Raw genomic sequence first — 65104 nt, forward strand, 5'->3', positions numbered from 1 at the left:
TGATCGGATCCTATGGCTGGTCGGACCATGCTTGAAGTTCCGAACCGAGTCAGTGCCCTCTAGAGTAAAGTCCTCTTCATCACTCGGGCTACTATGATCAACTTTTTTGGTCGAGTCACCCAGCCGAACGAACCTATGGTCTGATCGGACAAATGGAACACTTAGTTTGATTGAACTCAATGGCTAAACAGATAGACTGAGTGAGGGATGAGTCCCTAACAATACTCTATAAATCCGATCGGTTTGCCCTTACAAATGATTGTCGATCGGGTCACAGGAGGAACTCGATCGACTTGACATGTAAGCATATGGTGGGCCTCTCAATCCAATGGTCTCATGTTCTTTTTTGGTGTCTTGTGCCATGAATAATAGAGAATATTCTACATGCAAGTTCTACATTAGAAGTTTCCTCTCTACAAAACGCAGAGATTACGGGTTCATTTTGGGAAAAGTGTCAGAGCATTTTTATGATCTGTCTTTTTTTTAAAACACTTTGAGATTCGTGCACAGACACAGTAACACTATAAAAGGAGTCTCTATCTACGGGCGGAGGTACGTGATGCTATGCAATTTTACACACTCATAGCTTAATGGCTATTGTTCAACTTACTGTTCATCTATTCAACTCAATCACTGACTTGAGTATCGGAGGATTTACGTCGGGGATCCCTTCTCTAGCCCGGTTACTAACACTTTTGTTTACTGAATCAGAGTCTTCTAACATTCAACATTAGAGTCACCTTCCTAATCAATCATTTTCTCCGTGTTCAGACAGGATCATCTATGGTTCAATTTTTCGTCAAATTTGTCATTAGACCAGTTGATTATTCTGCAAATCGACTAAGATTTACACCTGAGTTGTCATTCTAGGCTAGTATTTAACGATGAGCATCATTGAATTCAATAAGCCACTTCCACATCCTTCCAACGATGATATAGGGTTTGTTTTGTAGCTTAGACATGCCCAAGTGCCCTACTGTTATACTTTTAACATGCACTAATTTTCAAAAGGCTCAATATGGTTTGTACCTCAAAACACTACAAAAGACACTAGTTTGGTTAGGTTGGTGACTTCATGTTCACAGAAGTTGATAGTTTGAGAATGTTGAAGTAGATGATAATGTAGAGAAGTCTAGATGATTTTTAAATAATTTAAAATGATTGAGAGTTATTTATGATACTAATACGTTTAAAATGTTAACACAAAATGGCTTATCTAGATTATATTAACTACTCCTTGAGAACAAGGAAAACAAAAATGCCTCAGGTTTTACCTATGCATTTGAATTGTTGGTTTGATTAATCACTATAAAATTGTATAATTGTATTTTGAAAATGATATGAAGTAAAAAAAAAAAAAAGTATATAAACAAAATATAAATTAACCACCACAAAATCTATCTAACTTCATTCTCCCATACTTTTCCTAGCAAAGTTAGAATGATCTAGCTTTTAAAACCAAGAAAGTTTTATCACACCATAAGTTTTGTTTTGTGCATTTTAAAGATATCTTCAATAGTTAGAGTTTTAAATGAGTTTTTTTTATTATTCCAATATATCACATCAATAATACGAAAATTTATTGAAATATCTCCAATGATTAGAATTCTAAATAAGTTTTTTTTATCCAATTCATAACATGAATTATATGATTTCATACATATTGCATCAATTTCGAGATAAAAGAACAGGTTTAAATTTTCATTACAGTTCTTAAACTATAAATCTTAAACCTCACCTCTACAATAGTTCAAGATTTTTTATTTAATTTTTAAAATTTTACAAATCTCTTATAAAATCTTGTATTGGAGATGTCCTAATGTCTTCGAAGTCTCTCCATTATGTGATTTTCGATACGTAAAAGATTCTCATTATGCACATACGTAGGTTTCTAAGACTGAAATAGACCTTTGAGAACCCCAACTACAAGTTGCATTTGTCAAACGGAGGAGGGGAATTAATTAATTTAGCTAATCAATCATTGTCAGGAGAATTTAATGCTGTTAAAGAGAATTAAAGAACATTAAATATGTTCGACTGTTTTCATGATTGCCTCTTTAATCGCTATTGAAGATAGGTATCATACAATGCTAGATGACTAAAATTGTATCTGCTAGTATGCATTTTTAAGATTATTATTACAGGTATCAAATAAAATTCTCTCTCTATATTAATAATTAATTATAATTTAAGATAGGATACATTACAATTTATTTTTTAGTTGGTCAAATTTTAGCCAGTAAAATTTACCGATAAAAAATACAAGTAATTCCTAGAGGCTTACCTAGTCAAAGGATTTCACATATATATTAAATAATCCAATGTTAAACAAACAACGAATGTCATTGTTCAAAGATTTGGTGGAAATATCAAAAAAAAAACAAACAAACTTCACTGGTCATAAATTTTGAGTTATAGCAAGACCCTTAAGGAACCCTTCATGCATTTATTTTTTCATTATAAATCATTTTCAGTATATATATAAATATATACTTTTTAAACTTTACCATGCAATTTATTTCTGGAGAGACGTATAACTACAAGTACTAAGGGCGGTGGAGATAATAAATTTTGTGCACCAAAAACTTCAGCTGGTCAGTATGTACCATTACTCTCTACCCAATTGATATTATATCTCCAGTGCTTGCTTTTTCTGCTTCATTCAGCAGGATATACTACCTCAGTCACTCACCAATTCTTTTTAAAAAATGAACAAATTGGTTGAGAATATGATATGATTCACTTAATCTAGTTTGATGTTTCAACACTATACCATTACAGTCACTTCTCTACAGTGTATATAAATACTGTGAAATTGTGTCATAAATCTAGCAACTGTTCATTTATAAGTAATTATTTGCAGTATTGATGAGAAGTGAAACCAGCATTCATGGAGTTTGTGCTCCTTTGTTTCTCATCCCCTATTCAATTCTGGAAGCCATTTCCAAAGGCTATCAGACATGCATTAAATCTTTTAATTTTGGGAATAACTTCATCTCATTTATGCTTCTGTTGAACTACAAGTAGTCAACTTCCCTACCACGTTAGATTGAGTTTATCCTCTACTTGCTTGGGGTAGTGATGGTGGCGATGGCGATGCTCGGAAATTGTAGTGGCGGCTCAGCATTTCCGATGATGGGGCATTTAACGCAAGATGGCTTGAAGCTATAACGACAAACACCTTGAGCTCGTCGTCGTACACACAATTGTTCTTTAATTTCTCGAGTAAGATAGCTTGTAATGCTCGTAAGATACAACTTCATTCGCTCAAACAAAGTTAAGTTAGAAGGCGGCGCCTTACGACAATAAAAGTGCCCCTTTAACACCACTAACAACAACATTATCCTATATAATTATTGTGAATTCGGTAACTACTTCAATTGAATATTAAATCATTTATATGCATTGATGTAATCAACTCGTTCATGTTTATTATCCATCGAGAATAGATCTTCTCATGGTCATAGAGGTGAGAAAGTGCTTGAGTTGCTGCACTAGTCACATCCATCACATCGCAATACAAACCCAGAGGGCCGTATCATCGTCTTCCATGCAAAGTTATGAAAAAAATCGATAATGCTGTTGTCGATTAGCAATAGATCGACACAGACAGTATTACTCGAATCGACACATCAAATCTCCTTGACTGTTCTCAATCTATTTGCAAATACTTCTGCGTGATCTTCTTTGCTAGTTCTACTATAATATATAATCAATTTTCAAATCTGATTACGTTCGAAAAGAAAATGGATGTTTGGCAGAGGTTTCAAATCTGATGTGAAATAATAAGAGAGAATTTAAGTTCTAAGAGTTTGCACAACTAGAAGTGAAATAATAGTCACTGTCTATGCAAATTGAGAGAGTTAATAAAAACAATTAAATGAAAGAAAAGAGAAGCCATATCAATTTATCGTAAACTGAGAAAATAAGAGAGAATTTAAGTTATAAGAAGCTTTACTAAAGCAGAAAAACACAGCAAGTGCACGTTGTCGCCCTTGACATTTTTACATATTTAAATTTTAATATTTATTATGATATATCTATTGTAATCTTTAATTTCCTTCACTCTTGCTAATATTGCATTCAATGATGCTAAATGGGCTGCCAAAACATTAAATGATTGGAGGCCTGTCTGTGGATTTCTTATACTGGAAGTAAGGATGCCAAGTTAGATAAATCAGATTAGATTAGATCAGATTAATTTTTTTTTAATTTAATCTGAACTCGATCCGAACGTGAATTTAATCCAAAATTCTTAAACCTGAATTTGAACCGGACCAATCCAAATCCGACCAGATAACTCGAAAATATGATTCAAAACGATTTTTTGTAACTATTTTCCTTATAATTTTTCACTTTTATCTCAATACTCCATCATTATTATACTAACATTGCTATTAATATATATATAAAAATATCTTAATTTTTAAAATAAAATTTAATTTAACTCTAAAAAATCTACTAAATCCTATATTTGGGTCAACCCAAACCCGACCCGACCCGACCCAACCTAATCTGAAAATTTTCAACCCTCCAATCCGAACATAATCTGAATAAAAAAATATTCAATTCGAACCTGATTTTTTTTCAGATCGACTCAAGTTAAGTCGTTAGATTGGATTTATTTTTAACACTCCTAACTGTAAATGATTCTCTAATATTCTAGTAAATAATAATCAGTCTCAATGTAACATGATATATAAATTTTTGCTAGCACCATCTCTAATGTATTTGATTTATTGTCTACTTCATGGTATAAGTTTTCGATTCCATTTTCTGCTCCTATTTATGGTGGCAAAAGGCGAATACGCTCTCCTTCAGCACCTCCGTCAACCCGTCTCAAGGCTAATACGGAGGAGGTAAATCACGGACGACTACTAGCCTTTGGAATAATGATTAGTATATAAGGAAGACATTTACCTCGACTTTGTCAATTTTCTGCTCCTGTTTATGCTAATGAACAAATGTACAAATGGTAAGTAATAATATCTTTGGGCAAAAATATAAGGTCGTCCCCGATTTTATAAATCATAAAAAAAAGATACTCTTTGTTTAAAAAAAAAATGAAATAGATACCCCTCTTACAATTTTATTCTAAAATTATCCTTTAACCTAGTGCTCTTGTATAAGCTACCAGATAGCTTCTATAAGGTGTATAAGTTACCAAATAACTGCTACAACATAGTTAGGGTAAGTTTAGGATTTAGATTTAGCATTTATATCATATAGAAACTGTTCAACAACTGCTACAACATGTGAAAGTTATCTAGTATCTGTTACAACGTGTTTAATGTGAGTTTAGGATTTAAATTTAGGGTTTATCATATTTAAGATGAGTTTATGATTTAGATTTAGAATTTATACCATGTAGAAATTATTCAGCCAACTGCTTTAACATGTGAAAATTATCTAGTATATGTTATAATGTGTTTAGGGTTTAGAATATTTGAACACTATTGTATCAAAATAACTTTTATAACTATTTTAAAATTATTTTAATAAACTTTAAATAATTTTAACCAAATTGGTAAATAGTATTTTGATATAATAGTGTTTAGATATCATAAATCTTAAATCTTAAATTCACACTAAACACATTATAGCACCTATTGTGTAGTTTCTACACACTATAACAACTACCAAGTAACTTCTACACATTGTAGCAATTACTCGGTAACTTCTATACGATATAAATCTTAAATACTAAACTCATCCTAAACACATTGTAGCAGCTACTGAGTAGCTTTTACACGTAGTACTAATTACCTGGTAGCTTCTATACCTTGTAACTTCTATACAGTAGCTGCTACAACAAGTTTAGGATTTATATATGATTTAGGATTTACAGCGTGTAGAAGCTATCGGGTAGCTACTACAAAGTGGAAAAGCTATCCAGTTGCTACTACAACATATTTAGGGTGAATTTAAGATTTATGATTTATACTATGTAGAAACTATCCAATAGCTGCTACAATGTTTAGAAGATACTCAATAACTGCTATTACGTGTTTAGTGTGAGTTTAAAATTTAGATTTAGAGTTTAGGGTATCTGAATACTATTATATCAAAATAGCTTCTACAACTATTTTAAAATTATTTTGATGAAGTTTAATTAATTTTAATCAAATTAGTAAATAGTATTTCATATAATAATGTTCATATATCCTAAATCCTAAACCCTAGCCTCACACTAAACACATTGTAGTAACTATTGGGTAGATTCTACATGTTGTAATAGCTACTGAGTAACTTCTACACATTGTACCAACACTAGTAGCTTCTAGATAGTATAAATCTTAAATCTTAAACTTACCCTAAATATGTTGTAATAGCTGTAGCTTCTAGATAGTATAAATCTTAAATGTTAAACTTACCCTAAATATGTTGTAATAGCTACTGAGTAACTTCTACACATTGTAGTAGCTACCGAGTAGCTTTTATATGTAAATCCTAAATCCTAAACTCACCCTAAACATCTTACATGTTGTAACAGTTATCCATGTTGTGTCCAAAAGGAATGCACATATTTCTACAATGACATAATATTCCACTTTGGGTTTAAGCCTTCATGGTCTTATTTTTGAGCTCTATTCAAAAGAATTAATGCCAATGGAGATATCCTATATTCTTTTAAACCAATGATCTTTTCCATATCTTTCTAATGTGGGACTTTGATTATATCCCCAATAATTCTCCCCTTAAACGAAGGACCACCATTATGTAGGATCGGTGACATCGATAGAGAGGGGGGGGGGGGGGTTGAATATCGACTCATCGCTTTTCACTTCGATTTCGTTTGTTCTTTCTATCAAAGTGTTAGTCGCAGTAGAATATAATAAAAACATAAAGGAAAGAATATTCGCAGGATTTACTTGGTTCCCAACCCTGCAAGGTCATTACATCCAAGGCCTAATCATAGGAGGCGCCTGTCCACTAGTGGTCTCCTTTCCGGAACTTTCCGAAGGTGGAGAAACTCGTCTTACAATTTGCAATACAAGCATAAATAATAATAAATTAAATACAACTTGTAATAAACAAACCAAACAAAAGATGACGGCCGATTCGGAAGTCCTGAGTGCAGCGCACCCCACCCCCTAGAGCTTCCCCAGTCATAGAGATTCACAACGTAGCTTTCTGAGCGCAAAGATGAGAGTAGGATGAAGAATCAATGTCTTGAGCATAGAACGTTCGTCTCCTTTTATAATGTTGGATCAGATCCTTATCTGGATCAACTCTTATCTAAATGAAGCATTCTCTCTATCTACATCATCTAGCTTATTCTCATCCTGATCCAAATCATAAAGATGATCTTTTGCCACATTATTTTCCATGTCAATATTTCCGACAACTCAACAATCTAGGCCAAACCCAGTCAGTCTAACGAACCACCGATTCGATCTTCTGAACCAGTTTAGATTCGGTTCAACCTGAGTCAAGTTTATTTCACCCATTTACATTTGTCTATTCTCTCTTTTGCTTCCAGCTCCAGGTTCCTACAAAACAACCATACAAACACAAACAAGCCACTTAGCCTATATTTGTAAGTCTACCTAACTTACTAAACTTACCTTTTACTTAGAGGTCCCTCCTCTAAGTCTACCACCTAAGGGTCAATCCCTTAAGATCAAGCCGTACTCCTATAAGTCTACCCGACCTACTAGGCTTCATGCCTATATCTAAGACTTTATCATTACCTAGAGTTACCCCCCTAGGATTTCCACTGCCTATCTTCACTCACTAGGACTTCTACCACCGAAGGTTACATCTCTCTAAGATTTTCACCACCTACATTTACTAGGGCCTAGCTTTACTCATTAGGACTTCTACCACCTAAGGTTACATCCACCTAGGATTTCCTCTTGCTAGTATCTAGTTTTGACTAGACTTGTATCTTCCAAACATCAAGTCTTATTTGAATCAACCCTTAATCAAACTGACCAGAATTAAGTATTTTGTCAAATATTAAAACCCTAAAGGTTGATTATTTTTATCTGGTGCTCCTTGCACCAACACATTACTCTCATGGTCCGGGCCTCCAGCAAACATCCAACCACTCTTAACTTGCTCCGGACCTTCGTGTGATCATCCGATTATCCTGTCATGCTTTGGGTCTTCCCCGCAAGCATCCAGTCACTCTGACATGCTCTAAATCTTCACCGCAAGTATCCGATCACTCTAACTTGCTCTGGGCCTTCACCGCAAGTATCTGGTCACTCTGACTTGCTCTGAACCTTTTCCACAAGTATCCGGTCACTTTAACTTGCTCCAGACCCCCTGCAAGCATCCAATTATTCTGACCAGCTTCGGATCTTCCCCATAAGCATCTAGTCATCCTAACCTACTTCATGCCTTTCCTGCAATTATCTGGTCACCTTGACATGCTTCAAACCTCTCCACAAGCATCTGATCACTTTGATCTGATGTGGACCTTTCCGTAAGCATTCGGCCACCTTGAGCTCTGAGCCTTCCAGTAAGCATCTGATCACCCTGACCTGCTCTAGGCCTTCTCCACAAGCATCTGACCACACTAACCTATTCCGAATCTTCTTATAAGCATCCGATCATCCTAACTTGCTCCAGGTTTTTTCCGCAAGCATCTAGTCACTTTGACATGCTCCGGGCCTTCCCCACAAACATCCAGTCATTTTGACCTACTCCGGGGCTCTCTGCAACTTCATTTAAGGTAATTCCACATGATATCTTGTCTCGACCATGACTTTTATACCATTTGTTGTGTCCAAAAGGAATGCGCATATCTTCAAAATGACATGATATTATTCATTTTGGGTCTAAACCCTTATATTTTATTTTTGGCCATACTCAAAAGACATTATATCAATGGAGATATCTTACATTATTTTAAATCTATGATCTTTTTTATATCTTTCTAATATGATATTTTGATTGTATCTTTAATAATCCGATAGCTATTATATGTTATAGAAGTTATCTAGTAGCTTTAATGTATAACAATACTACTAGATCAAAGGATAATTAAAAAAAAAATCATGTGAGGGATGCCCATTTATTTTTTCTGAAAAAAGGAATGCTCAATTGATGTTTCTTTGAATTTGGAAAGTCATTTTTATTTTTTCCTAGTATTTAAAAAGATATAGCAAATCTAAATGGATTGCTATTTTACTCAATTATTTTACAGTCTCCAATGAATCAAAAGAAGAAATGATCCAATAAGGCCTTTATGTCAAGATTTCTGCACCCCTAAACTGGATGTTCAAATGTGGGGAGAGAACTAGAACTGGATTCTTCAAGAACAAATTACAAGGGAAAAAAAAACTTTGCTTGTGTAATCATTTATATATATATATATATATATATATGTTGTACCTCCAAGAGACCATCAAGCCTTGGCCTTTCAAAATTTCCGGTCAGTTATTGATGGCTTTAAATACAGAGACGGGGAGAGACAGAGAAATTGAAAGATTTAACGAGGAGGAGGGCGAGGCGAAGCCGCCCGAGTCGCAAGCAATCTGTTGAAGGCTCGCATCGCCGCTTTCCTCGTTTGGTTTCTCGCGCCAATTCCTAGCGCAAGGGAGAAAGTCGCCACCTTTGAACATCGACGAGACGTGGGACGACCGACCGCTTCGCCATATGCGTCTTGTCTGCACGTAACTGGAAGTGCGAAAGGATGGACTCCGGCGACGACCACGATGTTCTTGACTCACGCGGGAGGAAAAAACGGTACCACCGGCACACCCCGCGGCAGATTCAGGACCTCGAATCGTACGATCCCTCTCCCTCTCTCTCTCGGGGTCATGGTTAGTGTTGCTTTCTGACGGGTTTGTGCTTGCTTTTGATCTAGGATGTTCAAGGTGTGTCCGCACCCGGACGAGAAGCAGAGGATGCAGCTGAGCCGTGACCTTGGGCTGGAGCCGCGGCAGATCAAGTTCTGGTTCCAGAACCGGAGGACGCAGATGAAGGTAGCGGCCGCCTCCCTAACATTCTCTTCCTTTCTCGTTATGTTTTCCATATATTCTTATTGTTTTCTTGCTAGAAAAAAATTCCATCTTTGTGCCCTTGTTTGATTCCTTCCTCCTGGTGCATCGCATCGCATCGCAGGCACAACAAGATAGGTCGGATAACTGCTTGCTGCGCTCCGAGAACGACAAGATCAGGTGTGAGAACATCACGATGAGAGCGGCTCTTAAAAATGTCATCTGCCCTTCCTGCGGCAGCTCCTCCTGCACCGAGGACCCCTACTTCGACGAGCAGAAACTGCGGATGGAGAACTCGAGGTTGAAGGACGAGGTAACGTCAATCTTAGCTTTCTTTTGGGCTAACGTTAACATTGTTGCTATGTGTAACTAATCAAGGTTAACATTGTTGCTTCTCATTGCTCAGCTATAGATGTTCTTCCTTGCAGCTTGATCGTGTCTCTAGTCTAGCGTCGAGGTACCTTGGAAGGCCCGTTACCCAGCTTCCCCCGGGACAATCAGTATCCATCTCATCATTGGACCTATCTGTCGGCTGTTACAGTAATCCAGGGATAAGCTCTTCCCTTGACCTTGATCTTCTACTGCGAAACTCTTCCTCTTTTCCATATGCGTATCGCGCGGGCATTACTGAGCTCGAGAAGCCCCTTATGATGGACATCGCAAGTAACGCGATGGAGGAAGTTATCAGGCTTGTGCAGGTGGATGAACCCCTGTGGGTGAAGTCTGGAAGTGATGGGAGGGAAATACTTCAACTTGAGACATATGACAGGATGTTTAAAAGGTCAGGCCATCAGCTCAAGTTTCCAGATGTTCGAATTGAGGCATCAAGGGGTTCGGCAGTGGTCGTTATGGATGCTACGACATTGATCGATATGTTCATGGACGCGGTAAGCTTGAACCTCTTTTTCTGAAGAACACGACTTCTACTTGATCTGCATTGCTCCTGATTCATATTTTGTGGCAGAGTAAGTGGGCAGAGCTGTTTCCGACAATTGTTTCAAAAGCAAGGACCATTGAAGTCCTTTCGTATGGAATGGCTCAAAGCAGAAGTGGGTCGTTGGAATTGGTAATGGAAATTCTCAAGCTCTTCAGATTGATGCCAACTTCCTCGTGATACTAACACATTTAAGGACATGCAGATGTATGAGGAGCTACAGGTTGTTTCACCAGTTGTTCCTACTCGTGAATTCTTCTTCTTAAGATGCTGCCAACAAATTCAACCAGGCGTGTGGGTGGTTGCTGATGTTTCAGTGGATTATCCTCGGGCTAATCAGCTCACACCTTTTTCTCAATCAAAGAGACTTCCTTCTGGCTGTTTGATCGAGGAAATGGCAAATGGATATTCTAAGGTACTGATTCAAATGTGTATTTGTAGTCTTCTGATCGATAGATTGATGTGCATAATCACTGGATATGATTAATTCTTTCCCAATTTCCATTATATAATTAAACGATTGATGATGTTGTGGTAGGTGACTTGGGTCGAACATGTGGAGATTGAAGAAAATAATCTAATTCCGGTACTCTTCAAGGATCTGATAGATAGTGGATTTGCATTTGGAGCACAACGTTGGCTAGCCGCCCTCCAGAGAATGTGCGATAGACTTTCTTGCTTAGCCATTGTCGGACTTCCAACTCGAGAGCTCGGAGGTAAGACAAGTTTCTGTAAGTTAATTTGCAATGGGTAAACAAACGAAAAGAGTTTGTTTCCTATTTAACTATGATTTCCACTGTGAACAGCAGTGACACCCTCGGCTGATGGTAAGAAAAGCATGATGAAGCTTGCCCAGAGGATGGTGAACAATTTCTGTTCCAATATCGGTGCTTCGAATGATCACAAGTGGATCACGCTACCGGGGTTGAATGATGCTGGAGTCAGGGTTACACTTCACAAAAACACGGACGCCGGCCAGTCCAGTGGCGTCCTGCTCAGTGCAGCAACTACAATATGGCTCCCTATATCACCTGAGAGGGTCTTCAGTTTCTTCAAGGATGAACGAACTCGAGCTCAGGTTACTGCTGTTTTGCTGCATTGTTGTATACTTTAACCACGAGATCAAATCTCATGATCATTTTTTTTTTTTTTCAATTTTCAGTGGGATGTTCTATCAAATGGAAACACCGTCCAAGAGGTAACCCATATAATGACCGGCTCACATCTAGGGAACTGCATTTCTCTTCTTCGTGTAAGTTTTCTTTTCTCTTCATGTTTTAACCATCTGGTTCTAATAAATTTCGCTCACCTTTGAAAGCCAACCATTCACTTTACTGAGATTGCCCTCTGTCAGAAGTTTTTAATCGCACCCTTTTATGGTGGTGAATGAATATAGGGACTCAATTCTGGTCAGAACACCATGTTGATACTTCAAGAGTGCTGCACCGATGCGTCAGGTTCTGCGGTGGTCTATTCTCCGATCGACATACCGGCGATCAACGTAGTCATGAGCGGCAAAGACCCATCCTTCATTTCTCTTTTGCCTTCGGGCTTCACCATACTGCCAGATGGGCGATCAGTGGGGGGACAAGGGGCCTCGTCCAGCTCAAATCCACTGGGAGGCTCATCTGGCTCACTGGTCACCGTAGCATTTCAAATACTTATGAGCAGCTTGCCATCGGCGAAGCTTAACATGGAGTCAGTAATGACAGTTAATAACTTGATCGGCACCACAGTTCGGCAAATAAAGGCAGCCTTGAACTGTCCTGATATCTGATTCATGCTCTGAAGTGAATTAAAAGCCCACATTTTACTTCTGCCCCCTGCTTCCTCAACTGCTTCAGATCTGATGGACTCTTAAGGCTCTCCTCTCTTTGTATGTATGGCATTCAAGATAGGATTTAAATGGGTCCTCTCGTGTTGGTTGGTAGGCCTTTGAATGCATGCTTCCGTTGTGAGCTTGAATTGCAACTTTAAGATGCTGCTGTCGTAGCAGCTGTGGTTGCTGCTGCCACTGGTGCCAGCCAGCTTCGGGCCAACACAATATTTTATTTTTACAGGAATCTTTCAGGCTTTACATTTACAAGAACTCAATGAAGTCAAGAACGCACCACACCTGCTTCTCTTCTGCTGCCATTACTGCTGCTGCCCTTTTACGTTCGCTTGCCTCTCCTTCCGAGCAACCCCCTCAATTTCCTTCTTTCCTTCCTCGGCGCAGTCGAGCAGTAGTGGTTCGGGTATTGACTTCGGTCCGGTAGAAGTCGCGGATTAGGATTTTACTTAGGTAATTAAATAGGCTGTTTCAGTTGTTTTACTAGGCGTGGATGCATTTGTGTAATGGAGTAGCTGTGAATTGGATGAAGCAATTAAATTCTCAGCTTGATCTTGAACTTGAAACTTTAGAGCTAGTGGTCCCTGTGTGGCACTGATAGAGCTATATTAGTTTTTTATTTACTTTGGTTAACAAGTTTAGTTAGTGCTATAATTGTGCCTCTTCCTGTCTGGATTGGTACTCTCTGCCCCTGTCTCAGTTATGAGCCGGTTGTTGCTGCTTTGAAGATAGCTATTTAGTTATTTGTTGCATAATTTAACTATTCAACTTAGTTTTGATAGACTTATCTCATCTTATCCTAACTTTATTCAACATTCTAAAAATGATGTCCGATTATCCTCCGGGCTAACGAAAAAGAAGATTGGAGGAGAAGGCAAGAAGAGAACCTAAAGAAAATAAAAAGAAAATTCGTCGTGTGTCAAAAAAAGAGAGAAACTTTGTTATTACTAGAGCATAGTTCCTTATACAACTGATAGGTACTATATAGATCATGACTTAAAAAGGAGAGATATCCTAAATTTTAAACCTAAATCAAATCTTATAAAGAAAAAAAAGAAATCTTACTAGAAAATTTTCATAATAGACAAAAACAAATCTTACATAATACTGATATAGAGAATCTCTAATCTCTAAATACCAGAAATATTAAAAATACTTTAAATATCATAAAAATAGAAACGAATAAAAATAGTAAAAAGGCTCCGAAAAGGATCTAAACAGTGAAATTTGAGCAAAAATATTGGTAGTTATAGGTTCTCTAATAACAAACGTAGATTTTTGAATTCTGTAATGTGGTCCCTAACAAAGCTTGATTTCGAGTCTCAAGTCAAAAGTTATGTCCTCTAGAAGATTGGGTGCTCTTATGTTGATCATGCGTCAGTCACCCCGAGTTAAAAAGAACCCGTCCTCAAGTTCATAGTAGCTTCATCAGTGCCCACAAAGTAAGGAGTCAAGTGAGACATCAAAAGTCTTTAAATGACTAAGAAGGCGCAATTTGTAAGCATTATCATTGATCTTCTGTGGTATCTCACATAGTCTAATTTTTTGATCCTTCAGCTTATTATACTCACCAACAGAGAAACCATCACGAGTTAATACAATCTAGACAAAATCTCTGACCTCAAAAGTACCTAGCAATGATGACTATCAACCTGAGTCTTGTACTTAGTATTATTATTATGAATTGTCAAGTTCACTTGCTCATGAATGTTACGAAGATGCCCTTCCATTGGGTTTAGGACTAAATCGTTCTATACATGGGATAGGGGCTAAGTATAGAACACCGAATGAGTTGTTCCCATATACAATCTCAAAAGGACTTAATCTTATAGTCATGTTTCTTGATCTATTGTAGGCAAACTTTGCTTGACGTAACATTAAGTCCCACTACTTCAGCTTAGTCTTGGTGAGACATCTCAGAAGATTGCCCAGACTCTGATTTACCACATCGGTTTATCCATCAATCTGAAGGTGGTAGGCACTGCTAAAGTTTAACTGCATGCCCAATTTTTCCCATAATCTCTTTCAGAAATGACTGAGGAACTTGGTATATCAAACTAAAAGCCATGGATTGAGGAACGCCATGTAAACACACGATCTCCTTAAAGTAAAGATGGGCAATCCGGACATCATTCATAGTCTTTTTGCAAGCTACGAAATGTGTTATCTTTAAGAATCTGTTAACAACAATAAGAACTGAATTTGGGGTTCGTTGGATGTGGGGTAATCTTAACACAAAAATCTATGCTGACATCGAACCAAGTGTTATATTTGAGAGGTGTCATAAAACAATTGCCTTATGATTTGTACTTATTATTGGATAAATAAAGTTTCACTAATTGAGTGCATATTCTCTATGTGTATGATTGAATCTTAAACTTATTTACTAAAAGTCCATAATACAATTTATATCATGAGAAAACTTATGATTAGATTACAACTAGTGAGCATCTCTACATGTGTAATTATGAAAGTATTAAAATATTTTCTAGTCAATGAATTGATGAGTTTGGATATCATCGATTCTATGAAACTAGCACTGGTTATACTCCTTAAGTTGTCCAAGCAACTTCTCTTCACTAGCTGGAGATATTGGGATGTCAAAAGTTAAACGTGGATACTAGTTAATGGTAACTAGTCCATCAGGATGACCTGCCATGAGACTTCATATAGTTCTTTACATATATAGATATTTCAATAAAGATCTCATTGTAGCTTAAGTGCAAGTTTCTTTGACTTGAGGTATTCAAGTCGTTTTGGTCATAGAGACTTTTACTTTGACATCTTAAGTAAAAATCTTCAAGAAAGTGTGGACTCAGGATGATTGAGTATAAGTTAAAGTGTCCAAATGTGATTGGATAGCCAACAAAGGATTCACCCCTTTTTACAAGGAGACATATACCCTACGACCGCTTGTCAGGATTATTACTCAAAGTCTTTGGATAAAGTATCATATGCCAAGAGTATGAGACTCTTGGACAGATGTCTGAGTAATTTGAATCCACAAGACAAGAAAGTATAGCTTGGTTTAGGTGTGACATAGTTAGCATAGTATGGACTGACATATAGATTATGTCTTGAACCAAGTGAGTATAAAGTAGATGAAAAGAATGAGGCACGACTAACTGTAGCTACTGAAAGGTTTAGATGTAGTTTTGAAATCAACTATAATTTTCTGATAAATTGGAGATCATGATGTACTACTAGATATCACTTATGATTGATCCATAATTAATGGTTAATTATAGACAACCAACATAATCGAGGGCTTATATGGTCACACACTATGATTTTATCCAAAGGACTTAAAACAAGTTTGAAAATTAATTTTCAAATCTAGAGAGAGAAAAAGTTTGGTTAGACCAAACGAAGGGAAAATATGTAAAATATTTTGTCGGAACAAAAATACGGATGAGCCACATCTCTTGTAGACGAGTTAGACCATTCTTGGTTTAGTCATGAACCAAATTGGTTTGATTCATGAACCAAGAAACAAGCCAAGAGCTTAATGGGCTAAACTTTGGTTAAGGTTTAATGAGTTGGATTTGGTCTTTCTCATTAAACCCTCAGAGAGATCTATATATACATATAGATAGGAGAAAAATAAAAAATAGAATAAGAGAATGAGCTTGTTGTTTGGCTTGATAAGAACTTGTTTATGTTTGTTTAATATACATAAGATTAATTAAACAAACAAATTTGAACAGCTCGTTAAATTAAATAAACAAACTTGAACACATATGTGTTCAGCTCGTTAACATTCCTGAACAATGTTCACGAACCATATTCATTAATAAAATTATTTTCAATATGCTAAATAAATAATAAAATAAAATAAAATAAAATAAATAAGTTTGAATTATCAAGCTCAATAACCAATCAAACAACTAAAAATTTCAAACAATCAAACAAACTTGAATTGAGAGCTCAATAATATTTAAAAGAATTAAGCTCAAACCAAGCTCAAGCCAAGCTTGAATTGAGAGCTCGATAACATCTAAATGAACCAAGCTCGAGCCAAGCTTGAATTGAGAGCTCGATAACATCTAAATGAACCAAGCTCAAGCCAAGCTTCAAACAAGCTCAAGCTGATAAAAAATAAACCAAGCCAAGCTTGAACAATTATTTTAAAAGCTTGATTCATTTTAAGCTCGACTTGGCTTGGCTTGGTTACCTTATCATAAAAGTTTGAACACCACAAAGCTTGGCTTGGCTTGGCCCATTTACATCCCTAGTTTACGTTTTGGAAATAATTTCCAAAAACCCTCTCCTCTCCTCTCCTTTTCTTCCTCTCTAGCTGCCAACCACCAAAGGAGGTGCTCCTCCTTGTGTTGCTGCCCAAGACAGGTGGCCAACCATTCCGTAGGCCAATAGGACTCGTCGGCTAGCAAGAGGCCTCCAGAGCAGTAGCTCCATCTAACAAGTTCGTTGCCCAACTACTGGAGTAGACGGATAGATTCTGTCTACCGGCATCCAACCAACCCCTTCCTAGATTCTGTTTGCCTCATTTCCGATGAGTAAATGTTTTTATTGGAACCTCGATGCATCTACCTTATACCTTGTCAGGAGAGATCATACGACCGTCAAACAGTGAAGAAAAGGTGTCGGATAGTACCTTCTAAGCATCGGACAACAACCTCTTTGGTTGCTCTTCTCCCCATAATCCTTCTCTCCGATCGTATCATCTCTACACTTGGTTAGTACCAATAAGAGATAAATGACTCATGACTCATGACTCATGACTTTATGAAGCTATCTCAAGGATAACTTGGTGTGGATATGTGTAGAGGCAAACTTCGTTGAGTTTGCTAGTTAATCCCTTACCACTTCGCGTCATCCGTTAGGTATAACTAGTTTAAATAGTTTTTAGTTTCCGTAAAATTTTAATTCACGGTTGTGTTTGCACGTGTTGTATCTTACATATGTGTGTGTTGTAATAAATTAGTATTTATTGTGTTTTATTTCTGCTACGTATGTTTTCGAAACATGTCAAACTCATGTATTCGTGTCAGACTTTTCCATCACCAAGGAGCTTTAGGACAAGTAAGGGAGTGTGCAAGCATGCATTGGTGAGAACCCCCTTAGACTATTGGCATACAAAATATCGGTCTACAAAGTGGGTCACATCGCTTGTCAACTTGGTACAGAGACGAGGGGCAATGTCTTATCACACTTGAAGTGCCTCATTATGAAGCTTCCTCATGATCTATTATCTCAGAGAGCAATCTGGAATGCACAACTACAACCCATGAAACAGATAGTCATTATGTAAAATACAATCATAGTGGTGACTATCATTTACCTTCTAGAATATCTTTCCGAATAATGGGTCAACTGTGTATATATCTGAAAAACCTCAAAGTCTGCAACACTGGTACTCAGGGTGGTGAGTGATGAAGAACGATGACTCAAGGTATCTGCAACGCGATTCAGACTTTTATCTTAGTGCCTCAACATCCACTTGACATACCGTTTGCTCAACTTAACCATTGATGTACTTCAATGCTTCATGATCAGTAAACAGGATGAATTCCTTCTGTACTAGGTAGTGATGCCAATGCTTCAAGTATTGAAAAATGACATAGAACTCCAAATTGTTGGTAGAATAATTCCTCTTAGATCCAGATAGTTTCTCATTGAAGCAAGCAACTAGATGCCCATACTGACTTAGAGCACCTCCTATATTGATGCCAAATGCATCATAATTGACGTCGAACACTTAGTCAAAATCAAGAAGTGCCAGAACTGGTGCCTCGATCATCTTCTACTTGATTAGTTGAAAACTAATCTCTACTTCTTTAGACCACTTGAAATCTTGTCCCTTGAGACATTCAGTGATGAGAGCAATTATAGTGCTAAAATTTCTGATGATCTGACGGTAGCAAGAAGCCAAGCCATGGAAATTCTAGACATCGTGCAAAGTCTTCAGCTGGGCCACTCCAAGACTATGTCTTTCTTTTCTTCATCTATGTGTACAGCATTAGTAGACACAGTAAAACTAAGAAAAGTTACCGATCTAGTAAAGAAATAACACTTCTTCATGTTGATAAATAAGTACTCTGCCTTCAACTTTTCAAAAATAACATGGAGGTGATAGAAGTGTGATGCCCATATTAGACTGTAGACGAGAATGTCATCAAAGTAAACCCCATCAAACTTTCCCGTGAAAGGATGCATGATCTAATGCATAAACCTTAAGAAGGTGTTGAACGCATTGGATAATTCAAAAGGCATGACCATTCACTCATACAACCCTTGTTTAGTCTTGAATGCGGTCTTCCATTTATCTCCAGGTCTTATTCTAATATGGTGGTATCCACTTTGAAGGTCAATTTTTGAGAAGACCTTGTTGGTGCAATCGACCTAGGTTTTGATGTGTGTGTCAAAGAGTTTAAGTTAGACTTTCATATGTATTTGATATGTGTTTGAGTCTTGCAGGACTTGGTGGAACACATGAGAACTTGGTGCGGCCAAGTGTGGGAAGCTCATCCAAGGGCTCGGATCGTTGAGTCGGTGAAGGGTGGTGTGGAAGACATCCGAGGGACCGCAGGACGAGGAGCAATGGAGTGGAGCCGAGGGAAGTGGACTTCAAGGCAGCGTGAAGGATGGCACGGAGAGGAGCCGCGGGCTCAGGTGCATCTGAGGGACGAAGGCCGAGGAAGAGGACTTCAAAGGTGACTCCGGAAAGGATGAGAGGAGTGAATGTACTGGGACCAGTCGACTGGTAATGGAACCAGTCGACTGATCCCAATTCACAGAATACACAGAATGGTTCTGTGCTTGTCGGCTACGAGCATCAGTCGACTGGTCCTGAGACCAGTCGACTGGTACATAGCCGTTGGCAGAATTTGGGGTTCTGCAAAGAGCCGTTGGCTGGGTCCAACAGCACACCAGTCGACTGGTGCTTGGACCAGTCGACTGGTGTCGGGGTTTGAGTTGATTTGTGATCAACTCTCTCCTCTTATTTAAGGGGAGCTTTGGGGCATTGAGGAGGTTACTGATGCTTGTAGTTTAACTCCTATTCTGTGCCCAAAGCTCCCAAGTCAATTCTCTTCCTCCTAATTCTAACTCCATCTTGTAAAGAGGAAGAGTGCCCTTGTGAGAGGTTTGCTCCACCAAGAAGGAGAAGCTTTAGCCGGAGATTGCCGGGGACTGATCCACCAAAGGATCAAGGGCTTGTCCACCTCAAGGACACGTCGTGGAGTAGGAGCAAGCAATCTCCGAACCTCGTTACATCGAGCGTGTTAGCGTTTGCATTCTTGTTTTTGTTTCATTGCCTTAGTTTTAGTATATTCCGCTGTGAACTAACCCTTGTGTAGAGAAGAAATCGATTTAGGGGTGGCCTAGCTATCCAACCCCCCTTCAAGCCGGCCATCGATCCTCCAACAATTGGTATCAGAGCGAGGAAGCTCTTCAACGGACTAATCGCCGAGAAGAACAACATCATCAAATGGCCGGCTCAAACATTCATCCACCCAAATTCGAAGGAGACTTCTCTTGGTGGAAGAAAAGAATGGAGGTATTTTTCAATACCGATTTTGACATATTGCTAATAATGAGAAATGGTTTTGAAGAGCCCAAGGATGAACACAATGAGGCAATCGACATAACAAGATGGACCAAAAGACAAAAAGAAGAGCATCTAGCAAATGCCAAGGCAATCCATCATCTACACAATGTTCTTCCCCAACAAGAAATAACAAGGGTTGGAACCTACTCAAGCGCCAAGGAGTTATGGGAAAAGCTAGTGGAGCTTCATGAAGGGACATCAGAAGCAAAATTGGCAAGAAGATACCTCCTTCGAACTCAACTCAACAATATCAAGCTTGAGAAAGGAGAAAAGGTATCAACTTTACATTCTAGAATTAAAGAAATTATTAATGGACTAACAAGTGTAGGTGAGACACTCTCAAATCGAGACATGATGACAAAAGCCCTAAATGCTTTCCCAAGAACCACAACTTGGAGCTCCATTGTAGATTCATACTACATATCAAAGGACCTAGAGAAATCCTCTCTAGATGAACTCTTCTCAACAATGGAGCTTCATGAAACAAGAGTTGAGGGATTGGATGGAGAAGCTCATAGATCAAGAGGAGTAGCCCTTGTGGCAAACAAGGGAAAGGGGAAGAAGAAAGCTCCATCTCCATCATCTTCCGATTCCGAGGAGTCAAGTGCTTCAATGGATAGTGACCAAGAGGCGTATATGGTAAGGAAAATGAGAAGAGCTTTTAGAAATTTTTCATCTAACAAATCTCATGCTAGGAAAAGCTCAAGAAGCAAAAGTAGGACAAGGAAGATAATTTGCTACAATTGCCAAGGAGAAGGACACATAAGAGATGATTGTCCTCTCTTGAAAAAGAAGGAAGGGAAGAAGAAGAAGAAGGAGAAGACAAAAGAAAAGGGGAAGAAGGCTCAAAACCTAAAAGCAACATGGGATGATCCTTCATTATCATCGGAGGAAGAAGAGCATTACATAGTCAATTTTGCTCTCATGGGGATTGATGATGTAGCCTCCACCTCATCCGAACAAGAAGAAGGAAGGAGCTCAAGTGAAGATGAAGAGGGGAGCTCAAGTGAAGGGGGAGGTCAAACTTCGGATTCGGACTTCTCGGTAAGTGAGGTACATAATCTTCCTCCCCATATTTTAATTAAAATTATTTCAAGCACAAATGATGATTTGTTTAAGGCAAAAAGAAAGAACAAATCTTTGAAAAATGACATTTGCATGCTTAAAGAAAAATTAGAATCCATGCCTATTAGGGATAATGATTTGCATGCTTCCTCTACAAGTTCAAATGATTCATGTTTAGAAGAGGAAAATAGGAAATTAAGGGAAAAGGTAGAATACCTCACCATAGCCCTTAGAAAATTTGAAATTGGCTCAAATACCTTAAACATGATTATTGGGAGCCAAAGGGCAAGTTTTAAGAAAAATGGGCTAGGATACAATGAACCCAATAATGAAAAGACTTATCATTGTCTACTTGCTAGGGGGAAATCAAAGACAAAGACCATTGATAGAAAATGGATCCCCAAGGAATATTTGGTTAACCCAATTAGAAAGAATTTCTATTGGGTGCCAAAATCAATCCTTAAGGGTTAGGGGATTTTGGGTTTAGTCAACCAATGAAATCATAACTCAAATTTTTGAAAAATGGTTGACTTGAGACCTTAAGGGGGAGGACTTAGCCTTGATAGTGATTCATGATCAAGAGGACTAAGTAAAGGTTACCTTTATCTCACAATGATTTGCATGATTTTTCAACCATAAATGTGAGATATTAGAATGATACTAATAATTCACTTATGCTTATGGCATTTTGATGAGTTATGATTTGTATCAAATTTTTAGTGATCATAGACCAACTATGGGGAAAACAAATGTTTAATTAATGGACATCTTGCCCATAGATCATAGTTGGATATTTTAAATGTTTTGAAAACATTTCTATGTTTTATTTACTGTGATGTAACTATATTGAAACATATGAGTGCAAAACTGAGCTTGAAATTGATACACACTTGCATATTTTCGATATTTTTGAAACTTGGTCAAAATTTTTGAAAATAGGTTGACTTTTCATGAAAACATATTTTTCCTAGTTAAAGAACATTATAAGAAATATGTGTTTAAAATTTCATGATTTTTTGAATTTTCTAGAATTTTTTATGGATTTCTGAAATTGACTGCCGTAGGCTGAAATTGATGTTCAGTTTGTGCCAGTCGACTGGTGCAGATACCAGTCGACTGGTACCAGCCTTTCAGCATTCTGTTGGTCTTTAAAATAAAATTTTTTGGTTCAAATTTGGTTGGAACTGATACCATAGTATGTGCACGTATCTGGTATAATATTTTTGATGGTGTCAAAGGGGGAGAAATGGGTAGGTTTAAGTTAGAAATCTACTTGGGTGCAAATCTTTGAAAATTAAGATTAAGAGCATGTGTTAAGGGGGAGCTTGGGTTTTATACTTCATATTTACATATTGCTTGTACTTTTCAAAGTTGTTATTGGTGCCTAACTTAAACATATTGCCACACATCAAAAAGGGGGAGATTGTTGGTGCAATCGACCTAGGTTTTGATGTGTGTGTCAAAGAGTTTAAGTTAGACTTTCATATGTATTTGATATGTGTTTGAGTCTTGCAGGACTTGGTGGAACACATGAGAACTTGGTGCGGCCAAGTGTGGGAAGCTCATCCAAGGGCTCGGATCGTTGAGTCGGTGAAGGGTGGTGTGGAAGACATCCGAGGGACCGCAGGACGAGGAGCAATGGAGTGGAGCCGAGGGAAGTGGACTTCAAGGCAGCGTGAAGGATGGCACGGAGAGGAGCCGCGGGCTCAGGTGCATCTGAGGGACGAAGGCCGAGGAAGAGGACTTCAAAGGTGACTCCGGAAAGGATGAGAGGAGTGAATGTACTGGGACCAGTCGACTGGTAATGGGACCAGTCGACTGATCCCAATTCACAGAATACACAGAATGGTTCTGTGCTTGTCGGCTACGAGCATCAGTCGACTGGTCCTGAGACCAGTCGACTGGTACATAGCCGTTGGCAGAATTTGGGGTTCTGCAAAGAGCCGTTGGCTAGGTCCAATGGCACACCAGTCGACTGGTGTCGGGGTTTGAGTTGATTTGTGATCAACTCTCTCCTCTTATTTAAGGGGAGCTTTGGGGCATTGAGGAGGTTACTGATGCTTGTAGTTTAACTCCTATTCTGTGCCCAAAGCTCCCAAGTCAATTCTCTTCCTCCTAATTCTAACTCCATCTTGTAAAGAGGAAGAGTGCCCTTGTGAGAGGTTTGCTCTACCGAGAAGGAGAAGCTTTAGCCGGAGATTGCCGGGGACTGATCCACCAAAGGATCAAGGGCTCGTCCACCTCAAGGACACGTCGTGGAGTAGGAGCAAGCAATCTCCGAACCACGTTACATCGAGCGTGTTAGCGTTTGCATTCTTGTTTTTGTTTCATTGCCTTAGTTTTAGTATATTCCGCTGTGAACTAACCCTTGTGTAGAGAAGAAATCGATTTGGGGGTGGCCTAGCTATCCAACCCCCCTTCAAGCCGGCCATCGATCCTCCAACAGACCTTAGAATCAGATAACTGATCCAACTTGTCATCCAAGTGGGGAATCAGAAATTTGTACTTCATTGTAATTTTGTTGATGACTTAGTTATCAATGCACATATGCCATGAACTATCTTTCTTCGATACTAGAAGGGCTAGAACTACACATGGGCTCATCTCTCATGGATATAGCCCTTTTCTAGTAACTCTATCATTTGCCACTATAATTCTTCAGTCTCCTTGGGGTTGAGATGATATAATGGTCGATTAGGCAAAATCAACCCTGAAATAAGTTCAATTTGATGCTAGATATCATACATAGGTGGTAGCCTAGAAGGAAAATCTTCTGGCATCAGCTCATCAAAATTTGCTAGCAGCTTATGTACTTCTGTAGATAACTCAGTGTTCGTGACTAGGACATTGCTCTGGCATGACAGCAAAACAAAGACAACGCCTCTATGCTTTATCTCATCAAGGAACCTAGATATAGAAAGTAGATTAGTAGTTTTCGTTACCGGAATTGGGATGGTTTCTTGCCATTGTGGTGCCAACACAATCTTCTTTCCCTTGATGTGAAGAGTGTAATTATTATATAATCCATTGTGGATAATGCTACGATCATACTACCAAGGGCATCCCAATAGTACATCCATGGCCACCACATCACACCAAGCATTATCAAAATATTTCCTTATTCAGCCATGAAAATTAGTACAGTTTGGGATGATGTTCCATCTTCAATCACTATTTCTGGACAACCTCTTTGGATCTGCATTTTCACAACTACCACTGTTGATCATCTTGTAGACTTTATCTATGACAGTATAGGTAGTGTGAAAAATATTGATTCTTTATCAATCATCCTCTGAACCACCTTTGGGAGTCAGTATACTCTTGTGCATGACTAAAGTCTCATGATTGTCACTCAAAAGCATGTAGTTAGTGTTGGGAGATTGTTGGTATAATTATTCTAGGGTCAAGGTTGACCATTTTAACTAAGCTCGAGTGGAGGTGAGCTTGAGTTTTGATATTTGGATAATATGTTGCGAATAATATGTTTGAACTATATGTTGTTGGATAATATGTGAGAAAGGTCAAGGGAGAGTGCATGTTGGCAAGGACAAGACCAACAAGATGATTGGCAAAAGAAGAAAAACTAAGTGGGTCAATATTGATTGGACACTTGGTGTGAAAAGTCCCTGTGAGTGAAGCCGAGTAGTGAGGAAAGTCTTAGTGAGTGAAGCCAAACAGATGAAAAGTCCTGGTGAGTGAAGCCAGATAGTTGGAAAGTCTTGGCGAGTGAAGCTAGATAGTTAGAAAGTCTTAGTGAGTGAAGCTAGGTAGTGAGGAAACTCTGGTGAGTAAAGCCAAGTGAAAAAGTCCTGGTGAGTGAAGCCAGACATTAAAAAATCCAGGTGGATCAAAGGTTAGACTGGACATATGGTATGTGGAAGTCCAAGTGGGTCATATATGACTAAACACTTGGCACGAGGAGAGAAATCCAAGTGGGTCATGGAGGACCGAACACTTGACACGAGGAGAAAAGCCCAAGTGGGTCAAATGATTGACTAGACACTTGGTGGAGAAGTCCCAATATGTCACAATTAATCGGAGATTAAGCAAAGGAACCCTAGACTCAAATTGACTGAGTTAGGATTAGAGCAATCGATTGGGTAATCGATTGGCACAAGTATCAATGGATCAATTGGGAGTGCTATCGTAAGAGAGGCGGTGAATTGATTGAGTAATCAATTCAGCCAGAACCTAATCGATGGGGTGATCGATTAGGAGATTGTTGCGAGTAAACAAAAGTGTTCACAATTGATCAGGTGATAGATTGGGATGCGCCAACAGTGTAAGTTTTCTTCGACTTGAGATATAGAAGTCATCTTGGTCATGAAGACTTATACTTTGATATCTTAAGTAAACATCTTTTGGAGGTGTGGATCCAAGATGATTGAGTATAAGTCGAAGTATCCGAAGGTATTTGGATATTCCATAGAGGATTCACCGACCCTTGCAAGGAACCGTATACCTTATGACCACTCGTTAGAATTATTACTCAAAGTCTTTGGCCAAAAAATTACATATTAAGAGTACGAGATTCTTGTACACATGTACGAGTAATTTGAATCCGTAGAACGAGGAACTATTACTTGGACTAGATGTGATGTAGTCAGCCTAGTGGGGGCAGACATATAGATCATGTCCTGAACTAAGTGGGTATAAGACAAGTGAAAGGAATGAGGCACGACTCATTGTAGCTGCTAAAGGGTTCATAATTAGTTCTGAGATCAACTATGATTTTCTGGTTAATTGGGATCATGATATACTACTATGTGTCACTCATAATCGTTCCATAATTAAATAGTTAATTATGGGCGACCAAGATAAATTGAGAACCTATTGGGTCACACACACTATGAGTCTCTAAAAGATATAAAATAAGTTAGCAAATAGGATTCTCAGATCAAGAGATAAATATTTGGTTGGACCATACATAAGATAAATATGAAAATATTTAGCGGAACGGAAGCATGGATGAACCACATCTCTTATGAAAGAGTTGGACCTTATTTAGTTTAGTCATGAACCAATTTGGTTTAGCTATGAACCAACTTAATTTAGTTGTGAACCAAATCAAGAGGTTAATGGGCTAATTTTTTGTTAAGACATAATGAGTTAGATTTGAGCTTTCTAATTCAACTCATTAAAGAGGACTATATATTGATATGGTTAAGAGGGAATTAATACATAATTTATTATTATCTTGATTAAGTTTTGGAAACATAAATCCAATACCTCTCTCTCCCTCTCCCTCTCTCTTGCTGCTGATCACAACAAGAGGTTCTCCTCTTGTTGTTGTGAGTCACCCAAAGGAAGAAGATCTTCTTTTTGCTTCTTCTTCCTCTTCTTGATCCTTGTCCTTCGCTCGTGGCTAGTACCTTCCAAAGGCAAAGCTTGTTCTCTTGGAGTTATCTAGAAGAGCTCGGCGTGGATACAAATAGAGGAGAGGTTCGATAACATTGCAAAAGGTTGATGCCGTTCTCGTTATAGGTCATCCGTAAAGTATACCTAGAATAATTGTTATTCGATTTCATTTTGTTTTATGATATTGTCTGCGCGATTGTATCTTGCATGCGCGTGGTGTGTGTGATATAATAAATTAGTTTATTTATAGTTAAGTCTTCCACTGTGCATGTTTATGAAATATATTTTTAATACACACTGCATTGGGCATATCCCAACAATGGTATCAAAGTCCGATTATGTTTTGACATAATCGTAAAATTGTTTTATGGTTAGCAATTGGTGTTGTAATTATTTTTTTAGGATTTTTCTAAAATTATTAAGAATTTTCTATTTTTGGAAGTTTCCTAAATTATTAGGAAATACTATTTTTGAAAAGTTTCTAAAATAAGTTTTGAAAATCAAATTTAGAAATATTCTATTAATTTAGAAATTATCATTTCTAGAATTTTAAGAAATATTCTATTTTTAGAAATTTCCTAATTTGTTAGGTAATATCAAATTTAGAAAGATTCTGAAATTCTTTAAAAATTTAGATTTGAGATATTTTAAATTAAATTATAGAAATAATCTTTTCTGAAATTTTTGGATTTATTAACATATTCTATTTTTTGAAAATTTTCCTAAATTGTTAGAAAATTCCAAATTTGAAAAGATTTAGAAAATCACAAAAAAAATCTAGTTTTAAATTATTCTATAATAAATTAAGAAATATTAATAATTTATTTCCTAACTTATTAGGCAATTCATTTGGAAATATTTTATAAAATAATTAAAGATTCTTGATATAAAGATTCTAGAAGATATGTTAATTAAATTTAGAAACTAAGTTCCTAATTTGATTAGATAAATCTTGATTTATTAAGATCATATTTATAACATATTATTTTCCAAAATAGAATTATAACATATTTAAATTTATGTCATGTTTATGTCATATTGTATGTCATGTAGATGCATTAATTATGACATGATTAGATTTTTTTCATCTTTGTGATGTGATTAAATTTGTTGTTTGTGTGACGTGTCATGCTATATCATGTGTGTGATGTGTCATGTCATCATCTATGCCATGCGTGCGATGTGTCATGTCATCAGCATGCATATAATGTGTCATGTCATCAGCATGCTTACATCTTAAGTAAGCACCTTCAAGAATGTGTTGACCCAGGATGATTGGGTATAAATTAAAGTGTCCAAATGTGATTGGATAGCCAACAAAGGATTCATCACTTTTTACAAGGAGATGTATAACCTAGGGCCGCTTGTTAGGATTATTACTCGAAGTCTTTGGCCAAAGTATCATATGTCAAGAGCATGGGACTCTTGGACAGATGTCTAAGTAATTTGAATCCACAAGACAAGAAAGTATAGCTTGGTCTAGGTGTGACATAGTTAGCATAGTATGGATTGACATATAGATCATGTCCTGAACCAAATGAGTATAAAGTCGATGAAAAGAACGAGGCACGACTAACTATAGCTATTGAAAGGTTTAGAAGTAGTTTTGGAATCAACTATAATGTTCTGATAAATTGGAGATCATGATGTACTACAAGATATCACTTATGATTGATCCATAATTAATGGTTAATTATAGACAACCAACATAATCGAGGACTTATAAGGTCACACACTATGATTTTATCCAAAGGACTTAAAACGAGTTTGAAAATTAGATTTTCAAATCTAGAGAGAGAAAAAGTTTGGTTAGACCAAACGAAGGGAAAATATGGATAATTTTTTGTCAGAACAGAAGTACGGATGAACCATGTCTCTTGTAGACGAGTTAGACCATTCTTGGTTTAGTCATGAAGCAAATTGGTTTGATTCATGAACCAAGAAACAAACCAAGAGCTTAATGGGCTAAACTTTGGTTAAGGTTTAATGGGTTGGATTTGATCTTTCTCATTAAACCCTGAGAGGGATCTATATATACATAGGGGTGAGCAAAAGTTCGGTCAAACTGAATAAATCGATTGAACTGGCCATTTTTTTAAATTCATTTCGGTTATTTCAGAATTTTGGTTAATTCAGTTAAATAAAATCAATTTTTTCAATTTTTCCGGTTCAGGTTAGGGTTTAAAGTTGCCTTTTCGGTTAAATTGAAAAACCGAATTATTTAATCCAAACCAGATTTATAACTTGGTAATGCTAACGCACTTATACACTAACACTAACTCTGAGTCGCAGTCTATCTCGCAGATGTCAACGTGGGCGGGTCCCGGGTGGTTTGGACCTGGTGAGTGGTGGCTAGGGTTTTAAAATTTTCAACCTAAATCCCTAAATTTCTCATTCGCTCGCCGCTCGCGTCTACCCCCTTCCCACCACGTCACCTCGAATGCTCGCTTACTTCTGATTCTCGCCGTTGATCACTTGCGAGGCTGCAACTCCGCCGACCCGCCTTGCTCAACCCTCTCTCGTCTCTCCTTCTGTCGTGTCTTCGCATCTCTCTGTCGGTCCTCCCATGGCCAAGCACCTACGAGGCTACGACTCAGCATCTCCGTCGATCCTCCCTATTCAACCCTCCCTCCTCTCGTCACTGTCACCGCTCGAGTGCTCATTGCTCCCAAGGGGAGTCCCCTTGTATAAATTAAAGGTATTTGCAGGAAATTCATTAAGTCGTAGTTAGTTTGTGTTCTATTGATTGGATAGTTACTACATTTTAAGGGCTTTCATTCCTGTGTATGGATTTTGGCTTCCTGTTTTTCTTTTTGTTTTCAGAATACGCAAATTATTAGTTTTAATTCTTCCCTTTTCTTTTTTAGTCTCAACCACATCTTGGGTCTTGGAAACTTTAGTTAGTAATCTTTGCATTGATCTTGTACTGACATACGAATTTTTATTGAACTCAAGTAGTTACACAGTGTCTAGACATCCTGATAAGTATTATCATGCTTAGTTATAGTTGAGTTTCATATTTGTATTTTAATTTTAGTTAATTATATTTTAAACAGTGTTTGTGATCTGTGAAGACTATGATAAGTATTTATCTGGTATCAATGCAAGGAGATTTATCAAATATGGATGCTAATAATAGTTGTTCAATACCAGAATCTGAAATTGGTCCTTGAGTGGGAACAAAAACTACGGTAGATTATAAAGGAAAGGTAACTAAGAGAAAATCAATGAAACCAAGAAATAAAGTATGAGATCATTTTATAAAGTTTACTAATGATGCATTAGATATGAAAGCCAAATGCAAATATTGTGATAAAGATTTTTTTGTGATCCATATAGAAATGGGACAACAAGCTTGAGATCTCATATTACCTCATTTAAAAAGCACCCTCATGTTTTTGAAACAACTCAAGCACAACTAAGTTTACAACAAAGTTCAAAAGAGGGTGAGGTGTGTTTAACTTCTTGGAAATTTATCATGATGCATCTAGAAAAGCATTAGCTAGAATGATCATAATGGATGAACTCCCTTTCAAATTTGTAGAAAGAGAACGATTTAAAACATTTATGACTATGGTATGCCCAAAGTTTCGAATTCCTTCAAGATGGACGGTTACACGTGATTGTGTTGAATTATATGTAGTTGAAAGGGGAAAATTGGAAAAATTGTTGCATGATTCATCACAAAGAGTTTATTTGACCACTGATACATGGACATCGATTCAGAAAATCAATTATATGTGTCTAACAGTTCATTTTATTGATAAAAATTAGAATTTACATAAAAGAATTATCAATTTTTGTCCAATTACAAGTCATAAAGGTGAGGCTATTTGTTTAGCCATTGAAAATTACTTGAGGGGCTGGGGAATTAATAAAATTTTTACTATTGCAATTGATAATGCAAATTCAAAAGATGCTGCTATTAATAGTTTCAGAAAAAAATGACTAATTGGGATTCCACAATTTTAAAGGGAGAATATGTCCATATGAGATGTGTAGCTCATATAATCAATTTGATTGTTACTGATGGCTTAAAAGATATAAATCAATCTGTGATGAAGGTTAGGAATGCAATCAAATATGTTAAGCAATCCCCCTATAGATTAAGCAAGTTCAAAGAATGTGTAGAGATTGAAAAAATTGAAAGCAAGAACTCATTATGTTTAGATGTACCAACCAGATGGAACTCAACTTTCTTGATGTTGAATACAACCCAAAAATTTGAAATAATTTTTGATAGGTTTGATGAATAAGATCCATGTTTAAAATTAGATCTTCAATATACAGAATGACATGTCATTTTGAATGAGAATGAAGAGATGATACTTGAATCAGATGGTTAACCTAAAAGAGAATTGAAGACTTTTGATGGGAAACCAACAAGTGTAGATTGGAATAATGTTAGACTTTTTGCATCTCTACTACAAGTTTTTTATGAACTAACATTAAAAGTTTCAGGATCTTTGTATGTCACATCCAATACTTTTGCACACGAGATTAGTTTTATCCATACCATCTTGAAGGAGTGGCAAGAAAGTGATGATATTGATGTGTATTCAATGGGAATTAGAATGAAAAACAAATTTGACAAGTATTGGGGAGATTCCGAGAAAATGAATAAGTTGCTTTATATTGCGGTGGTGCTTGATCCAAGGCATAAATTAGATTTCGTAGAATTTATGTTGATTGAATTATATGGAGATGAGAAGGGTGCAAAAGTAGGAAAGATAATAAAGGACACTTTATTTGCTTGGTACAAGAATTATAAGGAAAAAAAATGGAGTCTCAATGTGATACTTCAATAGTTTCATCTATTCCAGAAACAATTGACAATGATAATACTTCAACAAATATGAGTGATTTGAAAAGACAATCAATCATAGCGAAGTATAAGAAACAAAAGGCACAAGTTTTTGGTGACGGCAATATGCCAGAATTAGACAAGTATCTTAATGAAATAGTTGAAGAATATTATTATACTTTTGACATTTTGGGATAGTGGAAGAAAAATTGTCACAGATTTCTTATCCTTTCTCAAATTGCTCGTGATGTATTAGTTATTCCGACATCGACAGTTGCTTCAGAATTCGCTTTCAGTACTAGTGGTCGGGTACTTGATTGTTTTAGGAGTTCATTGACTCCTAAGGTGGTAGAAACTCTTATTTGCACTTAAGATTGGTTTCAGTTAAGTTTGAAATCACTCAACGTTGAAGAAATTTTAGAGGATATGGAAAAACTTGAAAATGGTAAGTTTTTCTTTTTTTTTAAAAAAAAATATAATTAAATTTTTATTTATAATTATAGACTTTATTTACTTGTATGTTTTTATCAGATTTCTCAAAAATCATAATGGACTCGTCTTCTTCGACAACATCGGTGACATAATGATCAATGGTATGTTTAAATATTATATTTTATTTAAATTAATGATGATATAAGTGTTATTGTTTCTAATTTACTTACTTTCTGTATAGAAATGTGATGATATATTAGACGTTTGGAAATGCCCATTACATTAGACGTTTAACTACATGAAGCTTATTCCTCAATTTTTATTGACGTTTGGAAATGCCCATTATAAGTGTTGAGTATTGACCTTTTCCTTTTATACCATCAAATCTTAGATAACTTAATTGAGATTTAATTTTATAATGACAATTATTGTATGTGTCGTTAATTTAGTATGTGCCCACCAAATGTAGAATTAATCCTTCTGTAGAAATCTATATAATCAAGTAAAGTTTATGCATTGCGTGCCAAATTAAATGGGGATGTTAATATATAATATAACCAGTCTGAAACAAACCTCTCCAGAAAATCCAGCCCTTTATCGGATTCGCGTTCCTGAGCCCCAATGTGAAAATGGTCGCCGTGAATGCGGAAGCTGCGAAAAGAGCTTGCGTTGCATGCGCCTACAAAGCTCCAACCGAAAGCGTGCCTGAAAAAGCGAGAGTTGATTCAGGTGTAACCGTGTAAAGTGAAACAGACACTTTGAAATAATTTCCAAGTATTAATCTTAAAAGAACCAATTCCAGACCAACACTTGAATATTACGTTCAAACTCGTTAAGAACCTTGCACGATACGAGAGACTGCGAGTTAGCTATACTTTTGACTGTTAAAAAGCCTCCATTACTGAAAAATATATAATATATTGCAGGTTGCAAATGGCCGAACTTCTTCCGTGTCCCAACCCATCAAGCCCACCGTTCTCATTAGAATTGCCTCGGTTCGTTTAATTATTTTTTGTTTAATCCTATCAAGGCTGATTGATTTGCTTCGATTAGATAACTCTCACTTCATTAGAATTGCACTAGTTTTCGAGCAACAAGACAAATGACAACCATATTCATGTGTATATATTCATGTAACAAAAGTGTCTTTAGAATTAAAGTACAATTCCGCCACTGTGCTACTGGAAGTGTTATCCACCCAACTCATCGACCAAACTTAATTAAACACTTTTAACTCATGCAAATGCAATGCCACTCACTAGTTTCTTTCTCTCAAAACTATATATCTATTTCAGCTACACACTGTGGACCTAGCAACAAAGAAAGCAGCCTGCTCGAGTGCTGAAACACGACATGTTCTACAGACAGGACTCCACCTTAATTAACAAGGTTTTCACGATCGAAGACGCATATGAAAGAATTAATCGCGCGCTAATTCTGAGCACCAGAGTTGTAGTTTTTAATTAGCAAATTGAATTGTGAATTTGAATTCTGAGAATATTAATTGATAGAGGTGATGAGAATTGAGAGCTTTATTGTTCTTCATGCACGTTTCTTAGGATCGATCTAGCTTCCGTTCATCGGCCGCCGACGAGGCTGTTGACGAGCGCTAAGGCATTGCTGGTGTACTGCTTCACCCTCCTCACCCGGCTGCATATATCGGTCTTGACGTCGACGCCGGAACCGGCGCCATATGCGGACGCGGCGGCCGCTTCGCGGAACCCGTCAGAGCAGGACTCCTCGTTGGTGAGGGCGGCGCTCATCCACGTCTGCGCATTGGACACCCGCCACGCCACCTCCATCCCCACCAACTCCTCCACGCCGCGGAGCTCGTCGTAGGTCTGGCACACCTGGTCGGCGGCGTCGCCCAGCTGCTCGGAGCAGTCGCGCAGCGCCGCGGCCGCGCGGCCGCGGACGGCGCCGGCGCGGCGGAGGGCGGAGACGTGGGCGCGGAGGCCGCGGAGGCGGGCGAGGGTGACGTTGGCGGCGACGCGGGCGAGTTCGGGGGAGCTTCCGCCGACGGCGGCCGCGTAGGAGGAGAGGGAGGAGAAGCAGAGGTCCGGGTAGCGAGTGAGGTTGCAGCGCGAGCGGATGAACAGGGTGGCGCGGTCGTGGGAAGGGCTCGTCGGAGGAAAGGCCGGCGGCGGAGCGCAGGAGGCGAGTGAGAGGAAAAGGAAGGCGAAAAAGAAGAGGATGGTGGTGGGAGGCATCGTGGCCTTTACTGGCGTGACAGGAGAAGACAAGGGCGGGTTTTGTGGAGGAGTGAGTGGAGCAAAGGGAGTCAGGGGGATTTAAAGAGGAGGATGCGGCTGGGATTGGACGACGAGCGACTTGAAACAAATAATGATAATGAGACGGTTACGCTAGCCACGATTTATCATGCCGAAATTACGCAACTACCCATCCCCTCGATTTTTTCCTATTTTTCAGAAGAAGAACCAAAACTTGTAATTTGCCAAAAATAAAAATAAAAATGAAATGAAATGAAATCTCACGATGAATTGATATCTGTATACATATTTATTGCTTATCTTGATGACGTCATCTATCCCCGGCGAGGAAAATTGACGCTTACCGTAAAAATTAACTGTGATACAATCTCGGGTCTCAATTCAGCTTAGCGGAATTAAGTTTTATGTTATTTAAATTTATTTGGTAGAGTATTTGAGTCGGGGTTAAAATCAATCAAACTGTTAAAGATTTATTTGAATTTGGTTTATTTGTGTGTGTTTTAACTAATGAATTTATAATTAAGTTTGTTTTTAAATGTAACCGTAAGTTACCATTGTCTGAATTTATTTAATTTAATATATTTATTACAAATTATATTATTTAAATTAATTATTATTTGAATAATCACTAATAATATAATTGAGAAAAAAAAAAAACTAAAAAGAAGGAAAGATAAGGACGATGGAGATGGAGTGAGGATGAGCACGAAGCAATATGGTTCCCGAAGAAAGGGGATGAAGGGTATTGACCTACTAATCGTTAGGTGTGCAAAATGATAAGGTGCAATCAATGACACCATTAATTTCGTAGTCTGATTCCAAGATTTCGTCTATCTCTAGGTTTATGCTAATTAATCTACTGGATCATGGCTAGATTTAATTTAAATATAAAATTTAATCAGTATTTTAAAATTAACAAATTTCAACTTATTTTTAATATTATATATATATATATATGAAAAAATAGATATTACTCCTTTACTATAAATATCGTCGGTTCTGATAAAATATAAAAATAAATAAATCATAAAAAATATTTTATCTTAATATAATAGTACTTTATACGGTAAAAATTGATCCAACGAATAATTTTACACTCGGTCAGATGGACTCTACGTCCATATGTTAGACCTTTTGTTTTTTTATGTTGCTTATGAAAGATGAAATGAACAGATAAGGCCCTTTTTGCCAATATCAATCAAATTCACCTAATTGAAGAGAGTAGTAATGATAGGAACACTAACTTAATTAGGTAAAAGATTAAAAAAAAAGACATGTAAGTTATTAAGTCAATTTATTTCAATTAAAAAGAGGTATGACTACTTTTTCATTATAATCATAGATGCTTAGTAGATAATAAGTGATATTTATGCACATAGTGGTCAATATATTTTTAATCATATCTGATGGGATCCGGGTTATTTCTCAAGCACCGGAAGTGAGCAGCTAGCACAATCAAAGGACCGGATTCTTGACAAGAAAAGTGAGTTATGAGTTTGCAGAAGAAGTCCTTGCAAGTCGGAAGACTAGATGCGAGGCAAGAGAAGTCCAAGGAGATTGAAGACCGAATTCTTGACAAGAGATGCCTTTATGGGTCAGAAGACCGTATGTAAGGTAAGAGAAGTTTAAGAAAGTCGAGAACCGGATTCTTGGCATGAAGACCAGAAGATGAGAAATCTCCAATCACAAAGTCCAGGGAACAAGGTGTTCATCTAGCATGAGGCACCTGAAATGATTTGAGTTTAGCTATAAATTGAATTATTAACTAAAATGTGTATCAATCAATTGACTGATCGATTGGAAAGATAGCAATCGATTGAGAAGCACCTTCATGAGAACAGTGTAATGACAATAATAGAAATAATCTCTAATTGATTTTAATTGGGATTTATTATATTTGGTACACAATTAAAATCAACATGAATCAAATAGTAAAAATAATATTTCTAAATATATTCTATTACTATGTTTATAATTATTATGATTGTATGCCTTATTTAATCTTTTCATTATTGTTTTGGACAATCTGTATAAATAAGCTATTGACTTTAGTTATAAGATTATCAAAAAGCTTTATATTATTTCTCTCCTCTACTTATTAATTTCTACACAGTATCAGAGCCATGATCCCTTCCTTTTCTTTATCTTTCCTCAAAATTTAGCTTCTTCCTTCTTTATTCTTTAATTCCTCTTCCAGCACCTCAATTCTAGCACCAGATTTCTATAACATTAGTCAGCAACAACATGAACATCTTGGAGCATAACAACAACTTAAAGCAACTCAAAGATCAACGTGCTCCATCAACATCTTGTAGTCTCATCGCCAATGTCCTTTCTTACCAGTATTGTGCGGCAACCTCAGGAACTTCGACAACTACAGTAAAAAAAAAAATTTCCCTCTACTAGTTTGGTTTTCTACTTTGTTTTTTTTCCTCCTCCATTTGGCCTTTTCTGAAAAAAAAGAAGAGAAAAAAAATTGAGAGAGAAAAAAAAACAGAAAAAAATCGAGAAAAAAAGTTGAAAAAAAACTTGAAAAAAAATCAAGAAAGAAATAGAAAAAAAAGTGAAAGAAAAAAAATAGAGAGAAAGAAAAACAAAAAAAAAAAGAGAGAGAAAATGTCTTCTCTAGAGTCCACTCAAATCTCTTCATCATCACAAAATATCTCTTTTTCAATTCGTATAGTTCCTCCTTTCTCTGTTAGACCTATGGAAATTGCAATTTCTTCCTTTACTTTATGTTCATGATTTACTTGGTCATGTTGATGGTAGTTTATCCCCACCTCAAAAAGATGATTCATCCTATACTATTTGGTTTAAGAAGGATCAACTTGTCTTGACTTGGTTTCTTTCATCAATTACTGAGTCTATACTTCCTATGCTCGTTGGGCTCAACACATCGCGTCAGGTTTGGGAAGCTCTTGATCATTCTTTTGCATCTCACTCTCAAGCACGAGTTCTCCAACTTCGTCTACAATTATAGTCTGTATAATGAGATGATGCCTCCATCAATGACTATATGCAATCAGTCAAGACCATTGCCAACAACCTTGCTGCAATTGAACATCCAGTCTCTGATCCAAAACTATTAATGCATGTTCTTGCAAGTTTAGGTCCTCAATATGATAGCTTTGTGCCTAGCGTGACAACTCGCATGGATCAAGTGTCACTTGAAACGCTTCATGGTATGTTATCCTCTCATAAGAGGCTTCTACAAATACAATCTCAAAGGATGTCAGATTCTCTGTCTTTATCGGCACACATGCTTAGCAAGGCTCCACAACCTGCTCAACATAATCCTCCTCCTCCCCAATATGGTCAACAAAATCAGTTTAGAGGTTTTCGAGGTCGGGGTGGAAGTCGAGGTAGAGGTCGAGGTTGAGGACGCTATCAAATTTGCTTTAATTATGATCATTATGCTCAAAATTATTATAAAAGATATTATTCAAATTTTCGAGGAGGACCTGTATCATCAAGTCGACCCTCTCCCTCATCTTGACAATCTAGGACTCAATCATCTAATTCTGGAGCATTTTCACTCTCCATCCCTCCTAATACAACGACATCAGTTCCTGAAACCCCAAGATGGCATCCAGATTCTGAAGCTACTCATCATGTTACACCGGAGTATAATATTCTTACAGAAACTTCACCTTATCATGGACCCGACATGCTACAAATAGGCAATGGCTCAAGTTTGCAAATTGCTCACATTGGGAACACTTCCTTTCATTCTTATGGTCGTACTTTTCACATGCGCAACACTCTTCATGTTCCTTCTATTACTTAAAATTTATTTTCTGTCCGTCAGTTTGCTCTTGATAATAATGTATTTTTTGAATTTCACCCTAATCATTGTCTTGTGAAGGATCCTACGATAGGAACTATTCTACTCCAAGGGGACACTAAAAACATTCTTTATCATCTTCAACTCACCTCTCTCAAAACCTTTGTTGGAGAACGCACGAATAAATTCTCGTGGCATGCACATCTTGGTCATCCGTCTCTACGTCTTGTTTAGAATATTATTAATCGTTTTGGTTTACCAACTTCTTTAGCGTCATCATTTCATTTATGTGAAACTTGTATGAAAGCGAAATCTCATAAACTACCTTTTGTTTCCTCTACTCGCAACTATAGTTTTCCTTTAGAAATTATTCACTTTGATGTATGGGATCCTGCTCCTATTTTTTCTAATCAGTGTTTTCTTTATTATGTTATTTTTATTGATAACTTTAGCAAGTTCACTTGGATTTTTTCTATGAAAAGAAAATCTGATCTCTTTGATATTTTTTGTCAATTTCAAAAGTACGTTGAGAGATATTTTGATCGTAAAATGCTCTCCCTTCATTCTGATTGGGGAGGAGAGTATCAAGCGCTTCATCGTCATCTTACTTCTTCCGGCATCCTCCATCGAGTCTCTTGTCCCCATACTCCTGAACAAAATGGATCCACTGAAAGAAAACAATGTCATGTGGTTGAAACTGTCTTAGCTCTTCTTAATCATGCCTCAGTTCCACTTAAATTTTGGGATGATGCTATCCAAATCGTGGTCTACCTTATCAATCGTTTACCCACTACACTACTTCAAAATAAGTGTCCTTTGGAAATACTTTATAATTATTCTCCAGATTACTCCTTCCTCCATATCTTTGGTTGCGCATGTTATCCTTAGCTACGACCTTACTCTAAACACAAGTTAAACCCTCGCTCTCAACAATGTGTTTTCCTTGGTTATAGTAATTTGTATCATGGGTATCGTTGCCTCTATGTTTCGACCGGACGGATATATATTTCTTGACATGTTACTTTTGATGAATCTCTTTTTTCGTTTGCAGTTGCTACCTCAGATCCTCTTTCAGATAATCGAGGCATATTTCTAATATCACCAAGTAATATACTAGAATCCCCACATATTGCTCAATTTGGACATATTGAAAGAATAAGGGGGGATGGTATCTTGGGTCCTGCTCCATCTCCATAAATTCCTGAAGACTCAGCGGCTAGTGGTGATCCACTCTCTAGTTTTGATTCTCATACTCCATCTCCACAAATTCCTATGGATTCGATGACTAGTGGAGATCCACTCTCTAGTTCTTATTCTCGTCCGTCTGACCACTCATCTCAGAGTAGCTCTGATGATGATATTCCTCGGCGGATGCTTCCTCTAAGCGATATTTATGCACAATGTCAACCAGTTTTCACTCGTTATCCTCTTCCACATGCTCTTCTTGCTTCTTTAAATTTTGTTGAACTTTCTACTTTTACATAGGCAAGCAAAGATCCAAATTGGTGTGCTATGATGGCTACAGAATTTGATACTCTTCTTCGTAATGCAACCTAGAGCTTAGTTCCTCGTACCCCATCCATGAATATTGTGGGTTCTAAATGGGTTTACTAAATTAAGTATCGTGCAGATAGTTCTATTGAATATTACAAAGCTCACCTTATTGCTAAAGGTTTTAATCAACAGTCAGGTATTGACTTTAATGATACTTTTAGTCTAGTCATCAAAAGTACAACTATCCGACTGCTATTATCTATAGCTGTAAGCTCTAATTGGCCAATACGCTAATTAAATGTTTCCAATGCTTTCCTTCATAGACACCTTGAAGAAACTGTTTATATGGAGAAACCTCTTGGATTCATCCACCCGCAACTTTCAACACTTGTGTCAACTTCAAAAGTCTATATATGGTCTTCGACAAGCACCTCATGCATGGTTTCATCATCAATCTACCTGGCTTCATACTCAGGGATTTTCTGGCTCAAAAATAAACTCTTCCCTATTTTACAAATGTAATGAGGAATTTTCAATATTTGTTCTGATTTATGTGGATGATATTGTTGGTGCAGGAAGCATTCGACAATCGAACCCCGAGTTTTTATAATGGCAAAGGGTTCAAAGTTAAGATTATTTGCTGTCTAACGTACTTGAATAAGTGTTTTAGGAAAGTCCTAACTGTGGTTAGGCAAGTGAAAATCCTAAGGGGTGGTAACCTTAGGTCCTAAGGGGTGGTAACCCTAGGTAAAGGAAAACACTAGGGGGTGGTAACCCTAGGTGGAGGAAAACCCTAAGGGGTGACAACCTTAGGTCCTAGGGGGTGGTAACCCTAGGTGGAGGAAAATCCTAAGGGTAAGGGGGGGGGGGGTAACTTTAGGTCCTAGGGGGTGGTAACCCTAGATGGAGAAAAACCCCAGGGGGCAGTAACCCTAGGTCCTAGGGGTGGTAACCCTAGGCAGAAAAAGTCCAGTCAATCTAGAGGATGGTTCTGACATCAGGTAATCTCTCCTGAGGGGAGTAGGTGAGGACGCGTTCCCCAGAAGAGGGAATAGTAGCCATCGGTTCGACCTAGGGTTTCCGGTCGAAAATTTGAAGTCAGAACCAGACAGTTCAGAGACTGTCAAATACTGCTTTTACTATATTTTACGTGTGTTAACTTTATCTTGCAGGGTATGTATGTGTTTTGTGAACTAACTGTCGGTTGCTACTCGAAAAACCTAATAGTTCTACTGTACAAAAATTTTGTACAAAGGTCTGAACCTTTTCCTAGCTACCATGTGTTCTTTTAAATTAAACTTGGATCGCCTGCGGAACTTAACACGTTTGATCCTAAGTTTAATTTATTTGTTCTTTTAGGTTTAGACTTGGATCTCCTGCGGAACTTAACACGTTCGATCCAAATCACCTAGGTCACGAAGAAAATTAAATATCTATTTCCAAAATCGACTTCCAGTACTGCATGGCGAGGCACATGACCTTCTTGGATATGGGAGCAACCACCACCGACTAGACAAAGCCTTTTAAGGAAATTAAATATTTAACCTTCTCATAGTAACCCTAGGTTAACCTCTAAGAACAATCAAATCACAAGGAAAAGAAAAAAACAAAAGAACACAATTTCAAAAACTAATTCGAAAAAACTAGAATCGCATGCCTCTTGTATTTGGTATTTTTACATGGAGATAAAACTAACATGATGCGGAAAACAATATTAGTTATACCTTTCTTAGTAAATAATGACCTCTTGATCTTCTACCGTATTCCTCTTCTAATCTCGGACGTTGTGTGGGCAACGATCGTCCGAGACGAGGACCACCTAGCACCTTCTTCTCATTCCTTCAAGTTTCGGCCAAGTACAAAGCTTCCAAAGGATGAAGATCTTTTTCCACCAACCAAGCTCCAAGGGATGCAAGCTTTCTCTCATTCTTCTCCAAGCTAAAATCCAGCCACCACTTGATCTCCAAGAAGGATGAGAGGTTCGGCCACACCAAGGAGAGAAGAGAACTTGAAGGGGCCGGCCACACCAAGGAAGAAAAGAGGGAGAAAATAGAATAGAGGTTGTTCCCACAAAGGCACCCAAACTCCCTCTTTTATAATCCTTTAGCCTGGGCAAATAAGGAAAATTTAATAAAAACTTCAAACTCTATTGCCATTGAAAAGGAAAATTTTAATTAATTAAAATTAAAATCCTTTTCTTAGTGTATATGGCCGGCCACATCAAATAAGCAAACAAGGAAATTTTTCGCTAGAAAAATTAAAGCTTCCTAATTTGCTTTTGGAGAAATTTTAAAATAAAATTTCTCTTTAATAATCCCTTCATGATTGATGCTATAAAAGAAAATTTTTATAATTTAAAATTTAACTTTTCAACATGTGGATGATAAATAAGTAAAGTTTTTACCAAAATTAAAATCATCCTTTTAATCTACAAATAAGGAAAGAGATTTAACTCTTCTCTTAATCTTTTGTAGAATCTTATAAAAGGAAATATTTTAATTTTTAAACTTTCTTTTAAATCATGTATTCCACATAAAAAATTTTAAAATTAAAATTCCTTTTGTATTTTTAATGGTCGGCCACCTAGACTTGGGTTCAAGCTAGGGCCGACCACCCATGGACCAAGGCTTGGCTGGCCCTAGCTTGGTCCCTTGGCTGACCCCTATAACATGGGTATGAAGGTGGGTATAGGTGGGTATAGTACTCTATAACTAAGAGGCTATGATAGGGACCGAGAGGAGGAATTGGTTTTGGTCTCCCGATAAAATTAAGCATCCCGTGTTTGCCCCGAACACACAACTTAATTTTATCAATAATAATTCATTCCACTAGAGAACTATTATTGAACTACCGCACCAATCCCAAATTACATTTTTGGGCTCCTTCTTATTATGAGTGTGTTAGTCTCCCTATGTTTACGATGTCGAATGTCCACTAATTAAGTGAGTTACTGACAACTCATTTAATTAATATCTTGGTCCAAGAGTAGTACCACTCAACCTTATCATCATGTCGGACTAAGTCCACCTGCAGGGTTTAACATGACAATCCTTATGAGCTCCTCTTGGAGACATTATCAACCTAGATCACTAGGACACAATTTCCTTCTATAATCAACAACACACACTATAAGTGATATCATTTCCTAACTTATCGGGCTTATTGATTTATCAAACTAAATCTCACTCATTGATAAATTAAAGAAATAAATATCAAATATATGTGCTTGTTATTATATTAGGATTAAGAGCACACACTTCCATAATAACTGAGGTCTTTATTCCTTTATAAAGTCAGTATAAAAGAAACGACCTCTGATGGTCCTACTCAATACACTCTAAGTATACTAGTGTAATTGTATAGTTAAGATAAAGTAATACCTAATTACACTATGACCTTCCAATGATTTGTTCCTTTCCATCTTGGTCGTGAGCTACTGCTTATAATTTATAAGGTACTGATAACATTATCTTCTGTATGTGACACCACATACTATGTTATCTACAATATAAATTAATTGAACAACTACAAATAAATGTAGATAATTTGACCAAATGTGATTCTTTATTCAAAATAAATGTCTACAAAAGCTTAGGCTTTCAGTATACACTCTAACACTAACATGCATTGCAGGGACAAATGAGCAAGGCCAGTCTCGGATGAACAATGTCCGAGGTGCCTCCATGGAGCTTGGAGGTGCCTCGGGTGCAAGGTAGAATCAGGCTGCGCAACAAGCTTGGAGGCACCTCAGACGGAGCTTGAGGCGTCTTGGACCAGGGCTTGGAGGCGCCTTGGAGTGGCCATGGAGGCACCTCAAGCAGGATAAAAGATGAACTTTTCATCACTAATTCACGCGGCTGACTCGGCGTGTTGGAGGCGCCTTGGATGGTGTTTGAGGCGCCTTCAGCACTGTTTAAAAGAGGTGTTCGAGTAACAGGTTAAATCAACATATTCCAAGCTACTCTTGTGCAACAAGCTGCTCTAGAAACGTTCCGACAAAGCTGCGACTTGACACCGACGACCCGGAGCTCCGAATCTTCAATTTTTCTATTGTCATTGGTAAATCTAAGTTATTTTTAATTGTACTCACAGTTGTAACATTTTTATGATATTATAAGTGTTGCCCAACGTAAATGCTCGACGAGCGTGGGCCTTGGAGTAGGAGTCGCCACAGGTTCTGAACTAAGTAAATAACTTGTGTTTGTGTGTTATTTTTTTATTATTTCCGCTGCATCTACTCGAACGTTTTCTGATTACGAAATCGATAGTGAAAGCCACGAGTGCTATTCACCCCCTCCCTCTAGCGCATCTCGATCCAACAATTAGTATCAGAGCGGGGTAGCGTTAATCTAGTGCAACCACCAATCACGCATTTCTTTCGTGGTGTTTTCTATTTTTTGGAGTCGATTGGAATTAGCATAATTACTATTTTCTGATCAAGTTCTTTTCGTTATCGAATTCTTTTCTCGAATTCGGTGCAACACCACTCGAGAACGTAATTTACCCTTATTTTCATACTGTACTACTAATCCAGAATCAAGTCCTGGGATATTCCTTTTTATTTTTCTCTGTGTCAGATCTAAATGGCCAAACAAGAAAGTTATAGCACTGTCCGTCCCTCGCTCTTCACCGGAGAGGACTTCGGATACTAGAAAGGTAGAATGGAGAACTTCCTGAAGATCCAGTTCGAGATGTGGATGATCATCAAGACCGGATTTGAACTACCAACTAACGGAGACGGCAAACCAACATCCTGCGAAAACTGGGATCCAGTAACAATCAAGAAGGTGGAAGCAAATGCCAAAGCAACATGCACCCTCTAGTGCGGATTGACGAAGGAGGAGCTAAAGTGCGTCGGCCCATTCTCAAGCACTAAGGAGCTATGGGAGAAGCTAATCGAACTTCACGAAGGGACCTCCGATACCAAAGCAAGCAAGCGTGATTTGTTATTCAATAAATTGTATAACTTAAAAATGCAGGAAGGTGAGACGGCTAGCCAACTCCACGCCCAGATACAAGACCTACTCAACGGACTTCGGTTACGTTTGGTAGGGTGTAATCTGCCTTATAATGTAATCAGAATTACATTACAAGGTTGATTATTTTGTATGGTTTAATTTTAAACTTGTAATGTAATGTAATCTGGATTACAAAAGGTACTGAAGTTTTATAATCTGGATTACAAAACAAATACTATGTAATCCGATTACATTACGAGGTCATCATTTAACCAAAATTTAAATGTCGAATATACCCTTAGTCCACCACGGCCGCCGCTCGCCGCCACCCGCGGCCGTCGCTCGCCACCACCCGCGACCACCGCTCGCCGCCACCCGCGACCACCTCTCGCTGCCACCCACGACCACCGCCCGCCGCCGGGGACCACTGTCGGCCGTCGCCGGCGTCCACCGCCGGCCGCCGCCGCCGGCGACCACCGCCGGCCGCCGCCGGCGACCACCGCCGGCCGCCGCCGGCGACCACCGCCGGCCGCCGCCGGCGACCACCAGCCACCTCTGGCCGCTGCCGCTGACGGTTATCGTTGTCGCCGGTTGCCGGCGACCAACGACCGATGACAGTCAGCGGTTGCCGATGGCAGCGACCGATGGAGGAGGCTAACGGCGGCGGCCACTGGTTGCTGCAAGCTCCGGTAGAGGTGCGGAGGTCGTCGGTAGAGGTCGCAGGATATTTTTGTCATTTAATAATATTACGAATTACATTGCTTATAAAAAATAATAGACACCAAACAAAAGAATGTAATCACCCTTGTAATCAAATATTACATACATTACATTACCAAATGTAGTAATGTAATCAAGATTACATTACATTACATTACAAGTTACATTACATTACACCCAACCAAACGTAGCCTTCATGCGATCGGGCAGAAGGTAGATAACCAAGACTAAGCTGTCATATCTGCTGTCATACATCTAATTCTCATCCCCTCCACATGCCGATTGAAAGCTTTTGCTGGAAGGGCCTTAGTGAAAGGATCTGTCAGGTTATCTGCTGATGCAATCTTGGCGATGACAACTTCTCCTCGCTTCACGATATCTCATATCAGGTGGTACCTGCGCTCTATATATTTATTTGCCTTATGGGCTCGTGGTTCCTTCGAGTTTGCAACTGCACCGCTATTATCATAATAAATTGTGATGATTTTGGGCAAACCAGGAATCACATCTAAGTCCATCAGAAAGTTCCTGAGCCATACTGCTTCTTTAGCTGCCTCAGAGGCTGCCACATACTCAGCTTCCATGGTTGAGTCCGAAACGTATTTCTACTTAACACTCCTCCATGCAATGGCTCCACCTCCTAAAGTAAACACATAGTCTGATGTAGACTTACTATTGTCCCTATCCGATTGGAAATCTGAATCCGTGTAACCCACAGGGAGCAAATCGTCTGCTTGGTAAACTAGCATATAATCTCTAGTCCTTCTCAGGTACTTTAATATATGCTTTACCGCAGTCCAATGTCGTTGTCCAGGATTACTCTGATATCTGCTAACTATGCCCATGACAAAACAGATATCAGGTCTCGTACACAGCATTACATACATAAGGTTTCCTACAGCCGAAGCATAAGAAATTCCTTTCATATCCTCTATCTTCTTTGATGTCTTCGGAGACATCTCTTTAGATAGAGCTATTCCATGCCTAAAAGGTAAGAAACCTTTCTTGGAATTCTGCATGCTAAAACGAACAAGGATTGTATCTATATATGAAGCTTGGGATAGACACAACATTCTTTTCTTGCGATCCCTTATAACTTTGATCCCAAGAATGTGTGCACAATCTCCTAAGTCCTTCATATCAAATTGTTTGGACAACCATACCCTTACGTCCGATAATACCTTGACATTGTTGCCAATTAACAAAATATCATCTACGTATAGTACAAGAAATACCACCACGTTTCCGTTACACTTCTTGTATACACAAGACTCATCCGGACACTGAATAAATCCATATGACTGGATTACTTCATTAAACCGGATGTTCCAAGACCTTGAAGCTTGCTTCAGTCCATAAATAGACCGATTGAGCTTGCACACTAGATGCTCTTTGCATTTTTCAATGAACCCTTCTGGTTGCTTCATATGGATGTTTTCTTCAAGACTTCCATTAAGGAAAGCTCTCTTGACATCCATTTTCCAAATCTCATAATCAATATGAGCAGAAATGGATAAGAGTATCCGGATATACTTAAGCATGGCTACCGGTGAAAAGGTCTCCTCATAATCGATTCCCTCTTTCTGAATGTACCCTTTCGTAACAAGCCTAGCTTTGAAGGTTTCTACCTTCCCGTCTGTCCCTCTTTTCCTTTTGTAGATCCACTTGCATCCAACGGCTTTTACACCATCAAGTGGTTATACAAGCTCCCAGACCTTATTAGAGTACATAGACTCCATTTCAAAATTCATTGCCTTTTGCCAAGATGGTGCATCTATATCTTGGAGTGTTTCGTCATATGTTCAGGGATCAGGTTCATGTTTACCCAGGATCAAGTCCGAAGACTCTCCCAAAAACATGAATCTCTCAGGTTCTCTCACAACTCTCCCACTACGACGAGACACCGTCTGTGGTTGTGTATCATGTGTGACACGTGTTGCAGTCTCTTGTGGTACTTCATCTTGTACTGTTGGTACTAAAGTAGACGTGTCCTCTCTAAGTTCTTCTAGAACAACTTTGCTACTGGGCTTGTGATCCATTATATAGTCTTCTTCTAAAAACTGGGCATTGGTGCTAACAATGACCTTATGGTCTTTAGGACTATAAAATAAACCACCTTTCGTTCCTCTGGGATAACCCACAAACACGCGAACTTCTGTACGAGATTCTAACTTATCAGCATCTGGTTTCAGCACATGTGTTGGACTACCCCAAATTCGAATATGTCTTAGACTGGGCTTTCGCTCATTCCACAATTCTATGGGAGTAGAAGATACTGATTTAGAAGGTACTAAGTTCAAAATGTGCGCTGTCGTTTCCAGAGCGTATCCCCAAAACGAATTTGGTAATTCTGAATAACTCATCATCGATCTAACCATCTCCATAAGAGTCCTATTCCTTCGTTCTGCTACACCATTCTGTTGGGGTGTACCAGGTGCGGACAATTGGGATTGAATCCCGGCCTCTGATAAGTAATTCCTAAACTCTCCTAAGAGGTATTCGCCACCACGATCAGACCGTAGTGTCTTGATACTTTTACCTAGTCGTTTCTCCACATCAGCCTTGTACTCTTTGAATTTATCAAAACACTCGGACTTGTGGCGCATTAGGTAAATGTATCCGTATCTTGAATAATCGTTTATAAAAGAGATAAAATATTAAAAACCACCTCTCGCCTGGATAGACATAGGACCACACAAATCAGAATGAACAAATTCTAACACTTCTTTGGCTTTATACCCCTTGGCCTTAAAAGGCCTCTTGGTCATTTTACCTTCTAAGCAAGATTCACAAGTTGGAAAATTTTCCAACTCTAATGAACCCAAGAGTCCATCGGCTATAAGCCTTTGAATCCTACTTAAGTTAATATGACGAAGCCTTAGATGCCAAAGATATGCTTGGTTCATTTCCGAAGGTTGTTTTCTCTTATTAGTATTAGAAGATGTGTTATAAATTTCCATATTTTACTTTGTGGGAGAAATTGGATTTAAAGTATATAAATTACCAACTAATGCACCAGAATAGATAATCACTTTATTTCTCTTTATAACTACATTGTTATTAAAGGAAACAGAATATCCATCCAAAAGCAGTTTAGAAACTGAAATTAAATTCTTTCTAAAACTGGGTACATAAAGACAATTTCTTAAAACCAATTTTCTATTTCTATCAAAAGATAGACGTCTCCCACTGCAACAGCCGCCACCTTAGTAGCATTGCCCATGTAGACGGTTATCTCTCCTTCATATAGTCGTCGGGTTTCCTGGAACCCCTGCAAAGAATTACAGACATGATCAGTGGCTCCCGTATCTACACACCAGGTGCTGGTAGATAACACCGCTAAACATGTTTCAACAACCAGAGCATGAGATATATCTTTGTTGTTTTGATTCCTACGAGGACAGTTCGCCTTCCAATGCCTTGACTGCTTGCAGATGAAGCACTTGCCCTTCGGCTTCTTCACTCCAGCTTTAGGTCCTGTACTCTGAAATTTATTCACTTTCTTTGCTGAGCTAATTTGTTTCTTCTTCTTCTTTCCTTTCGGTTTAAAAGTAGAACCATTTTCAGCATAGTGAATCTGAGAATTGTGACGAAACAAACCTTCTGCTGCAAGAAGTTCTGTCAGTAGTTCCGCCAATGAATATACCCTTTTATTCATATTGTAATTCAGGCGAAATTGCTCAAAACTTCTAGGTAGCGTTTGGAGGATCATATCGATCTGGGTCTCCCCATCAATTTCTCCTCCAAGGATTTGTATTTCATTTAGATAAGCCATCATCTTTAGGATATGATCCCTCACGGGAGTAACCTCTTGCATGTGGCCGTCATTATCTTTCTCATGGTTTCTTGCCTAGAGGCTCGATCCTGGTGACCAAAGAGTTCCTTGAGATTGTTCATAATATCATAAGATGTTGGTAAATCTTGATGCTGATGTTGCAATACATTTGACATTGAAGCCAAAATGTAACATCGCGCCATCTCATCTGCTTTTACCCATTTCTTATGATATTCAATCTCCTCTTGGGTAGATTCACCAGTGGGTGCATCAGGGCAAGGCTCAGTCAGTACAAACTTATAGCTTTCAGCAGTAAGAACAATGTCCAGGTTCCTTTTCCAATCTATGTAGTTATGACCAGTAAGTCTGTTCTCTTTTAGTATGATGGCCAGTGGGTTGAAAGTCATCCTAAGAATCACAAATAACTTTTGGTCAGAACTTTAAATTTAGAATAATATTGATTCCTCAAACAATACTATTTTAAATTAATCAACACCTCAAAACACCGTGAATTTTGTATGCCACGATAGTGTGGACGTATACAAATTCAATATTTGTAAAAGGAGGGTTTAACTCATTAATTTTATTATCTTGTCAACCTAACTTTTTGACAAGTAAAATTAATAGTTGGTTTCCTTTGGTCACACGAATAATAGCAGTGACTCCGATGGGGAGGATACTATTAGACGTGCCTAAGTGTATACCATTACTTGACACTAAGTCCATTAATAGGATTGTGCCCCTTCCGATGGGAAAGATCACACGCTCTTAATTAATTTCCTATAGTCATCCAAAATGGAAATTTGATCTAGTGATCCACAAACAAACTCATCCGATATGGAGGAAGGCACTCAGAGCCAACGCGTAAGTTTATTTGCATCACTTACAAACCAGTAATGGAGACCGTGGAATTTATTTAAAATCCCTCTCCCACTTAGTTATTTAAAATGAGGAATTTTGACTATGCTAGCCTACTTAACATGCATACTAACAAGCACACACAACACAACATAAAAGCAATAAATAGAAAAACTAATTTTCAACTATTATGACATTTATCTATTGTTGCCCTCCGTGTGTCGCCATCCCTAGCTGTTGCCATTTTTAGCCACCACCACCGGATCTAGTTGTCGCATCCATCTTGCTCCTTGTTCCGATGTGTCTCTGGTCCTCAAAAGGTTCCACGCTTTGCAAGATTCGATTCGCGACATAAATAGAATTTTACATTTTTCGATCATATATTCCTCGAAGGAATGTACATGTATCTAGATCAAAAAATAAAATCCTAATATAACTAAATACAGTTCCTGCTGTATTTTATAATACAATCATGTACACACAATAAAATGCCCTTGACATGTCCAAGGGTCCAATCACACACATAATAACTATAAATCATAATAGTTGAATCCTGCATCCACAAAGTTAGCACATCCTATTATTATCCTGCCTAAATTATGTATGACATGTGCATAATTAAACTAATATCAAATACACAGAGGCAAAACCCTAGCTCTGATACCACTTGTTGGTTGCTACTCGAAAAACCTAACGGTTCCACTATACAAAAATTTTGTACAAAGGTCTGAACCTTTTCCTAGCTACCATATGTTCTTTTAAATTAAACTTGGATCGCCTGCGGAACTTAACACGTTTGATCCTAAGTTTAATTTATTTTTTCTTTTAGGTTTAGACTTGGATCTCCTGCGGAACTTAACACGTTCGATCCAAATCACCTAGGTCATGAAGAAAATTAAATATCTATTTCCAAAATTGGCTTCCAGTACTGCATGGTGAGGCACATGACCTTCTTGGATATGAGAGCAACCACCATCGACTAGACAAAGCCTTTTAAGGAAATTAAATATTTAACCTTCCCATAGTAACCCTAGGTTAACCTCTAAGAACAATCAAATCACAAGGAAAAGAAAAAAAACAAAAGAACATAATTTCGAAAACTAATTCGAAAAAACTAGAATCGCATGCCTCTTGTATTTGGTATTTTTACATGAAGATAAAACTAACATGATGCGGAAAACAATATTAGTTATACTTTCTTAGTAAATAATGACCTTTTGATCTTCTACCGTATTCCTCTTCTAATCTCGGATGTTGTGTGGGCAACGATCTTCCGAGACGATGACCACCTAGCACCTTCTTCTCCTTCCTTCAAGTTTCGGCCAAGCACAAAGCTTCCAAAGGATGATCTTTTTCCACCAACCAAGCTCCAAGGGATGCAAGCTTTCTCTCCTTCTTCTCCAAGTTAAAATACGGCCACCACTTGATCTCCAAGAAGGATGAGAGGTTCGGTCACACCAAGGAGAGAAGAGAACTTGAAGGGGTCGGCCACACCAAGGAAGAAAAGAGGGAGAAAATAGAATAGAGGTTGTTCCCACAAAGGCACCCAGACCCCCTCTTTTATAATCCTTTAGCCTTGGCAAATAAGGAAAATTTAATAAAAACTTCCTTAACTCTATTGCCATTGAAAAGGAAAATTTTAATTAATTAAAATTAAAATCCTTTTTCTTAGTGTATATGGCCGGCCACATCAAATAAGCAAATAAGGAAATTTTTCGCTAGAAAAATTAAAGCTTCCTAATTTGCTTTCGGAGAAATTTTAAAATAAAATTTCTCTTTAATAATCCCTTCATGATTGATGCTATAAAAGGAAATTTCTATAATTTTAAAATTTAACTTTTCAACATGTGGATGATAAATAAGTAAAGTTTTTACTAAAATTAAAATCATCATTTTAATCTACAAATAAGGAAAGAGATTTAACTCTTCTCTTAATCTTTTGTAGAATCTTATAAAAGGAAATATTTTAATTTTTAAACTTTCTTTTAAATTATGTATTCCACATAAAAAAAATTAAAATTAAAATTCCTTTTGTATTTTTAATGGCTGGTCACCTAGACTTGGGTTCAAGCTAGGTTCGGCCACCCATGGACCAAGGCTTGGTCGGCCCTAGCTTGGTCCCCAAGCTAGCTTGGTCGGCCCCTATAACATGGATATGAAGGTGGGTATAGGTGGGTATAGTACTCTATAATTAAGAGGCTACGATAGGGACCGAGAGGAGGAATTGGTTTTGGTCTCCCGATAAAATTAAGCATCCCGTGTTTGCCCCGAACACACAACTTAATTTTATCAATAATAATTCATTCCACTAGAGAACTATTATTGAACTACCGCACCAATCCCAAATTACATTTTTGGGCTCCTTCTTATTATGAGTGTGTTAGTCTCCCTATGTTTAAGATGTCGAATGCCCACTAATTAAGTGAGTTACTGACAACTCATTTAATTAATATCTTGGTCCAAGAGTAGTACCACTCAATCTTATCATCATGTCGGACTAAGTCCACCTGCAGGGTTTAACATGACAATCCTTATGAGCTCCTCTTGGAGACATTATCAACCTAGATCACTAGGACACAATTTCCTTCTATAATCAACAACACACACTATAAGTGATATCATTTCCCAACTTATCGGGCTTATTAATTTATCAAACTAAATCTCACCCATTGATAAATTAAAGAAATAAATATCAAATATATGTGCTTGTTATTATATTAGGATTAAGAGCACACACTTCCATAATAACTGAGGTCTTTATTCCTTTATAAAGTCAGTATAAAAGAAACGACCTCTGATGGTCCTACTCAATACACTCTAAGTATACTAGTGTAATTGTATAGTTAAGATAAAGTAATACCTAATTACACTACGACCTTCCAATGGTTTGTTCCTTTCCATCTTGGTCGTGAGCTACTGTTTATAATTTATAAGGTACTGATAACATTATCTTCTGTATGTGACACCACATACTATGTTATCTACAATATAAATTAATTGAACAACTACAAATAAATGTAGATAATTTGACCAAATGTGATTCTTTATTCAAAATAAATGTCTACAAAAGCTTAGGCTTTCAGTATACACTCTAACACTAACATGCATTGCAGGGACAAATGAGCAAGGCCAGTCTCGGATGAACAATGTCCGAGGCGCCTCCATGGAGCTTGGAGGCGCCTCGGGTGCAAGGTAGAATCAGGCTGCGCAACAAGCTTGGAGGCACCTCAGACGGAGCTTGAGGCGTCTTGGACCAAGGCTTGGAGGCGCCTTGGAGTGGCCATGGAGGCACCTCAAGCAGGATAAAAGACGAACTTTTCATCACTAATCCACGCGGCTGACTCGGCGTGTTGGAGGCGCCTTGGATGGTGTTTGAGGCGCCTCCAGCACTGTTTAAAAGAGGTGTTCGAGTAACAGGTTAAATCAACATATTCCAAGCTACTCTTGTGCAACAAGCTGCTCTAGAAACGTTCCGACAAAGCTGCGACTTGACACCGATGACCCGGAGCTCCGAATCTTCAGTTTTTCTATTGTCATTGGTAAATCTAAGTTATTTTTAATTGTACTCACAGTTGTAACATTTTTATGATATTATAAGTGTTGCCCAACGTAAATGCTCGACGAGCGTGGGCCTTGGAGTAGGAGTCGCCACAGGCTCTGAACTAAGTAAATAACTTGTGTTTGTGTGTTGTTTTTTTATTATTTCTGCTGCATCTACTCGAACGTTTTCTGATTACGAAATCGATAGTGAAAGCCACGAGTGCTATTCACCCCCTCCCTCTAGCGCATCTCGATCCAACAATTAGTATCAGAGCGGGGTAGCGTTAATCTAGTGCAACCACCAATCACGCATTTCTTTCGTGGTGTTTTCTATATTTTGGAGTCGATTGGAATTAGCATAATTACTATTTTCTGATCAAGTTCTTTTCGTTATCGAATTCTTTTCTCGAATTCGGTGCAACACCACTCGAGAACGTAATTTACCCTTATTTTCATACTGTACTACTAATCCAGGATCAAGTCCTGGGATATTCCTTTTTATTTTTCTCTGTGTCAGATCTAAATGGCCAAACAAGAAAGCTATAGCACTGTCCGTCCCCCGCTCTTCACCGGAGAGGACTTCGGATACTGGAAAGGTAGAATGGAGAACTTCCTGAAGATCCAGTTCGAAATGTGGATGATCGTCAAGACCGGATTTGAACTACCAACTGACGGAGACGGCAAACCAACATCCTGCGAAAACTGGGATCCAGTAACAATCAAGAAGGTGGAAGCAAATGCCAGAGCAACATGCACCCTCCAGTGCGGATTGACGAAGGAGGAGCTAAACCGCGTCGGCCCATTCTCAAGCACTAAGGAGCTATGGGAGAAGCTGATCAAACTTCACGAAGGGACCTCCGATACCAAAGCAAGCAAGCGTGATTTGTTATTCAATAAATTGTATAACTTAAAAATGCAGGAAGGTGAGACGGCTAGCCAACTCCACGCCCGGATACAAGACCTACTCAACGGACTTCGGTTACGTTTGGTAGGGTGTAATCTGCCTTGTAATGTAATCAGAATTACATTACAAGATTGATTATTTTGTATGGTTTAATTTTAAACTTGTAATGTAATGTAATCTGGATTACAAAAGGTAGTGAAGTTTTGTAATCTGGATTACAAAACAAATACTATGTAATCCGATTACATTACGAGGTCATCATTTAACCAAAATTTAAATGTCGAATATACCCTTAGTCCACCACGGCCGCCGCTCGCCGCCACCCACGGCCGTCGCTCGCCGCCACCCGCGACCACCGCTCGCCGCCGCCCGCGACCACCGTCGGTCGTCGCCGGCGACCACCGCCGGCCGTCGCCGACGACCACCGCCGGTCATCGCCGGTGACCACCGCCGCCCGCCCCCGTCACCCGCGACCACCGCGCCCACCGTCGCCACCTCTGGCCGCTGCCGCTGACGGTTATCGTTGTCGCCGGTTGCCGGCGACCAACGACCGACGACGGTCAGCGGTTGCCGATGGCGGCGACCGATGGAGGAGGCTAACGGCGGCGGCCAGTGGTTGCTGCAAGCTCCGGTAGAGGTGCGGAGGTCGTCGGTAGAGGTCGCAGGATATTTTTGTCATTTAATAATATTACGAATTACATTGCTTATAAAAAATAATAGACACCAAACAAAAGAATGTAATCACCCTTGTAATCAAATATTACATACATTACATTACCAAACGTAGTAATGTAATCAAGATTACATTACATTACATTACAAGTTACATTACATTACACCCAACCAAACGTAGCCTTCATGCGATCGGGCAGAAGGTAGATAACCGAGACATCATCAGGTATTCCTTAAACGCTTTTCCGAGGAACACCTTGTGGGCATCCATGGTAGATGCTTACAAGGTTTCTAAGGACCTTTCTTATATTAAGTTAGACGAGCTATTCTCCGAATTTGAGTTGCATGAGCAGGTTAATGCACACCCGACCGAGAAAGGGTTGGTTTTGGTTGCAGGTACAGGAAGAGCGCGTGAATCGAAAACAAAACGCAGAACCGAACCGCAATCAGAAGAAGAACCATATTCGAACGTTGACGACGACAAGATCACAACCGAAATAGTCAACCTGGTGAAGAAACTCTACAAAAAGAAAGGCTTCAACAAAAAAGATGTCAGAGAGGTCATCTAGTCCAAAGAAGCCCAACCAAGCTCAAAGGTCAAATTCGAGGTGACGTACTACGGGTGCAATCAGAAGGGGCACATCAAGGCGAACTGCCTGAACCAGAAGGATCTGAAGAAACCAAGGAGAAAGAAGGCCCTGAAGGCGACATGGGATGAGTCCTCTTCCGAGGAAGACAATGATGAAGAACTCAAGCAGACAAGTTTTCTCACGTTGATGGCCCGGGACTACACCAATGAATTCGAAAGCGAGGACGAATCAGATTCTGAGTCCGAGAGAAGCCACAGATCCGTATCCATTTCCGAAAGGCCAAACCCCTCTGTAAGTACAAATTGTCTTTACAGTTTAATTAATTATTTAATGCTTAAAGTAGCTAAGTCCAAAGTTCGGATCAAGTCGCTTCTAAAGGAGGTAACATCCCTTAAAGAAGCGACTAAAAACGAATCCTTGACTAAATCTGTTCAGACTGGAACCTCGACTCAGGTCCAAAAGCTTGAGCAAGAGAAATCCAGCTTGAAAAGTCAAGTTAAGGATTTGAAAATTGCATTGGAATGGTTTACACTGGGTTCAAAGAATCTTGACTTGATTCTTGGAAAACAGAAAGTCGTTTACAATCGATTCGGACTAGGATTCAAAGCTAAAAAGAAATTTTGTTCATATTTATTGCTTATTAACAGACCATATAGTAAAATAGTCCAAGCATGGGTACCTATGTCCAACCTGGTCAATCAGGTTGGAGTTGGTCAATATTGGGTTCCCAAGGATCAAATACATTACCTTGATAGACCATATCGAGGCTATGATCTAGGGGGAGCCAAAAGAAAAACTGTATTGATGAAAAGATAAATCATTAAAAGAACATAATTAAATTAAATTAATCAAAAATAATAATAATAATAATAATGTTAATTAACCATTAAAGGAATATAACTCAAAATTAAAAACTTAAATCTAATTTATAAATTAAATAAACAAAAAATCTTAAACAAGTGTAGGGGAGGCTCCAGAATAGCTGACGCCTCCAAAACTAGCCTACCCTGCAGGGTAAACCAAAGATAACCTACCCGACAGGGTAATCAGGATTAAAATAAAAGGACAACAATTTAACTTGACCAATGGTACTGGTGAAGTTTTGGATGATAGTACATTAGGGAAGTTTAGTCTATGCATGTCTAGGAAGATATGGCTTCGACCTGGTGCATTTGGCTAAGTGGAACTGACCGAAGCTACCCCTTACGGATCCTAACTAGTTAGACCAAGGTTTTGTACTAAGTTCAGTGGATAGGACTATTTGGAAGACCTTGAATGCATGATTACTCTAATGATGTCCAAGTGACTCATCATAGCACAGAAGTTTATCCAAACAATTCCTATTTGTTGAGTCCAAAGCTAAACCTGAATCTAACACCAAGTTAAACCAAAATCTATAATTGAACCTAATTCATCTCACAAAATTATAGGATTTCCTGATTGAAAAATTTAGATCGGGTGAGATGTCTAAGAATTAAATTAATCAAATCAAATTAAATTAAATTAATTAATTTAAAATTTTAAAAATTCTATTAAAACTTATTTTAAAAAATCTTTTAAACAGACATTTTAAAAATTCTTTTAAAACTCATTTTAAAAATCTTTTAAAACTTATTTAAAAATCTTTTAAAACTTATTTTAAAAATTCCTTTAAAACTTATTTAAAAATTCTTTTAAAACTTATTTTAAAAATTCTTTAAAAACTCATTTAAAAAATTCTTTTAAAACTAATTTAAAAATTCTTTTAAAACTCATTTTAAAAACTCTTTTAAAACTTATTTAAAAATTCTTTTAAACTCATTTAAAAATTCTTTTAAAACTATTTTAAAAATTCTTTTAAAACTTATTTTAAAAATTCTTTTAAAACTCATTTAAAAAATTCTTTTAAAAATTCTTTTACAACTTATTTAAAAAAATCTTTTAAAACTTATTCAAAAATTCTTTTAAAACTCATTTAAAAATTCTTTTAAAACTTATTTTAAAAATTCCTTTAAAACACATTTAAAAAATTCTTTTAAAACTCATTTAAAAATTCTTTTAAAACTTATTTAAAAATTCTTTTAAAACTTATTTTAAATTTTTTTTTTAAAACTTATTTTAAAAATTCTTTTAAAATCTCATTTAAAAAATATTTTAAACTTATTTTAAAAATTCTTTTAAAACTTATTTGAAAATCCTTTAAAACTTATTTAAAACTCATTTAAAACTCATTTAAAAATTCTTTTAAAACTTATTTTAAAAATTCTTTTAAAACTCATTTAAAAAATTCTTTTAAAACTTATTCAAAAATTCTTTTAAAACTTATTTTAAAAATTATTTTAAAATTTATTTTAAAAATTATTTAAAAATTATTTTAAAATTTATTTTAAAAATTATTTAAAAATTATTTTAAACTCATTTAAATTTTTTTTGAAACTTATTTTAAAAATTCTTTTAAAAATTATTTTAAAAACTCTTTTAAAACTTATTTTAAAAACTCTTTTAAAACTTATTTAAAAATCTTTTAAAACTTATTTAAAAATTCTTTTAAAACTTATTTAAAATCATTTTAAAAATTAGTTTAAAAATATTTTTTAAAAAATCATTTTAAAAATCATTTTCAAAATCATTTTCAAAATCATTTTAAAAATATTTTAAAAATCATTTTAAAAATATTTTAAAAAATCACTTTAAAAATCTTTTAAAAAATCATTTTAAAAATATTTTTCAAATTCATTTTAAAAATATTTTTCAAAATCATAATAAAAATTAGTTTAAAATCTTTTTAAAATGATTTTAAAAATCTTTTTGAAAATCATTTTAAAAATTACTTGAATATCATAAATCTTATTTAATTCTACATCATTTCAAAGATCCTATTAATTAATCATAATTAATTTCGAAAAGTTAATTATTAAGGTTCAAATGACAATTAATTTCAAAAGGCTATTTAATTTCAATCAAAGTATTAATTATTTTAATTTCAAAATTCAAAATCATTATCTACGAAATTATATTCAGAGTCTTAATGATAATTAATTTTCAAATTATAACTCAATTTTTATAATTTTAAATGTTTACTCGTTTGAAATTCAAAATTGCAATTTCAATACGTTGAGATATTAATTAAATCAAAAATAAAGTTAACTCCATCTCACACTCACTCATAAGACGACCATATTTAATAATCTAGAATGAGTGAGATGGAAAATTAGGAAAATATAAAATAACTATTATTATGTTTTTTTTTTAAATTTACATGCTTGGACTCTAGGATCCTAAGAATTTTTTAAGACATTAATTAAGGGGGAGTGATTTTGAGCTGGTTTTAAAGTTAGTTTTTTTTTTAAGTTAGTTTTTCTTTCAAAAAAAAATATATATTTTTGACTTGGTTTTTAAATAAAAATTATCTTTGACTTGACTTCAAAATTTAAAACTATTTTTGACTTGTCTTTAAAAATACAAGTTATTTTTAACTTAGCTTTAAAATTTAAATTATTTATGACATGGCTTTTAAACTATAACTCCACTAGAAGCTAAATGTTTTCAAAGCTAAGTACTTAAGCTAAGCCTTTATGTAAAACCTTTTAAGCTAAGTATATACTTAATCAAGTTTTCTTTGACTTAACTTAAGTAAATTCTTTTCTAAACTTAGCTATTTGGCAAAATGTTTTCTCAACACAATCATTTTTAAGCTGAAAATATAACTAAGTATTTCAAATTTAGCTAAGTAGTATTTTTTCAAATTTAGATAAATATTTTTCAAAAGCATGTAGCTAAGAACTTTTTAAGGCATTTTTTAAAAAAAAAAAAAGAATTTAGCTAAGTGTCTCTCAAAGCAATTGTTTTCAAAAGCTAAGTTTTGTTGAAAATGCTAAGAATTTTCCAAAGCACTTTCAAAACTTTAGCTAAATGTTTTTCAAAACAATTTTTTGAAAAACTAAGTCTTTTTAAGGTTAAATACTTGACAAAACTATTATCTTCAAAAGTTTAGCTAAGTCTTTGATAAAAGTATTTTCAAAGTAAAATTTTAGCTCTTTAAGCCTTTCAATATTTTTTCAAATTTAGCTGAGTTATTTTCAAAGTCAAAATAATTTTCTTTGGCTAAAGTCATTTTTCAAACTTAATCAAGAATATTAATTTCTAAAAGTTAAAAGTTACACTTAGCTAAAAGTTTTACAATAATATTAACTCCTAAACGCTAAGTGTTAAAAGCCTTTATCTTTTCTAAACATGTTTGAAAAGTTAAAAACAAGCTAAGGGCATGAATCACTGTTCCTTTTTACTCCCTTGTTTATTTTGATATATGACAAAGGGGGAGAGTAGGAAAATTCATAGCAAAGGGAGAGCTTTGTATGTGCTTATGCTTTATTTATGCTTGTGCGTATTTATGCTTATCTTAATTGCATTTTTTACTTAACTTTAAATTTTGGTTGTCATAATCAAAAAGGGAGAGATTGTTGGTGTAGGAAGCATCCGACGATCAAACCCGAGTTTTGATAATGGCAAAGGGTTCAAAGTTAAGATTATTTGTTGTCTAATGTACTTGAATAAGTATTTCAGGAAAGTTCTAACTGCGATTAGGCAGGTGAAAATCCTAAGGGGTGGTAACCTTAGGTCCTAGGGGGTGGTAACCCTAGGTGAAGGAAAATCCTAGGGGTGGTAACCCTAGGTGGAGGAAAATCCTAAGGGGCGGCAACCTTAGGTCCTTGGGGTGGTAACCCTAGGTGGAGAAAAATCCTAAGGGGGGGTAACCTTAGGTCCTAGGGGTAGTAACCCTAGGTGGAGAAAAATCCTAGGGGGCAGTAACCCTAGGTCTTAGGGGGTGGTAACCCTAGGCGAAAAAAGTCCAGTCAATCTGGAGGATCGTTCTGACATCAGGTAATCTCTCCTGAGGGGAGTAGGTGAGGAAGCATTTCTTGGAAGAGGGAACAGTAGGCGTCGGTTCGACCTAGGGTTTCCGGTCAGAAATCCAAAGTCAGAACCGGACAATCTGGAGACTGTCAAATACTGCTTTTACTATTTTTTATGTGTGCTAACTTTGTCTTGCAGGGTATGTGTGTGTTTTGTGAACTAACATGCTTTGCAGGGACAAATGAGCAAGGTCAGTCTCGGATAAACAGTGTCTGAGGCGCCTCCATGGAGCTTGGAGGCGCCTCAGGTGCAAGGCAGAATCAAGCTGCGCAGCAATCTTGGAGGCTCCTCAGACGGAGCTTGAGGCGCCTTGGACCAGGGCTTGGAGGCGCCTTGGAGTGGCTATGGAGGCACCTCAAGCAGAATAAGAGACGAACTTTTCAGCACTGATCCATGCGGCTGACTCGACGTGTTAGAGGCGCCTTGGATGGTGTTTGAGGCACCTCCAGCACTGTTTAAAAGGGGTGTTCGAGCAACAGGTTAAATCAACACATTCCAAGTAAATTCAAGAAGTTAGCATTGCTTCAAGTTTTCACTGTGCAAACCAAGAAAATCAAGAAATTGAAGTGAGCTATTCATCCCCCCCCCCCCCCCTCTCTAACTCAACTAGTCCTAACATTTTCAACCTCTTGTACCACCTCCTAATAAAAATCAATTACAAACACCACCCCTATGAGAAGTAGTAATCCAGAATCCTCCACCTGTCCGGGGAATGATTAATATTATTTCTGGAGATATCATTGATGGTGATTCCAATCGATATCATAAAAGATATAGTCGAAAGAATGCATGATTGTTCATGCCCCTAAAGTTGAAACTGGTCATATTTTAGGGTTTGGTCCTAGTGACTTGAAAGGTGTCATCCTTCCACACAATGATACTTTAGTAATACATGCTGATCCCGTCTAGAAGCTGAGTCAGACGGACCGTCGGGTGAGGTGGATGGAATGTTGACCGAGTCGTGACATCCCGGAGGAGGGGTGTGCTAAGATGGCTTCTGTGTTAACTAAGTGTTCAAAAGTCCTTTGGTCAGCGCTACCTATAGCTAGCGACCGGGTCCCCCCTGGTCCCTGCTACCCCGAGGCTCGAGGCGGATCCAACGAATATATGAGTAACAGACTAATAATAAAATAATAAAATAAACAAGGGGTGAATACGAAAAACATACCCTGGCCCAGGTGGCGCCCTCGAATGGGACGCTGCTCGAGTTGTCGTGATCTGAAAGAGCAGGCGAACGGGAGTCGGATGTGGAGCTGGGTCTGGCGGCATGGAGCTGAATGCGGCTTGGATCTGAAAGACAATACGTGGATTGGGAATCGAGATCGACACGGAGGCCGGGAAGCGAGATCGACACGCAGGCCGGGACATGAGATCGACACATAAGCCGGGAAGCGAGATCGGCACGCAGACCGGAACACGAGATTGGCACGCAGGTCAGAAAGAGAGATCGACACGTAGGCCGGGAAGCGAGATCGGCACGCAGGCTGAAATAATACACTATCGACGCACAAGCCGGGACATGACACACAAATCAGATCAATGCAAAGGTTAGGACATAACACACACAAATTGGCATGAAGGCCAGGGCACAACGAAAAGGGAATGCCACCAGCTTAGCCACCATAGGGCCTACGTCCATGGTAGCTGAACTGGTGCTTGGGAATAGTGGCAGGAGAGGAGGTTTCGGGGAAGCCGGTAGCGCGGGTGTGGGTTTCGGCTATCCATGTAATGGGAGGAGGTGCCTCCTTGGCTGGTTCCGGCGAGAGGAGAAGGAGGAGAGGAGCAGTTTTAAGGTTGTTCGGTGGTCACCGGAAATAGCTATGGGTCTGCAAGGTGGCTGGGTCTGCAAGGTGGCTCGAGATAGCAGCCGATGGGGGTTAGTGCGATGGAGGTGACGATGGAGACGTTGTTGAGCCTGTGCGAGGGAGGAGGAGATGAAGAAGAGGTGGGGGAGCTGGTGTGTGGGAGGGGGAGATATGCGGCTTGAATAGTCCTGTAGAGGCGACGGCGAAACAAAACACTGTTGGGATCTTAGATGGCTAGAGGGGGGGTGAATAGCCTCTTAAAAACTTAAACACAAATTTCTACAAAGAAACTTGTTAGCACAGCGGAATTAGGAAACTAAAACAAAGAGGAAACAAGCACACTAACACACGGATTTACGAAGTTCTGGGATAACTTGCCCCTACTCCTCGGCGTGTCCGTAAGGTGGACGACCCCTTGATCTTCGGTAGATCACACCCCGGATAAATTCCGGCTAAAGATCCTCCTTCTCGGTGGAGTAACCTCTCCACAAAGTCTCAAGAAATATATATGTTAAAGCACAAGACTTACAGAGCTCGGTGGCAAAGAAGAATGAACTAACGCTTACAACCACGCGAGGATCAGTGGAAACAGAGAACTCACAGATAGCAGTTTCTCACCCGAGAGCTCAAGAACTTAGCACACCTCAACGATCAACAGAACGTTTTTTTTTCTTTCACTTTCTTGCTTTCTTGTTGTTCTTTCCTCTCGCTTTTTACTGCTTCTTAAGCCCCTGTTCTCTGCTGTCACGGATCGTGGTCAACCTGCACAGAATCATCGCTGCAGCCAATCCCTCTTCCTCCTTACCTGGTTCTCTGAACTCACACCAATGAAATCACAGTCTTCACTGATGTCTTCTGAGCTCGAACCAATCACCAGGAGTCAAGCGGATCGTAGCCAGATCACACCAGTAGCCGTTGATGCTTCAAATGCACCATGCGCCGCGAATCACAGCAGAAAGGCCATTTGTCGTATTCCTCTTATGGACTTAATTTGAAATTAGGCTTGGAATGATACCTGTGATCCTGCAAACTCAAAAGCTAACAGCACAGAGGATTATATCACATGAATCAGGCAGATCAAATGTAGTGGAGGAATCGCAGAAACAGCGAACAAATCTGATTGTGTGTGGATCGGTCACCAGACCGATCCATGGACCGATCAGGACATATCCTGATCGGTCCGCAGCTTGTCTGATCGGTCGTGGAGACAGATCGCTGCAGTGGATCGGCCACGACCGATCCCGCCTTCTTTCTTCGCAATATCATCTCCGATCGGTCTCAAGACCGATCAGATTGCACTCAGTGTGCTACCGAGTGTTTCCCGATTGGTCTCAGACCGATCAGATTGCACTCAGCGATCAGATTACACTCAGTGTGCTACTGAGTGTTTCCTGATCGGTGACCAGACCGATCCATGGAAACTTAGTTTCACTGGATCGGTCTGCCGACCGATCCACTGTCTTATGTATCACTGGATCGGTCTGCCGACCGATCCAATGTACCATGGAATGTCCACTTAGGTCCCTCTCTGACCTAATCCGGAGAACAAACTACCGAGCCCTCTCCGACTTCGTCCGGTCCAGAGAACGAGCTACCGAGCCCTCTCTGACCTAGTCCGGAGAGAGCCCTCTCCGACTTCGTCAGGTCCAGAGAACGAGCTACCGAGCCCTCTCTGACCTAGTCCGGAGAACGAGCTACCGAGCCCTCTCCGACTTCGTCCGGTCCAGAGAACGAGCTACCGAGCCCTCTCCGACCTAGTCCGGAGAACGAGCTACCGAGCCCTCTCCGACCTAGTCCGGAGAACGAGCTACCGAGCCCTCTCTGACCTAGTCCGGAGAACGAGCTCTCTCCGACTTCGCGTGCCAAGTTTCCAACTTGGACTTTTCCCTTCCACTTGATCAACCTTGATCATTAATCAAACCGAGTTTAATTAACATCTGATACAAACTTAAATCCGTGTCAACATCAAAACAACAGCCAGGTCAGACTGTATCAACAATCTCCCCCTTTTTGTTGTTTGACAACACGATTTAAGTTTAGATCAGAAATGTTCTTATTTTCATAATTTTAGGGGAATCAAGATCCTCCCCCTAAGATGGATACACCACTAAGTCAATAACGGGAATCAAGATCCGCTATCTTCCCCCTAAAATCGATACATCTCTAAACTTAGGTATCCTCTCCCCCTTTGTCAAACACCGAAAAGGTGCAAATGAGGTGACAAAACTCAAAAGGCTCCCCCTCAACCCATACTGTCTTTTTCTTAATGCACCTAGAGTTCCCTCTAAGTGTATTATATGACAGTAAGAAAGAGATAAGATACAATCAAGTCATGGCATAGGAACAGCATATTAATATGAACTGAAGCATAAGGAAAAGCAAGAAATAGACAAATGAATAGCAAAAATATATGAGTAGCATAAGTATCCAAGTCAGACAAAGATATCCAACAAATAGCATCCAAAATACAGACAGGCAAAGTGACACACAGAATGTATCAATCAATATCCTCAACAGGAGGAATCTCATCATCATCTGCGGGAGGCACATAACCCTGAGGCGGCATGCTGGAGCTCGAAGGTGGATGACCCGAGAAATGCTGCAGAGGTGGGTAGTTGGCCATCCAGCCCAGAAGCAGCTGCTGCGTCACTAACTGCTGACTGCGTAAGTCATCGTAGCACTGGTCGATCCGAACACGCAGTCCATGGAGCTCAGCAGACAGCAGCTCATCGTGCTGATCGAAGTGGCTCTCTAGCTCAGCGATCTGCCAGCGCAGATCAGGATCGGCCTCATCAGCAGCAGGAGGAGGAGCAGCAACCTGTCGAGGAAGTGCCCGTGGTAACTCTCCCAGACCTCTCCCATCCTTCCATCGAACAATCCCATTCTGTCCCAAGATACTGGACTTGGAAAATGCCCGTTTCCCAAGTCTGCAA

The 65104-nt window shown here is 38.1% G+C and overlaps 3 protein-coding genes across 4 annotated transcripts; 2 read left to right on the forward strand and 1 right to left on the reverse strand.

Moving 5' to 3' along the window:
• The first annotated feature begins 9397 nt into the window (after window positions 1-9397).
• Window positions 9398-13473, forward strand: LOC122028630 (homeobox-leucine zipper protein ROC8-like). Of its 2 annotated transcripts, none has more exons than XM_042587480.1 (10): window positions 9398-9741; window positions 9821-9938; window positions 10078-10266; window positions 10382-10840; window positions 10918-11019; window positions 11093-11302; window positions 11426-11603; window positions 11694-11965; window positions 12050-12139; window positions 12284-13473. In XM_042587480.1, the coding sequence occupies exons 1-10, from the start codon at window positions 9647-9649 to the stop codon at window positions 12662-12664; spliced, it is 2094 nt and encodes a 697-aa protein (XP_042443414.1). In that variant the 5' UTR covers window positions 9398-9646; the 3' UTR covers window positions 12665-13473. The 2 variants fall into 2 exon arrangements, with proteins under 2 accessions (XP_042443414.1, XP_042443415.1); XM_042587481.1 differs by having other exon boundaries at window positions 11697-11965.
• Window positions 13474-33461: 19988 nt separating this feature from the next.
• LOC122029952 (21 kDa protein-like) lies at window positions 33462-34208 on the reverse strand. The gene has a single exon (XM_042589097.1). It carries the CDS (start codon window positions 34155-34157, stop codon window positions 33525-33527), a length of 633 nt encoding a protein of 210 aa, XP_042445031.1. The 5' UTR covers window positions 34158-34208; the 3' UTR covers window positions 33462-33524.
• A 10489-nt stretch (window positions 34209-44697) lies between these two features.
• Window positions 44698-54846, forward strand: LOC122029000 (neural Wiskott-Aldrich syndrome protein-like). The gene is made up of 2 exons (XM_042587965.1): window positions 44698-44988; window positions 54508-54846. Exons 1-2 carry the CDS (start codon window positions 44698-44700, stop codon window positions 54844-54846), a joined length of 630 nt encoding a protein of 209 aa, XP_042443899.1.
• Window positions 54847-65104: the final 10258 nt, after the last annotated feature.

Source organism: Zingiber officinale, chromosome 10B (genome assembly GCF_018446385.1).
Source record: "Zingiber officinale cultivar Zhangliang chromosome 10B, Zo_v1.1, whole genome shotgun sequence".
In the NCBI taxonomy this organism is placed as follows: domain Eukaryota; kingdom Viridiplantae; phylum Streptophyta; class Magnoliopsida; order Zingiberales; family Zingiberaceae; genus Zingiber; species Zingiber officinale.

Excerpts from the sequence above, each read along its gene's own strand:
- LOC122028630 (XM_042587480.1), top strand. The coding sequence starts at position 9,647 with ATGGACTCCGGCGACGACCACGATGTTCTTGACTCACGCGGGAGGAAA. Across the intron at positions 9,742-9,820 it reads CAGATTCAGGACCTCGAATC|GATGTTCAAGGTGTGTCCGC; the intron begins GTACGATCCCTC and ends CTTTTGATCTAG. Across the intron at positions 10,841-10,917 it reads TCGATATGTTCATGGACGCG|AGTAAGTGGGCAGAGCTGTT; the intron begins GTAAGCTTGAAC and ends ATTTTGTGGCAG.
- LOC122029952 (XM_042589097.1), bottom strand. The coding sequence starts at position 34,157 with ATGCCTCCCACCACCATCCTCTTCTTTTTCGCCTTCCTTTTCCTCTCA.
- LOC122029000 (XM_042587965.1), top strand. The coding sequence starts at position 44,698 with ATGTCGAATATACCCTTAGTCCACCACGGCCGCCGCTCGCCGCCACCC. Across the intron at positions 44,989-54,507 it reads TCTGGCCGCTGCCGCTGACG|TCCACCACGGCCGCCGCTCG; the intron begins GTTATCGTTGTC and ends ATATACCCTTAG.